This window comes from Dendrobium catenatum, unplaced genomic scaffold, assembly GCF_001605985.2.
Source record: "Dendrobium catenatum unplaced genomic scaffold, ASM160598v2 fragScaff_scaffold_12, whole genome shotgun sequence".
Taxonomy (NCBI): Eukaryota; Viridiplantae; Streptophyta; class Magnoliopsida; order Asparagales; family Orchidaceae; genus Dendrobium; species Dendrobium catenatum.
In genome coordinates, this window is record NW_021318474.1 from 1,047,109 (window position 1) to 1,119,197 (window position 72,089).

The 72,089-nt window shown below is 31.6% G+C and overlaps 2 protein-coding genes across 2 annotated transcripts; both read right to left on the minus strand.

Moving 5' to 3' along the window:
• Nucleotides 1-20,428: 20,428 nt before the first annotated feature.
• On the minus strand, nucleotides 20,429-21,279 carry LOC110102231. Its single transcript, XM_020830475.2, has 2 exons — nucleotides 21,212-21,279; nucleotides 20,429-21,050 (listed from the first exon to the last, which is right to left on the minus strand). Exons 1-2 carry the CDS (start codon nucleotides 21,277-21,279, stop codon nucleotides 20,429-20,431), a joined length of 690 nt encoding a protein of 229 aa, XP_020686134.2.
• A 19,746-nt stretch (nucleotides 21,280-41,025) lies between these two features.
• LOC114579019 lies at nucleotides 41,026-42,300 on the minus strand. The gene has a single exon (XM_028692685.1). It carries the CDS (start codon nucleotides 42,298-42,300, stop codon nucleotides 41,026-41,028), a length of 1,275 nt encoding a protein of 424 aa, XP_028548518.1.
• Between the last annotated feature and the right edge of the window lie 29,789 nt (nucleotides 42,301-72,089).

The following is a 72,089-nucleotide window of genomic DNA, read 5'->3' on the forward strand; positions in this document are numbered from 1 at the left end:
TAAACCCATATCAAATTTTAAATTCAAGTTTTTAAGACTTTAATTGATTATCTATTGAAAAAATAAATCTAATGATTATTATAATTATTTTCAAATGATTGATAATAGATGATACTCTCTTTCCTTGTGAAGATACATCGTTCTATTATCATGAGTTTTATTATGAAATTAATGATATGTTATCCAGATTTTTATAGTCGAACACTCTAATAAACATCATTTTGACTCTTTGGGGTTATATGTTGTCTTTTCATAAGTTAACTATTATAACAAAGAAAAATTCAAAGTTTTGTAATATGATCCAATTAGGGAATAATATGTTCACCTCTTGAGGTGGTATATCGTTCATAATGAGATGTTTAATTTTAAAATTAAAATTCTAAAAATTAACTTTGCCAAAAGAAAATTAAGTTTTCAAAACTCTACCAACTACTTTTTCAATCAAATAGGCTTAGGATGGTCTAATATGACCCTATAAATGTTTTTAGAAAGTTCCATGGCTTGGGGTCATATGAAAGATATATTTGGGTTGAACAATTGGGTTGCAAGTTCAGTTTCTTAGATTACTGTTATATCTGACCCTAATATTAAATGGATTGAGGTGGCAAAAAATTTGGAAGGTTCATAATCTCAATGCATGGGTTAATTTGGTTGGGCCAAGTATGAATATGAAAAAAAAACTAATAATTAAGTGTTTTAAATACTTTGAATAAAGCCAATTGGCTATCCTAGGTCATCCCATGGACTAGTTAATTAATTTAAGTGCACACCATCAAGGTCTATCTAATGCATGCACTAGCTTAAGAGATGTCTTAATGGGAACCCATTTTTTCCACCTTGGTCATGTCTAAATACCTCTCCCAAGTGGACCCAAGGGTCAAGTCACCAAGGTTTATCCTTTAGGGAAAAATGGAAGGACATATATGGTTTATTTGGCTTGGAAAAGCTTAGTGTTTATTTATGGTTTGGTCAACAAGGATGGATTAGAGGTTAGAGATGGGTAGAAATCAATCAAAATTGTATTTATAACTCATTAGAAAAGGATTAATGAATCAGTGAGATATACATGTATAAAATGCATGTTTTGAAGTTTAATGGTTCATTTGTCCAACAATGGTTAATTTGGTCAACCAAGCTTGATCGAGGCTTGGATTTGGATCCAACCAACTCCATAAGAGATTTGTAGTTTATTGAAAGTGGTTTTAAGATTTAGTTTTCTTGAGCTTTATGAAGGTATATGAAAAGTTTGATTTAATTATTTTATGGTTTATGGGTTTTCTTGATCTAATGGTTAAAGATGGTTTATAAATGGTTCAATGAAGTTATAATCAACATTGTAATGATTATAAACATATTAATTAGTTTTAAAAAATCTTCTAAGGTTACTTTCCACAAGATGCATCGTTCTTTTGCATAAGTTATAAATATTGGAAGGTTTTTGTATGCTTGGAATATGCTTTGGAGTTTTGGGTATTAAGGGTTAAAACTACCTTCAAAATGATATTGAATACTCTACATAATTGATTAATCAATTTAAAAGTGACTAAACAAGATTCTAGGGTCTTTTGATAGGGTTATGTAATAATGGGAAATTCACCTAAAATAAGGAAAAGTCAAAAGGGATTTGGGTTAGATTTTGAACTTTGAATTTTTAATTTTTTTATTATAACTTGAATTTGAATTTGGATTTGATTAAATTTTAAAGATATCAATGATTAAAGAAATTAAAAAGTAAAAATATACCTATCATTGCTAATCATTTAGGTGATTATTAGCGTTTGAACAGGTTATCAAACAACATTCAAATGGTTACTATGAAATAAATAAATTAGAGTTTAATAATTGGATTCCTAATCCATAGCATAGTGGAATAGGATTTGAAGTTTTGAAATTGAGCTTAATGGATTGAATACTAAGATTTTAGTATTGAATTAGAGTTTTGACCTCACATACGAATATGGTTAGCAAATGAACCCCCTATATATGTGATGAAATTGAAAAAGTGAATCACACATGTTTATATTGAGTATAATAATTAATCAGATTCAAGAAGATTTCAATACATATACTTTTCTTTATTTCTCCTTTTTAGATTAACAAAACATCTTTCCCTTATCCTATTGGGGAGCAATGGCTACTGTGCATGCCACATTTAAAGAATAAAAGAAGTTAATTGACAGGAAGGTTGGAAGCCTACAAGGAATGAGGCCTAGAGTTCTTTTTATTATATTAGTGATCATAATTATTTTGAAAATGAAGCATTAGATTGTTTCGTTTATAATCAATTACTTGATAGGAACCTCCTTCATAGACTATCTTAATGATGAATAGTCCCTTCCACATTAGTTCAAACTTTCCACCGATCTTATGATGGGCTAAAATAGGAATCCAAAGAATTGAGGCTATATCTCTTACTTAGAGGGTTCTAGGGTGAACTAATTTATCATGTCCTTGGACCATCTATGCTTTATATAATTCAAGATTTTATTAAACAATAAGCATTATTCTTCAAGACCTATAAGTTTCCCCAACTAAAGATAGGCACTTTATTCAATTGTGAAGCAATTTTGAATGGTAATTCTTAATGAGGGTAGTTTCACTTCTAAAGGGAGAATGACTTTAGAATTATATACTAAAACATATAAAGTGGATTGGGTTGAGGTTTTAAAAGTGGTATGATATACCCACAAGGCATCAAACAACCTCTCATGGCACTTATATTCATTATTATCTAAGTTATTTTTTATGATTTACACTATAGTCTTGTTGAATGCCTTAGCTAATAAAGTGTCCCATGTGTAATAGATGGTTGAGTTTGTCTAGTCAATACTATGGTGTTTTGAAAAATTTTGTATTTTGACTGGCTTGAATAAGAACTCATTATCAAATTTATCTTTTAAAATTGGAAAGATAGATACTTATTCATATAAATTTTTTGCCTTATTTAGTAATTTCCAAAAGGTTCTAGTGGTTAACCATTTCAAAAGAAATGTAATAAATGCATGGATGTTGTTCAACAAAATCTCCACTGTAAGCAATTCTTATAGCTATGGTTCATATTTCATGGATAGGTTTATCCATCTTAGAATGAAATCCAAGAAAGACTCACTAGGATTTTATTTATAACAACTAAATCTCTAACATTGATATGGTGTTGAGTCCAAGCAAATACTTTAGGAAGTAAAACTTTTATTTCTTATTTGGCTTTGAAAGACTCTATTGGACAGATCTACATTCCATTCAAATGCTATCCCTAAATACTGCTAATAATTGGTTAGAACAAAAGAGTAGAAAAACCTTTAGTGTTACAATAAATAACATAAAAGTGGGATAGGTGCTACCTTAGGTTCTCCTTACCACTAAGCCCCTTGAAGGAAGGTGGCATAACTTATTTTAGAAGTTACTAAATAAAATATCTTTTCTCTAAGGTCTACCCTTTGGAATAGATGAAGACCTTTGAGATTGTTCAAGTGCCTCCCTTACTTGGAATTTTAACAATTATTTAATATCCTTTTTTACATGAGAAGTCTCTATATTCTTATTATGAGCCAATTATTTTTATTTAATAAAAATAGTGTTGACTGACGATATTAATTCTAAGCTGGTTATATTTTTAATACATCACTCTACATATCAGACATGTTTATCATCATTTCTTTTAACTTTCTTTCCATCTTTTTAATGTGTTCATCATTGTTTCAATTTTTGCTAAAAACACTTCTTATTCATATTGTCTAATTGGATTATTGTCCTTTAATAAGGATGTTATGGTTTCTACCATGAAGAAATTTCTTCCAAGAGTATCTTCATTATCAAAATATATCAACATGTCATCTTATTCATGATAAAACTCTTATATCATCCTTTCCTTTTTCTTTTTCAAAATATCTTCAATATCATGAGTTGCATTATTGATGGATTTGCCCTCAACAACCTTGAGATCATTGGCGACAAATTCTCTACCCCCCTCAATCATTTCAAGTTCTTTTTCCTATAATTTTTCTCTTATTCTTTCTATCTTTAGTTTCTAAATTCTCTCATAGCACTCTTAAAATATCTCAGCCAAAGATTTATTAGCCAATGGGTTTAATTCTTTTAATACTTTACATTCAAGAATCTTAATTCTCCTTTATTTTGCATTCCATCTTCTCTTTTAAATACCATTGATATGGTAATCTTAAGAGTGTAACCCACAACATGTTATTATACTTTCTCCTTTACATATTGTGTGGAAATTAATGTAACATAATGCCATCTAATAAAATGAAAAAAATAAAACCCTGATCAGGGGGACTATGGATAATCACTGGTGATTTCTTAATACTAATTTTATTGATATTAGCTGGGACAAACTCTTTTCAAGAAAATTAAGATCTCTTTGCTATAGTGGCCAATTGTTTTAATGGCTTTCCTGGTTGAAAAGGTGTGTTACCACTTGGATGATGGCTTTGGAAAATTTTTATCAAAACTATTTCCTCATATTTAGTTGATGGCTATATGGGACCTATTTATATATGTATATTAGAATTTATCTGACTAATTATTTAGAAAATTTCATGATACTTTTAGGGGACTGTAATCTTTGAACTTTTGTTGCAACTTAGTTTTCATAACTATATTTTCTTACCATGTGTGTTTTTGATGATACCAAAATATTATTGTAATGACTACTATTTCTTCTAACTTATGTTGGATATATTGCTTTTATTATTTTTGTGTACTAACATTTTTGGGAAATCATAATCCAGCCAGTTGAAGACTTCAAGTTAGATTAGATTAGGATTTACTATTTTTGGAGTTTGTACTTTTTATACTTTTCTTAAGTCTGAGAGTGTGTGATTATAATTGGGTAACCATGCGTACACAAACTGGGAGAGTGTAAAAAAAATTGTAAATATTTAAAACTAATTATATTATATGATCTTAGATCATACGGGATGATTTAACTTTAGCATACCTCTAGAAAGTAGTTAATCGAACCATTCTAGTAAAATTTTCTAAGTCCAGTTCATATAGTACAAAGTTGGCTTCATACGTATGCCTTCTAGAGCATGAAATAGATACGTACAAGTTTGTCCCGATGAACTCCTAATTTTTTTTTTTTTGAATTGTTTATACTATATGATCTTAGGTTCGTATAGATGACATCAAGAGTATAAAATGGATGAAAATCTTTTTGTCCAGACAAATAGGTAAATTATTTAAACTGTTTGTACTGTATGATCATGGGATTGTATAAACTTCTAGATTACAAATTAGTTTAGGCCATTTTCGTACAAAAAAAAACATGGTTTCATTAAAATAAAACATACATTACAATATGGATTTCATAAAATATGTTATTTAGAGTACAAAATCATTACATAATGAATCATACCAGACAAATCTGTTCTATTTTGAACTGATCGTATTATACGATGTCCATTCATACCCAAGTGAAATTTGTTTGTACTAGATCATATGAGCAAATTTTGAACTATTTGTATGTATAATCATCAATTGTATTATACAATCATGGACGGTCAAATTAAAAAATTTTAGTTTTATGGATGGATTTTTATGTCTTTCAAGTATAAGATACTATAAACTGATTATGGAAAAAAAATCCTTTTCCATATTTTCTTAGAGAGGAAGTGTGAGAGTTATTTGGGAGAGTGTTTGAGAGAGAGTTTTTGTATGTAGAGAGTGTCAAGGATTCATAAGGCTACTCAAAGGTGAGCATTTCTTCCTAATTGTGCAAATATCATCCTTACTTTTTTGAAGATGCTCGGGAGAAGAACTTTGAAGAAGAACTGGTTCTCTTCCAACACTTGGAGAGTGTGAAAGCAGGATGGTACTCTGTCAACAATTGGATAGTATGAAAGGATGATGGTACTCTACTGACACTTGGAGGGTGTGAAAGGATGATGGTACTCTGCTGACACTTGGAGGGTGTCAAAAGATTATGGTACTTTACCACACTGGGATATGTGGTAAAGATGGAAATTGTAAAGGCTTCTCCACATTATTGTGGGAGAAAAATGAGAGTCACTTTGGAAATAGTGCATTATCTGAAGTGGGAGTCTTCAGGGAGTGGATGTAGGTCTGTTGGACCAAACCACTAAATTTCTATGTTCTTATTTTACAACATTTTTATTTTCTGCGTGTTAAAATTTTTGTGTTTGAAAATTTTTAAATTGACAAAAAATTTCTTTGTGCAAAAAATTATAAAATAGTTTTACATAAGAATTTCCAAGAGATTTTAAAATAACCAATTCACCCTCCCCACCCCCCTCCCCCCCTCTCTAGATTAGCCTTAGGATAAATACATTAGGACTAACAACCTATAGAGGCTTTTCAAGTGGTATCAGATCCTGTTTTTGAAAATTAAGGTTTAAACAACTTTTTGAAAATGATTATGACTACTTTTGGAAACCTTAACAATCTTGAAGGGTATTCAATAACTAGACCTCCATTGTTTGATAATATACCTTTTAATTTTTGGAAAACATGAATGTCTTCTTTTCTTTAATTGCTTTGCTATCGCATATAGATTTTAGCATATGAAGGATACACCAGGCCAACTAGACCTGTAAATGGCATAAGAATTAAAATACTATTTACAAACTAGACCGAGGAAGAATAAGACTTAGCTCAGTTCAAATAATCTAGATTGAACATTTTATTCATTGATTATAAACTATTTTGCATGATACCAAATAAATCAATCACTAACATGTATACACGTTTCACACAAATAGTCACCTCCTTGCATGCTTTAGGCAGGGATCTAAGAAATGTTGAGAAAATGAATAAAATACTTTGTTATTTTCCTACTACTTATGATGCAAAAATAACTACTAGTATAGAGTCTTAAGATTTAACTATTTATTCTATTGATAATATTCTTGGATCACTAATTACAAACGAAAAAGGAGTAATTCAAAGATAGATTGATAAAGGTGAGAAGAGAAAGAAGAATAATATAGTATTAAAAATAGATGACTCAGAGAGTGATTAGTCTCAATCTGAAGATGAAGATGATATTGCCTTAATGAAAGGAAATTTAGGAGTTTTCTAAAAAGGAAGCTAAGGAGACATCAATAGTGGAATAAAGGTAAGTTCCACAAAAACGTTAAGGCTTCTAACAATGTTGTTTTTTATGAATGTAGGAATCCTAGACACATCAAATATGAATGCATGAATCTTAAAGACAAACTTAGCAAGGAAAAGGTGAAGGAAAAAATAAATGTGAAGAAGGGCAAGAAGAGATTACAGAGAGCTTTTTGGGCAGACTTGACTTCAGATTCCTCAGAAATAGAATCAGAATAAGAAGTCACCAACCTATGTTTGATGGCCGACATGATTGATCAGTCAGGTTAGGAAGAGGTATGTGACTTAACTTATGAAGAGCTATTAGATATTTCTGAAAAGATTCATATTGCAAATAAAAAGCTTAAAAAGATGCATGCCATGCTGAATTTAGATTTTCTAGAGTTACAAGAAGAGCATGAAATCTATAAGAAAGGTCACACATAAATTTATAGAAACCATATCAAACTATTGGATGAGTTTGATGAATTGAATAAATAGCATGAACTAATAAAATCATCCCACACTAAACTTGAAAAAGATTTTAAAACATTTATGGATAAATCTAATAATATAGAGCACTATTTGAAATTTTATAATACTATGTTAGCGAGTGAAAACTAAGGTTTTAAAGAACAATTAAAAGAACTTGAGAAAAATAGGATTCCACCCAAACCTGAATAATTTTGTAATCTTGATAAGAAACCAAAAAAGTTAAAACCTAGAAAAAGACAGCTTTACTCATAGAAATTTAAAAAAACTTTTTTGGGAAGTTAATTATTTTTCTTATAGAATGATTGGTCATATATCTCACACTTACACTATTTATAGTAAATCATATCTATTGTGGAGACCACATATACATAAAATAAATCATATCAAATATGCATCCTGAATAATTTTGTCAAGTGGAAAACCCAAACTTGTTTGGGTTCCCAAGACTAATATTTGATTATCTTATAGAAACACTCTCAAACAAGATCTCGTGAGAGAATTTGGTACCTATACAATGGATGTTCGAAGCATATGACTGGAGACACTACACATTTTATATTGCTGGAAGTTAGGAGTAGAGGTAAGGTTATAATGGGAGACAATACCACTAGGAAAGTGGTAAACACATGTATGATTGGAAACTTGAACTATTTTTTCATTGAGAATATTTTACTTGTAGAAGACTTAAATCATAATCTAGTGAGTATTAGTCAGCTATAAGATAAGGGTTATAGTGTAAATTTTTTTTCCACTATTTATATAATAAGGTAAAATAGAATTGATGTTTTGAATGAAATTAGGGTAAATAATGTGTACATGCTTGATTTGAATTGTATTAAATATCCTAAAACTTTTTATTTAAAAATAATTTCTAATGAATCATGATTATGACATAGGAGACTTTGTCACACTAGCATGAAGAACCTTAGGAAAATTACCCAAAAAGAACTTTTTAGAGAAATACCAAAACTATACTATACTAATGATTACCTATATGATGCATGTCAACTAGGAAAATATGTAAAGTCCTCCTTTCATTAAATTAAAGAACATAAAACTAGGATACCATTGCAAATCATTCATATGGGTCTTTTTGAACCGATTAGCACTGTAAGTCTAGGAGATAAAGTATTTGGATTCGTGATTTTTAATGATTTTTTAAGATTCATTTAGATTAAATTTATATTTCATAAGTGTGAATCATTTGAGGAATTTAGAAGTTTTTCAACATAGATTTAAAGAAAACTAGGATGCAATATTTTATTAATTCAAAGTGATTATGTAGGTGAATTTGAAATTACTAAAATTTAAGATATTTGAAAAGACAAAGGAATTTATTAAACTTTTTCAGCACCAAAGACCCCTCAGCAGAATGAGATAGTCAAAAGAAAGAATAGAATATTAATTAAAGCCGCTAAGCCATATTGGCAGAATATTCTCTTCTAAAATATTTTTAGAATGAAGCGGTTAGAACAACTTGTTATGTTTTGAATATTATAAACATTAGATCTAAACTGAATAAGACACCCTATGAACATCTTAAGGAGAGAATACCAAATCTATCACATTTACATATTTTTGGATTTAAGTTGTTCATTCATAATCTTAGAAATACTCCTTTAAGAAGATTTGATCCAAAAACTCCTTTATTTATAATGAAAATAAGAGTTAACATACTCATTGTTCAAATATATGTTGATGATATCATATATGGATCTACAAATAAAAAATATGTTGATGATTTTTAAAAATAAAGAGTAGTGAATTTGAGATGAGTTAATGGAAGATATATGTTATTTTCTTAATTTTAGCATAAAGATAAATGAGGAATGAACTTTTCTTAGTCAATCAAAGTATATTAAGGACATCCTCAAAAAATATGAAATGGATAATGCTAAACCAGTGACTACACCATTGAGTTTCTCAGTTCAATTAGATAATGACCCTAAGAGAAATCTGTTGATCAAAAGAAATTTAGAGCTATAATTAGATCATTGACTTACATAACTGCTAGTAGACTAGATATAATGTTCAATGTTTTTTTGTGTGCTAGATTTCAATCAGATCCAAAAGAATCACATTTGATAGTAGTAAAAAGAATTCTGAGATATCTTTTCACAAATCAAAATTTAGGGATTTGGTATCCTAAGGAAAACTCTTCATTTAAAAATATTGGAAATTCTTATTCAAATTTTACAGGTTATAGGGTTGAACGAAAAAATACATATGGATTTTATCAATTCATAGGAAAATCTTTAGTTCTTGGTCTACTATGAAATATAATTAAGTTGCCCTATCTACTGCTGAAGTAAAATACATTGCCTTAGTTAATTGTGTGGTACAAGTTTTTTGGTTGAAATAATAGTTAAATTTTTTAGGATTTTCAATTGGCACAATTATAATTTTTTAGGATAATACTAGTGCCATATACATTTCAAAGAATCCTATTTAACATTCTTGAACCAAGCATATAAACATAAGGCATTACTTCATTATAGATCATGTAGCTAAGGGAGAGATTGAATTGAATCATGTTACTATGAAAACTCAGCTTGCAGATATTTTCACAAAACGAATGGCCTTTGACACTTTTAGCACTTGAAGAATCAGGTTAGGTGTGATTGAGCTTAAAGCTTGAATTGAAAATTTTGCAAACTTGATGTGTTGTATATATATATATATATATATATGTCTGTTTAATTTGTTATTGTTTATTTATTATGTTGGTTCTATTTGTTTTTCTGTGTTTAGTTGTGTATTTTTCATTTTTGTTCTTGTTATTATTGTGAAGCATATCAATTATTAAAGAACAATTAGTTTTGTGATTTTTTTTTGTATTATCAATCTTTGTTTTTTAAGTGTTTTGATGTATTGTACAATTTTTTTTCCTGTACGAATTCAATTCCATGTGCATGATAGGTTTTGGAGTTGAGCATGCAAAACTCAATTTTTATAAGGTTTATACTATACAATGATGTTATAATATAGTATAATTTGTATATATTCATATATATGCATGGGGATGATTTACCAGTTAGGGTCAGTCATTTATTACATACATATGAAATTGTAATTCATCTGTACAATCTAGTTGTTAGGTTCAATGGGCAATAAACCTAACCATCTATAAAATGATCTTTAGTATTCTGATATTCCCAAACAAACACCCATTCATCGGTATGATCGTATGGTGAAAACAGTTGTACTAAAGAATGTCTTGAAAATGGTGGTTTATTCATTTTTTCTTATTTCCATTCATACGTACAAAATAATTTCATCCTATATGATTTTAAAATTATATGTATGATTCTAATTTTGTACTGTATTATAGGTAATTTTCCTTTAAATAGAAGGGTCTTTAAAATCATTTTTCATTCACTTTCTTATCCATTTCAAATTCTTCTAGAGCCCTTATCTTAGGAATGCCTAGTTCTAGCAAGTGGGGATGACAGCTTCCTTTCAAAGTAAAATGAGTATGTCTATTTTATGTATTCTATTGCCAAGATCAACCCCTCTAGAGTTCTCATTCAGTGTGATCTTAATTTTTCTATTATGCCCTTATTTGTGATGAAGCAATTCTCTTTCATTCTTACCCTCTTTTATGCCTATGACAAAGAAATTTCCCAATACTTTTTGTCTAACATGAAATTTAATGAGGACTACTCCAGGATTAGTTCTTATGCTTAGAAACATCTACTAAATTAACTAAGGAGAACTTAGGCAACTTTATTTATTTGAGAAACCAAGGCATTTGAGCCCACACTTTGACTTCTAGGGCCGATTTTGATTATAATGAAATTAATAAAACTTTTAGAGGTGTATCCAAAGTGTGTCATTTGTCCAGGGTTTACACTTTACATCAAATTGCTTGGGACATCAAGCATTTTTTGAGAACTTCTATTATCCCTAAAGTTGGTGATCGGATAAATATGGCTCCACTCTTATCCATAATCACCTACATTTACAATCTTTTTAAAATTGGGCATCCACATCATAAGAGGAAGAAAATGTGACTTTAGGAAATTTAGTTTCCTATATATTATTGAAGAAGTACAACCTTATCCATCCTATTCCTCCCACAAAATCTTCTATCTACATCACTTATGCCTCATTTATGGCACTTTTTGGATGATATCAGAGTTTAGAGAGTGATGATTTTGACGATGAAGGGAGAGCTGCTGCCCTAGAACCTACACCTAGACCTGACAAAAACTACTACTAGGAAATAGTCATGCAATTTGATCAATTAGAGACTCATTTTTGTCAAAATATTTCAAAAGATGTACAATGTCGCCAATTGAAAAGCTATGCAATGTTTTCAATTGATGTGTAATGTCGCCAGTTGAAAATTTGTTATTATGTTCTTTCCAATATCATTTAATCTCTAATCCAAATCTATCTACATAACATTTATATACATTAATGATTCAAATTTAACTAATTTCATTTCATCATTTTTGCAGTAATTATTTTTTATTTAAATGTTTCTGGAATGAACAATGAATGTGGTTGACTTTTCTTATCTTAGTCGTTCTTTAATTCAAACTTTTGAAATTTTTCTTTTTAGTATTATGAAATTAATATTATATTTGCAATTGGTTTAAAATCCTTTTCTCCTTCAACTCTTTTAGTTTTTTTCTAAAAAAAACTTTCATTTCAAGTTTTACTTCCCTTTTATTGTTGTCAAAATGGGGAGTCAGAATATTATTTGATGTTTGAAATTTGGTATTTTGAATATGTGTGAATGTGTGTGTATGTATGTATCTGTTTTGCATGTATGTATGTTTTTTTATTGTTTGAATATTGATTTGTGAATTTTTTTTTTGTTTTAGTGTTTTTTATTTGTTCAAGTTGTTATTCCAGTTATTTTTAATTTGGTGTCCATTTATTTTTGGTTTGTTGTTTTTGATCTTCATGGGAATCCTTTGTTATTTAGTTGGTCATTCATTTAGGGGGAGCTATGGAGAAAAATTGATTTTGAATATTAAATCAAATAATAATTATTTTTCCATCATAAAAAAGCAGGAGATTATTGCAACTTAATTTTCATATCAATGTTTTCTTATCTTGTGTGTTTTAGATGATTCCAAATATTATTGTATTGACTACTACTTCTCCTAACATATATTAGATATATTACTTTTATTATTTGTGTGTACTAACATTTCAGGGAAATCATACTCCAACCGGTTAAAAACATCATGTCAGAATAGATTACGGTTTACTATTTTTGGAGTATATACTTTTTTTACTTTTCTTAAGTCTTAGAGAGTCTTATTGTAATTGGGTAACCGTGTACACACAAATTGTTGGAGTGTAAAAAATTTGTAACTTTTTAAAACTAATCGTACTAAATAATCTTAGATCATACGAGATTATTTTGCTTTAGCAAGCCTCCAGAAAGTAGTTAATTAAACCATTCCAAAAAAATTTTCAAAGTCTTGTTTATATTATACGAAGTTAGTTTCGTATGTATATATTCTAGATTATGAAATAGATATGTACAAGTTCATGCTCATGAACTCCTGATTTTTTTCTGAATTGTTTGTAATGTACGATCTTAGATTAATACAAATGACGTCTAGAGTACGAAATGGTTGTGTATCTTTCCGTTCAAAGGAACATGTAATTTTTTTTTACTATTCATATTTTACAATCATTGGATTGTTTAGATGAATTATAGAGTATGAAATGGTTTTTTTTAAGGAAGCAAAAATTGCATTAAAAAAAGGAAATCCAACTACAAAGGTCCTCCTGTAGATTCCTCCTTCAAAATCTTAAACAAGGTTGAGTACGAAATGGTTGAGGAAATTTTTATACCAAATTAAACATGGTTTGATTAAAATAGATCATATTACATGATATGGATTTCTTACAGTACATTTCAGAGTATAAAATCATTTCTTACTGAATCATACCGGATGATTTTGTTCTATTTTAAACTTTTTATACTATATGATGTCTGTTCGTATCTAGGCCAATCAGAGTATGGAATCAATTCTTACTGGATTATATGAGTAGAATTTAAACAATTCATACATATGATCAGCGATCATACTATATGATTGTTGATGGTTAAATTGAAAATTTTAAATTTTCAAGATGGTTTTTTATGTCTTTCATGTATAAGGTCTTATAAACTAACTGTGGAAAAAATCCTTCTTTATAATTTCTTAGAGAGCATATGTGAGAGAGATTTGGGAGAGTGTTTGAGAGAAAGTTCTTGTTGGTTGAGAGTGTGAAGGGTTCACAAGGTTACTCAAAGGTGAGATCTCTTTGTAATTATGGCAAATCTCTTCCTTAGTTCTTTCAAGATGCTTAAGAGAAGATCTGATTCCCTGATAACTCTTGGAAAGTCTGAAAGGATGATGGTACTCTTCTACACTTGGAGAGTGTCAAAGAATTATGGTACTCTGTCGACACTTGGAAGGTGTGAAAGGATGATGGCACTCTACCGCATCGGGGATTGGTGGAAGAGAGTGTAATTGTAAAGGCTTCTCCGCCTTGCTATAGAAACAAAAAGAGAGTTACTTTGCTAATAGTGCAATACCTAACGAGGGAGTCTTTAGGGACTGGATGTAGGTCCAGTTAGACTGAATCACTATAATTTTTGTGTTCTTATTTTATTTAATTTTTACTTTTCTGTGTGTTTAAATTTTTGCGTTTGAAAATTTTTAAATTGATAAAAAATTTCTTTGCGCTAAAAATTAGAAAGTGGTATTATATAATAATTTTAAAAGCTTTTTAAAATAACCAATTCAACCCCCCCCCCCGCCCTCTTTGTTAGCCTTGGGATAACTGCATTAGGTCTAACAACCTACACAAACTTTTCAATATTTAACTGAGAGTTAACTTGTTTATGATTTACTTAATTAAATGATGAGATATCATCACCTTCTTATGGAAAAGATATTCTTTCTTAGTTTCACCCTTCTAAGCAGTGTAGGTAAGAATTATATTTATCAATATATATTTTTTTATTTTATTATTTTCTCATTATCTTTCTATTTTGTACAGTAGTTAGAAGGATGTGGTGGAAATTGTGTTATCCTATGAACATCCACTTTCACTCGAGAAATAAAAAAAGTAATGAAGTGACTTCCACCAAAGAGAGGGTATGTGGGAGTAATCGTGAACTCTCCACTTGTCTTAGATTTGACTTGAACTATTGTTTCCAATTCAACAAATTATTTTCCTTAAAATTTTCTTTCTAATCCTATTATAATTTCATCTTTTATATGTTTTGCTTATGAAAAGGATTATAGAAGTTGACCAAATTTTTAACACCAATAGAATTTTTGTTTCACCATAGACTATAATCTTGAATTTCTTATTTTCTATAGTAAGAGGTGCTGAGGGTAGAAGGTTAACAAAAATTCTCTTTTTGAGAATAAGGAAGTCAGGCCATGACTGAAAGGTAATCTCTACTAAATGATTATTTCTTTTCGTTCAGAGCTGTCAGATCATTTATCATATTAGCATTTACTCTTAGTACTTTATACTGAAAACCCATTCAAAACTTTATTGTATTTCAAGAATCAAATTCTTTGAGAGCGAGATTCTTGATAAACAAAAAGATAAATTTTTCTATTATTTTCTATGATTTAGAAGATAACCTTCAATCAGTCTTTTTGAAATAATATATTCAGGCAAATTTTTGAAAATAAAATATTTCTTTTAATGTAATTTTGAAATTCTCATTATACTCATCAAGTTATGTGAATGTAACTACAATATATGTCAATGAGATTGGAAAGAAATTTTCTTTTTTTTTATATATTTTGACCCTTGATTTAATTTTAATTTATTTTTATGAAGATCTAAATTTTTTAACCTAGCTTATATTGTTTTCAGCAATATAAGAATCCTGAAATCCATGAGGCTTATTTAAGATTTGAAAGAATTAGCATTGGTCACTCATAATTTTTTACCATTAACATGGAAAGACTCATTCTTATTCAAAAAAATCTCTTATCTCTCTTACTTTTTAGATGTTTATCAAACTTACTCAAGGTAAAAATGAGTAAGCTACCTAGCTCGAGATAGGTAGTCTCAAGTTATGAGGAGTGCATGAAATCTATTAATATGTAATATAAGTCAGAAATAAAATATTTCCATGCAGATTTTGGGTGCTTCTATTTTTACGATTGAATACGACAATGATAACATCAAACTATAATGGATTAAAAATAGGTGCTTTGAAATATTTCATTTTCATAGACTTTATTTTTTTATAAATGCATAAAGTAATTTATTAAACCAAATAAATAAAACTCAATTCCTCCTTCAACAAAGCTAAAAAAAGAGGAATGTTATTACAAATAACATCTTGCCAAAAAAAAATAGAAAGAACAGATAAGTTAGCGCATAAATAAGCTAACTTATTATATTCCCATTTAGAAAAAAGAAAAATAACTTGCTTAAAATCTATCAGAAGGCCTAAATCGTTTTTTTTTTTTTTGAAACGTGCAAAATCATTGCATTAAAAGGAAAACAAGTCTAATTACAAAAGATAAAAAGGTAACCTTTCATCCTTGACTAAATAAATCAAGGAAGTCGGAATGCTACCAAATGAAAAACTATCGAATGTGAAACTACCATCTAATGCCAAAGTAGCACAAAAATTGGCTACTTTATTACATTCCCTATTAACATGATGAAAAATGACATTATTGTAATCATCAAGGAAGTAAAGCTCCTTGACCGGCCATTTCTCAAAGAGCCAATAACCTTTCTTCAAAGAATCTTGAATGAATGTAATCACATTGATATTATCACTTTCAATGATAATACCTTTACTTTCAAGCATCCAACTTTGGAAGAAATCCCTTATAACTATAATCACCTCCATCTCAAGTTGGAAAACATCCCAAAGTATCCTATTCTTACCAAAAGCAAGAAGAAGTCTACCTTTGCAGTCTCTGAAAATCCCACCAATACCAGCCTGATTTGAGCTCAACAATGAGGCATCAACATTAATCTTGATCCATTCTAGCGATGGAGGGAACCAAGTACTGCAAAACTCTCTTGGGAGATTAGCACCCTAGCTATCTAGATATGGAGAAGATTTCAACATAGCTAAAGAAAGCAAATTAGCAGCCACCAAAGAACTATGCGTAGCATTATTTCCATGTTTTACCAAATTTCGGTTTTTCCAGGACAAAAATACTGCAACTCAGTAAATTCTAGCCAAACCAGCCATTCAGCCATAGCTTCTTCTTAGCTCCTTTAAGCAGCAATCCAATGATTGAAATACAGGGATATAAAATCCCCATTCTTTAATTTTAGAAATAACATTCTGAAGATATTTGCAATGAACCATAATGTGTTCATAATTCTCCACCTCCTGACATCCTCTAGCACAAAGATCGTCAACCGCAAACCTTCAAAATTTGAGAAAATGATTAGTAGGAATAGTGAACTTACTAAGTCGCCACCGAAAAATTTCCACCTTAGAGTTGAGCTTTAGATACTTAAGCCATTTATAAAAACCACCGTCATCTTCTCTACCTCTCCCTTCCATCACATGATCATAAGCCACCGCAGAGATTGATTTGCCCGAGAATTTGTACACGGTTTCCACCTGATCCTCCCGCTGGATGTCAATATGCACTTGCCTGATTAACTTGACAAGTTCTTCATGAAAAAAATTTAGCAACTTCATTTCAACCCATTCAACTTTAGTAGAAATAAATTGCTGAACCTTTATATCATCCAAAGCTCCACAATCAACATAAGTTTCCCAAGCATTAAAACACTTGTCCAACATCCAAACATCACTCTAAACATGAATTTTATTCCCTCTACCCACCTTCCATTTAACAATGGGTTTAAGATATTTACCTCCATCCTTCATAATTTACCAAGCATTAGAAGAGCTCTTCATACAAGTTCATTCAAAATATTATCACCATACTTAGCAATGAGCGTTCGGTGAAGTAAAGAATCAGGATTTTATATTCAATTCCAAGCCAGCCTTGCCCGTAAAGTACCACCTTTCATTACAGCAAACTGCACTCCCAATCCACCTGCACCTTTTGGTTTACAAATCTCATCCCAAGCTACATAGTGCAATCCATTCCTCCCATCTTGTTTGTGCCAAATGAATCTCCTGCACAATTTCTCCAATTCATGAACCACTTTCTTAGGAACCAAAGACTGTGTAAGAACAAAATTTGACATAGATAATAAGTAAGTTTTGATGAGAGTAATTCTTCATCCCAAGGATAGAGATTTCTTACCCCAAACATTCAATATATCCGTCACATGGCTTAAAAGGTCTTGAAAATCTGCCAGACCCATTCTCCTTAAAGAGATCTTGATTCCCAGATAGTGCAATTCCTTCACAGTTTTGAAACCAAGAATTCTAGCCACTTTCTTCTTATAAGATCTCCTAATAGCCTTTCCAAAATTGATTTGGGACTTGTTGACATTTACTCTTTTATCCATCCACTTACAAAATTCCTCCACAATACTCTTTAACAAACGTGCCAGAGAATTAGTTGCACAAGAAAAAACTATCACATCATCTGCATTGAGAAGATGTGTAATCTTTGATCCTCTAAGAGAAACCTGAATACAAAATTCATGGCCCCATTTCCTCAATTGCATTAGAAAATAGTTGGGAACACATAATGAATAAGTAAGGTGATAGAGGGCATCCCTACAAAAATCCACTATAAGAATTAATCCATCTCGAATTCCTCCCATTCAGGATAATTGAGAACCTTGCATTCACCACATATTCCATAAGCAAGTTAGAATAAAATAACGGGGAAACCATACCATTGAAGGATTTGATTCAAAGTTGGCCATCCCATACTATCGTACACCTGCTCCATATCAAGCTAAAAACCATCATTCCTTATTTATTCTTAGAAATTTTAAATTTAGTAAAAATCACTTTTGCCAAAATGCAGTGTTCAGACAAAGAACTACCTGGAATGAACGCCAGCTGCTCTTCTAAAATCATCTTGGGCATGCAGGTTTTCAGCCTATTAACCAGCATGGTGGCCACAATCTTATAAGTACTTTGACAACGGATTATGGCCCTGTAATTGGCGGGTACAACCGGGTTCTTAACTTTAAGAATTAATACAATTTGCGTATCATTCCATTCCTTGTGCATAACTCAAGACTTTAAGAACTTTTTTATAGCATTCCAAGTAGTCTCACAAACTAGGTTCCAATAAAAATTGAAGAAAGAGGATATCACCCCATCTAAACTAGGTGACTTGTTATTGCCTTGCTGGAAAACGGAAACCTTGCATTCTTCCATAGAAAATTGTGCATCCAAAGCTGCCACACCGAGGCATCCAGCTTCTATTTTTCTGAAATACCAGGCCACTCAGTCAATTTACATGCTATGTACTTCCATTTCTCTTCAAAAAATTGTAAAAACACTTGCTTAATTTGATCATCCTCCTCCACCAAATGGTTATTAACATCTTTGATTTGCCTCACCCACTTTGCATTTCTCCTAGTTGATGTAAAGTTATGCAAAAACTTGGAATTAGTATCCCTTTCCTCTTTCCATCTTGCCATAGCCCTTTGATTCCACATAATAGAAAGCCTTCTAAGAGTGACATTTAGTTCATGTACCTTGCTTCTAAGAAGGAGCAAGTCATCCAGAGAAAAATTCTCAGCCGTAGCTTCCTCGATATGCATTTCCATGATCTCCCTCTTTAAGTCTTCCTTTAGCTTACATAAATCATTGCATTCATTTTTACTCCAGAAAAATAATGCTCTCAATGTCCTTCTAAGTTTTCTATGATGTACCACCACCTCCTCACCAAAATCAGCCTTTTTCCACGAATTATAAACAATATTCCATGCAGCCGGGAAAGACCTCCAAGTGTCTTCAAATCTAATGACCTTGGTCTTGTTAATCTTCTTTGCATCCAAATTTAAACCAATTGGGCTATGGTCTTATGCCACTCTTGCAAGATGCCTCACCTTCCCAAATGGGACCAAGTGTAAAGATGAAGAGTTAAGCAAACATCTATCAAGTCTTTTCCAAATCCTTGAAGAACCTTCCTTATTGTTACCCCCCCACACCCCAACAATGGCCGGACACGACTCCATCATACTTTTCTCTAGCAAATTCCAAAGATTTTTCCTCTCAATACAACATCTACTACCATACACAGTAGCCACCTTCCAATCTCCGTAGAAGGTGTAGAAAGAATGCCAACTACCACTTGAGATGAACTCTCCTTCACCACAAAAGAAACAACCTTACTGTTCCACATAACCAGAATACCTCCAATGGTACCCACAGTTGGATGGTGGAAAAAATCCCAATCTTTCCCAATAAGGATATCAACTTCACTTCTCTCAACATTTGTTAGCTTGGTTTCCATCAGCGCAACAAAAAAAACATCATGATCCCTCACTTTCTCCCTAAGATACAAGGAAGCCTCCTTTTTCCTGGCCCTCCTATAATTCTAGAAAACATATGAAGTCAATTATTAACCATAGGGGATTCGTCCCCGCCTGGCACGCTTCCATTACCAAATTTTCTTTTTTTCCAATGCTTAGGTTCTAAAGGTCCCAACGATTTCAATTCCTTATCCAATTTCATTTTGACCAAAGTGCTATTCAGAGAAGCAGCAAATTCCATTTTCTCAGGAATATTGTCAACAACAGTAGTACTCTTTTGCTGAACCACCATAGAATGATCGATCACTTCCCCTTCTTCAAAATCCTCATTCAGAGCCTCAAATTTATTGGTTACAGCTAATGTCGATTCAAACTCCTTATCAGCTTCACCTTTACTAGCACTTTTGTCAGTATCTAGAGCCTGCTCATCAAACTTCTTTAACTCTATATCCACATCAGCCACCATATATTGAGCCAAATTCTACACAGCAACATCCTTGACATCATGAACCTGAACATTCACTTCCGCTGCTTTTCTACCAGATCTCCCACCTCTTGCAAACTTTCCTTTTCTAAACATTCTATTTTTAAATTGAACATGAATCCATGGACTATATTCGCTCCCATAAGTTTTATTATCAACCAGTCCTCCCACATCATTCCTAGCGGCTAGATTTTTCACTGGCTGATCAATATAAGCATTCATCACACCGTCAGGGCAACCCTTTCTATCATGTCCCGCCTTACCATAATGATAGCAAATCAAGTCAATCTTCTCATACTCTATTTTTTGGAAGAATCTCCCTGCTATTCCATCAACCCATACACCATTTGGAAGCCTATTTGCTAGCTTTAATCTCACACAAACCCGAGCAAAATCATGTTTCCCCCACTTAAAACAATTCCCATCCACAAACATAGGTACTCCTACACTCGAAGAATTCCTAGGAGTATTCTCCTCATCCCAATAGTATAACGGCAAACAGGGGAGGTGAATCCAAACAGATGCAGTAATACCCTTAAAGGAATTGGGGTTGAAAAGAGGGGACCATTTGTCCATCCCAACAATGTGTCCTCCCACATTCCAAGGACCACCATTCAAACTTCATCCATGGCTTCCGCAGATTAAAACAAACATAAAATCCATTTCATACCGATGGAAGTGATATGAAAACTACCGAATTTATTCCATCGCTTCCTTAACTCCAGACTACACATCGAAAAGGTTATTTTATCTCCCAACACCTTGATAACCAATGAGTGCCTCAAAACTTGCATATTAAAAACTTCCTTCTCAACATTCAGCTTGACTGCAATCCCATCATCAGACATCTCTGTTAAATCCATGTTGAAAGAAATCTTGATATGCTGAGGTTTCTTCTAAGCTTCAGTAAAATTTTCCTTTGTATCATTTCTAACAGGATCCCCATCAGCATTGTTGTCCCGCTTTTCCATCATCACAGAGTTCTTCAGGAGATTAAAATCTTCAACTTCATTTTGCCTTCCCAAAGCATCTATCTCAGATACTAAAACACGGCCACCAATTTCCTTAGAATTTCTCACAAACTTATTAACCTTCGATCATTCCAACATATGAAGATGCCATAGGAATAAGAATACCTGAGATATCATTTTCAATTGTAATATCTTTAGCACCTCCAACATCATGATCGATCAAAGCCTTCTTGCTTTTTCCTTCCTCTACTTCTTGACGAACAAGAGGTTTTGCACCCTCTATGATTACAATATTATTAGTAATCTTGCCAAGGATATGATTGGGACCTGAAGGTTGAACAGTTTCCATGATCTTTGTGAAGAAAACCGCTAATCCTCCGTCCGGCGATCAGTCGTCCTCAAAATCACCATCCACGTAAAGCCCGCAAACGAGATAATTTGAAAATCAATATTTTCTCTCTCTAGAAAATATGGGAGCTTCTCTCTTTAGGACCTAATCAAAAAAGAGCTTCTCTCTCTAGGTCTAAATCCCTAGGATTTAAAAATTCTTTTGAAATCATAGACTTATGTAAAAAAATCTAAAAAAGCTTGATAACATTATGATTATCTCCTTCTATCACAATACCCTTGGCATTAAACATCCAATCTTGAACATTATTCCTCAAAGCAAGAATTGATATCAACTCAACTTGCGAAATATCCTAATGAAGACAGCTGAAACCAAATGCACCTAAGAACCGACCTTTGCGATCTATGAAAACTCCACCTATGCTAGCATTATTGTTGGTAATTAAAGAAGCATCCACATTAATCTAAATCCAACTTCGAGGTGGAGGAAACCAAGAGGAATGACACAAGATATTATATTGATAAACTTCCCAGTACTTCCAAAATCGGATTTGCATGAAAAGAACCAACTACATGTTTGATTGAGTTTGGTGGAATGTAAGAGCAGCTATCTTCGTGATCTCCATGAAAAATTTTATTCCTCCTTTTCCAACAAAAAAAATACCATATAGCAATATAGATTACCAATGAAAAGATTCAAAACTGCAAGATGACTCAATAACTTCTTGCATTCATCCAGATAGTGACTAGATGGAACCAGGAAATTCCAAGCACTCATTCGCTCAAATAGCTTTTTAATCATACCATAATGCACATCAACATGTTCAGCATCTTCAACATATTCACAACCTCTCAGGTATCCAATATAGTCAATTAATTTTATAAAGTCAAGGAAACAATTAGAAGGAATAACATTCTTATATAAATGCCACCAAAACAATTCAACTTGTGGCCTATGCTTTAATTTTTTTATCCAACTCCAATAATCATCTTCCATATCATCTTCAAACATTTTTTTTTAAAGCTAATGCTGCTACTAGTTTCCCTGAACTCTTGAAAATCATTTCCAATTAGTCTTTAACAGCACTTGTATAACATTTTCATAGTCAAATACAATAAAAAGAAGACATATTGTCTCCAAAGGTAGACATAATATTTTATAATAATATTTAAATTCAAATTTTGATTTTAAAAAAATTAACATTTTTGTAATCAAACATACTATAGAAAATACTATATCAACCTAAAAGGAGATTATAATATTGTATAAAGGAATTTGAATGAAAAATAGGTTTTAAAAATTGAATTTTCTATAATCCGATACAAAATATAATATAATATCACTTCAAAAGATGAACCTAATATTTTTCAAATGAATTGGAATGCAAAAATTTGTTTTGAAAAATTTTATATGGTCATAGAGATTTGTTCCTACTTTTTAGTCAAAAGATAAGGTTTATTTTAATTTGGAGTTACAGATTCTTGAAAAAGGCAATACTTTGTGGTTAATTAGCTTCAAGGAGATGTGTCTCCAGAGAACAGTCTTGATTAATGTAGTTGCAAATATTTTCCTTGATTTTAGAGCTTAAGTCAAGGATAAGTGGTTTTTGAGTTTTTAAAGGAGATTGGTTCAATGTTGAACAATTCTTTCTTAAGGCCAAAAGTTTAATGATAGGGAGCACAAAGATTATGGGACAACCTAGAAAAGCCACATTTTATACTATGATGGGATTTAATATATTAGAAACATGGATATGTTTATATTTCCATTATATTTGAAAATCAATATTATATTTTTATAGGATGAGGACTTATAATTTAAGGTCTATTTCAAAACCTACATCAAAGATGAGTAACTTAAGGGTGGTGTCCTTAATCCTAGTCTAATGGAGTGCAAACTCAAAGAGGTGGGGCTTTTATCTTTGACTCTAGAAAAGTATTTTAGAAACACGAGAGTTATTGATTTATAGTCCCACACGCAGTGTCAATACTAGCTAAAACTCTACATATTCTATTTAATACAATAATTCTAGTCTTACGCAAATGTAAGTTGAATAATTTGTTATTATTCAAGTTTTTGGAATATAGGGCTGACATGTAGAGAAATTCCAAACTGGCCTTTAAGTTATGAAAGGCTTTTATAAATCTAAAGATAAATACAATTAAATTTTAATTATTAATTTTTTTTTCTAATGCAATGCATTCTAGTTGTCTCTTATGCAATAATTAGCATGTGAAGGTTTAAGAAAAAAATTCTTAAAAAATATTTTTTAATCTTAAAACAATAAAATTCCCATGAGATATAACTACAACTCATTGCTTGGTTAGTATACATCTACTTTCCAGTAGGGAGGTTCTTAAGAAGGAAGGAAAGAAAAAAATTTGATTTATATGACCCAAGCTAAGCTCTAGCTTAATTTATAAACCAATGATCTTTTAAAATTACCCTATATATTTTTTTAAAATGAGAATAAAATTTTTTATTTCTTAAGAGCCTTACAAAATATCTAGGTAAAAGAACATTTAAGAAACTAACCTAGAAAAAGTAGGAGTTTGTAGTGTGCAATTAATATAAATAAGCATTCAACTAACCATGCTAAAGCAAAGTAGAGAACTTTCGAAGTCTACGTGGTAAGTGCTACTTAATATAAACTAGGTGATGGGGGAACTATGGAGTGCAATTTTTGAATTATATAAATAATGTTGTTGTTGTTGTTGTTGTTGTATCTCCGCTAAATAATGCATAGGTTTTCTTTGATATATAAAATTAATAAACCTCACTTAATATACATTAGTATACGTGTTGAATCAAGTACTAAAGTGAAAGAGTAGACTATCAAACCCATGAAGAAGTATGCTTCTCAACAATCAACCATTACTAGGTACTCTAATTAAAAATATTTCATACTAAATTAAATTTATTTTTTATAATAATTCAATCAGTGAATAAAAATACTAAAATAATTCATACAATATTTAAATAAAATGTTTTGAATTGATAAATGTAAATTGAATATATTTCATAATAAAATTCTTATTTTTTAGTTGATTCTAAGAATATGCATCCTTAGATTTCTACCAAGCTTATAGTGGTGAAAAGGATATCTACTGACCTCTTACAGTTATATGATCTCCTTAAGAACCTAGCATATTTTCCATCCTATGTCTAGGTATGTAAATATACTATTTCAATATTCCTGGTTGTTTTAGTATTCCTCCATCAATAATAGATATCACACTAGGTTTTAAATATACATATGACTACAATGTGCATTAAAGAAAGAACAAGATAATATTCAAAACATCATTTCACTTTTAAAGATCAAGAATCTTCATTAGTACATAATATATTTTCAACTTCATCAATTCAAAACTAGAGAATTAGTAGACATGGAAGATATGATAAGCAAACTCATTTTCAATGAAACTATAAAAAATAAAAATACTTCAGAATAATATCACCAGGAAGAATCAATATGTCTCTCTACACTTCTTATTCCTTAATGTGCAAAGTTCCTCAAACACTTACTAACTAAATACTCTAATTATTTTATAGAGTACTTCCTTGTCTCTCTTAAATTAGACTTTAAGAGAGATCTGAAGAAGTACTCTAGAAATTACTAAAATTATACAAGTTACTAAACTCTCTTATAAACATAACACCATAGCTATTTATAGTAAAAAAACAAATTAGGAAACTAGCACTATAGTGCTTTAAAGATTAGAGCCACATCACCCATAAAATGAGCGAACATTGTTGTCCTAATATTTTTGCTCAATTGTGATGCCTGTTTAAATGGATCAATTACTTAGTGAAGAGTCTTGTCACTTCACTTACAGATCATTTTCTTTTGAATCTATAACTACTACACCACGGCGCTGCTTACTTTTAATGTTGTAGTGCTGGAATGGAAATTTTGGTGCCTAGGCGTAATGGGATGTGGCATTGTAGTGCTTGAAGTCAGTGAACATGGTTCTACAATGCTAACTATTTTGACATCTCAGCTCTTTCCAATAAAGAAGTCAGGATGACCATACCAATGTTGAAGGGCTCTAAAATTGGCTTTGATGGTATTGCGATATTGATTTGTCCAATGCCGCAGCCCAGGATGAAGCTTAGAATGTTTTTCCTTTTTTCTATTTTTCCTACACAATAGAACTAAACCAATACAATTTTACTTAAAATATAACATATAAAATTATACATTATTTAAACTTATCAACAAGGTTTCTAGAAAGTAAAGGTGGCTAGGTTGTACAGATAATAACCTAAATTCTACTACTACAAAACGGCACAAGTATATTCGTTCCTTAAGTACAATTTCCAAATGAAAAAAACTTTTTCATGTTGGAAATTCTTTTCTCTTTGGTTCCATGATCTTTTTTTATTGGTAAAATAACTTGTTTTTTATTTTTTCACAACTCATATTTTAAATTACATTTTAAAAATGAAAGATTTTATAATCCCTTTTGGTTAGTAAAGCATATTTTGTACAATCTCATAAAATATGTTAGATAGCATAATCTTATTTTTTTACCTTAGAGAGAACTATATTCAAAAAAATGAGAACAAGCAGTAAGAGAACATACAGAAAATTTTGATTAGTTTAAATTTAAATAATTTGGTTCACTTTTTAATAATAGCCCAACATAATTATAGTCTGAAATTGAAAATTTTATTAGCAATAAACACACAAATCGCTCCTGACCTAGAGATGTCTAAACTCCTAAACACAATGGGATAAAGGCTTGAGAAATTAACATTTATTTATTGAATTTAAATAAGAATTTAACATTTACTAAGAAATGATGGAGAAATAAAGATTCATGTAGCCGAACCTACAAAGTGGAATAAGGGCTTGATGATAGTTTTGTTTTAATTTTTGGTGCATGTGTGGTTGAGTAAAAATAGAAAGGACCCTTAGAACAATAAAAAAAAAACCAATAAAATATTATCATTAGGAATGGATGAACTAAATAATTATAAGGACAATCCTTGACCTCTTAGGGAGTAGGCCACAAAACTGTAGTAGATAGAATTTATCAAAGTATTAAATGGTCTATTCTCTAATAAAATAACATTGAGTTGTAACCTTCCATAATTCAAATGTTTTAAAATTATCAATATGAGGGAAGTCATGTTGAGGTTACAAAATTACACTTAGCTGTCTTCCTAGAAATCTTTGCAATATACTTATACAATGGAGTTAGTTATAATTTTATTAGATTTCATTTGTTTTCATTTTCTTTAATGGACGAAGCTAAGATGTTGTGGAATTCCTTGTTCAGAGAGACCATACCACTTGGAATGAGTTGGCACATAAGTTCCTAGAAAACTTTTTCCCCAAACAAAAATAAATAAGCTTAGGAAAAAAATTACTTCTTTTTCCCATAATAAGGGAGGCTCGGTGCTTAGAAGTTGACCTCATTATTCTTACCTTGATTTGTTGGTTATTTATACTTTTCATAATGTACTAGTAGGTTACCCTAGGTCAATAATTTATACAACAACTGCATGTTCTTTAATGTAACACTTTATTAAAAAGGCTTATTTCTTAATATACGATATGGTTATAAATAATTTCCAATAGTGTTCTTAGTGGGAATTACTAAGAGAGTAGTAAGTTTTTATGAGTCTGATGCTTTGTAAATTTTGATAGCTTAAGCAGTACCATATTTATGAAGTTAAACAATTTGGGAGTTAGTTTAGGTTGAAGATGACATATGCATTTGGAGGAGCATGATTTAAATTATGCTAGTGAGTCTAGTGCTCAAGGGAATAAAAGTGTGAACTTTCATGGAAGAAAAATAATCCCTAATCAAATACATATAATCCAAGTTGGAGGAATCAATAAAATTTTAGTTGGAATAATAATAATGGTAAAAATTAAAGGAATATAAACTAATCAAAGCTGATTGAAAATTAAAATAATCCTCAACCACCTTTATAGTGAATCCTAAATCATATTTTCCACTGGGATTTGATTATAATAATTAATTATAAGATGGTATGATTGCTTGCCTAGTTTTGGAGAGGTCAAATTCTTCACAAAATATTCATCCTTCACACGACAATCATTGAATAAACTTCAAATCAAAAATCAAATTCATCATTGTGTTTTCATATGGTAACCTCATTAATGACCCAAGAATTCATCACTTAATAGATACCTTTAATTATCCTTTGATTATCTAATCAATCACTTGATAATTACCAAATGATTGACAATAAGTTTATCATTTCAATGAGAAAACTCTTGCAATCATCAACAGTCTTTGGCTAATTCAAAACTTATGTGAAAATCAAACATCAAATTCATCTATTAACAGTCACCATGAATCATCATTTGATAACTTATTTAATTACTAATAGTAGTTAATGATTATAAATGATCTGAGCATTTAAAAAGTTAGAATTCCTTCACATCATCAACCAAACCAAATACATTGGAAAAAAACCTATATAAATCTAAAACTCCATAGTCTAATGTTGAAATAAACCCAGAAGCCCTAGGTCCTTAACCAATTTATCAAGAAATTGTGATCACCTTAAAACCCATCTAAATGTTCTAGGATTCTTATTTTATAACATTAGTATTGACAAATCTAATCGCTAGAGTCAACCAACTCAATTTGAAGGCATTCCAAAAATTTTAACCCTAGAACCTCAAAGGATATTCATTGTCTACAAGACCTTCAAATATTAATAGCATATGCCGCAAGGAATGGCATGTTATGTTTTTTAACCTTGGAAGCCTCTTTAACTTATTAATCATCATCATCAGCACTAGGATGGCGTATTAAACCAATACCTTTGGTAGATGTTAGCTAATGTTGTATCCCCAAAACCCTAAAAAGCCAAGATTAACTAAATCTAAATTTTTCTTAAGCCTTAACAACATCAATAAAAACCAATCCATGTAGCATCCTCTAACATATTTCAAATATGTATTATAATACATTAAACCAAACTCCAAACCTTGGTATGAAAGTTTGTTAGGGATGTTGAACCCTTATGAATTAGTCTTGTGGCTAACCAAGAGGGGGTTAATTGGATATTTAAAACCTCATTAACTAAAAAAAAAATCTTTTTATATCTTGCAGAAAAAACAAATTAAATCAATAACAAATAAGATTAATCAAAGATTTCACCGAAACAGTTAATCACAATAAAAATAAATGTATAAATAATGTGTGGAAATAATAAAGGAAAGATCACACCAGATTTCTAGTGGTTCGGTCACACTTGTCCGACATCCACTCCTCGTAGGAACCCTCTAAGTATTGTACTAAATAATAATGACTCTCCTTTAGCCCCAACAACTAGGTGGAGAAGCACTTACAAAATCACTTCCACCTTCCCTGATGCGGCGGAGTAGCAGGGTCCTTTGACACCAAAGAGATATTTTTCTTTGCAAAACTTCCCTCAAGATTAAACTTCAATACAAAGGTACTAAGGTGCAAGCTTTCCAGAGCTACCATGGGAAAACCCCCTACACACTCCCTTAAAACCCCCTCCAAGGAACTCCCCCCTCTCTCAAACTTCACCCATTCCTCTCTCCCTTTCAAGATCTCTCTTCAAGATTTTCTCAAAAAAATGAAGACACAATGGTTTCTAAAGATACTTAACAAGTGACTTGAAAAAGCTTAAATAGAGGGCTTTAAAAAACCTTAAAAATTAATATTGGTAAAAAATATCATCCGGGACAATTGCAGAATCATCTTGTACGATAAACTTAAAAAGAGGGATTTAGAAAACCCTTAAAAGTCAATTTTAGTAGCAAATATCATTTTAGATGATCGCAGGATCATCTACTATGATGTACAGAATTTGACCTGATAGTTACACATGATATCAGTATAGTCCTAGATGATTAGTTCAAATTTGTACAAATTGTCCAGGACCATATTGTCGATCTTCCTGGACAATTAGAAGAAAATTTATGGTATTTCATCTTGGATGATTTAGGAAAATCAAGTATGCCAAAAAACATCGTTTGTTATGATATATAGATCATCCAGGACAATCTGATTGAATAAATTAACCATAATTAGTCCCCTAATCACATGATAAATTTAGGCATGATTTTCACTAATCGTCAGAGATGATTATAAAACAATTTTAATCTTAAAACCTTGCTTAAATTATTATTGGTGGCTGTTTTCTAAGATTATAATGAATTATCCTGAATGATCAAAATGGTCTTGTATGATTAGTTCAATGAGCTGATCATCTTGGATGATATAAATTATCCAGTATGATTAGTTTAAAACATGAACATCTTATTTTGACTCATTCTCCCTGCCCCCGAGTGTGTGTGTGGAAGATCAACAAGAAAGCATACACCCTTATAGGACTTGACTTAAGAAATCAAAAATACATCAATGAATATTACAAAAATTATTATAACATAACCTATTCTACCCAATCTTTAGCCTTGAATCTTTATTGGATGGTGCATGGTATTCTTGAAAAGTTAGTACACATACAAATAAAAATTTATTAAAAATATAATTAGACAACAGGATGTGAGCCATAATATTTGTTATCATTAAAATCATAAACTCAAATACTCGAGTTGCAACATGGTAAATTCTGGTTAATCTTATAAACCTAGGTTGACCAAAACTACCTATTACCCTTTTGAACCACATTACATGCATCGAGACACCACCATACCTTAGGATCACCTCCAATAAACAAAAAATCTTATTTATAAAGCATTTAACCAAGTTTCAAGCCATGGTCAACCCTGGCTAAGCAAATGAACTTAGGTTACCTAAATGGTCGTTAAATATGCATATGGAGTTTGATGGACCCTATGTTCGAAGAGGGTCTAGTTGATGTTTGGATAGATGGTTTAGTAGTTGCTTTTATTTTTCTTGTAACTAGTTATCCTTTGATTGTTTTGCTTTTAAGCTTCTTATACCTTTTTAAACCCATTATGATGAAATATGGGATTTTTACTAGGTTTCATTTTCCATCCCTTGGGAAAGCCGTGATACTTACCAACCTTTTGGGTTGTTTTAATATTTGGTATCCCCATCACCCCAATGGATCCAAAATGGATTCTAATGGATCGCATATCCATTATGGTAGTTTTAAAAGGGATGCTTTTGCTTTTTGGTTTTATTAGGTTTTTCTTCTTTTAATGCAATTTGCATTTCTTAAAAAAAAAAAATGAATATGGAGCTAAATGGCCTCCACATAGCCTTGGACCACTTCCAATAAGTGCAAAGCACCATTTGGAATTGGTAGGACCTATTATTAATGCCTGGTTAAACTTTGTTGACCATGTTAACCATACTTGAACAAAACATACCCTATAAACTTCAAAAATGTATAACTCTTTGTTTTGACCAAACCATTGAACAAAACTTTTGGGGACTATCCATAAGGTCCACATGAGTCACCCAAAAGATATTTGAACCCTTGGCCCTTCTAGTTTTTTCCATTTTCGTTAAACTAATTGCATAAAAAGTGTTTTTTGAGCCAAATCCTAGCTCTTGTCAAATCAAATTCCCTAAATTGATATATCTGGTGTATATTGATGCTAAACACATGACCTTGTTATTCTAAATGAGTTAAGCCAAATTCTCTAAAACCAATTATCTTGGGCCCTAAATTGCCCCAATAAAATTTGAACCCAACAATGGATTAAATTCAGTTTAGAACCTTCTCCTTATAGGCCATATCAAGCTCAAGCCTCATTGGTTACTAATGGGGCAGGATTCCTTGAAACTATCTCTCTCCAATCATTAGTTCACAAATTACTTTACCAAAACTAAACAATTGTCTTGAAGCTTTCTAGAACCTTCCCTTGGCTCCTATTGGTCATTCGCTAAAAGAAAATGGTAGTTCCCATTGGTTAGGTGGTGCAATCCTAGCCATCCATTACGTTTCTCTCCAACAAATACCATGCTTTCTCTGAAGAATGGGTTGATCAAACTAATTCTCTCGGCTCATAGCAAGCCCTCCATCTCCTCCATAATTTCCTCCTTCTTTCCACACTTAAAGAAAACCCCAAACCATCAAGAGAGATATAGAAGGAAGGAAGCAAGATAATTCAAATTTATCTCATTATCTAGTACAAACTAAATCTTTGATTCTTCTATGAAATTTTAGAGGGTCACTCAAATAATCCATATAGTACAAGTTAAAACAAATCCATCCACTGGTTATTTAGATATTAACATTGGATGTTTCCATTTAAAATTATATTTTCCTAATAAATTAAATGAATAGAACCTTCAAACTATTGTCATTGAGAGATTCGGGTACCTAGAGCTTATGTTTAAAATGTAGTCAAAATTAAAAAGCTAGATTGAAATTTACAAGCATTAAAACTTTTGATCATTTTGTAGTAAATAAATTTATATAATCAAAGTTGTATGATCGGACGATCAGATGGCCCAGATCTACAAATGATGCATGACAACCAAGAGAATTTAATATACGTCAATCTATCAAATGATGCTAGCAACCTAAAAAATTCTTAAACATCAATTCTTTAGTAATTAGATCCCATGTGGTTTTGTGAACATACTGTGTGTCGATGCCTATTCCTTGGCTACAACAACGTGCCTGCACGACTCCAATCATTACAAATGGTTGATAAGGAAAGTGATGAAGTGAATGGAATATTCATTTATATTACCTGTAAACTTCCAAAAAATATGGAAAATATAAATCTCCTCAAAATTGAGTTTTCTTAGGCTTACTATAAAGTTATTGACCTTTAATATTTTCTAAAAATAATTTGAATAAATTTTGACCAACAGGTTTTGGGGAAAAATAGATTTTGTTTAAATCCTATTTTCCTAAATTTAACCAGATCCGATGGCCAAATTGAGCTCAATTTTGGGTGGTAGATTCTTGATTACATTTTTAAAAAACATTATTTTTCTCGAGTGACGATTTTAGTTAGATTTTGTGATTCGAGTTTTCAAAGTGATGAGTCAATTTTTGACCCATAGCTTTGAAAATTAATAATTCTATAAACACAATTTTTTTTTTCCATTTTTCCATTTAAACATTTGCATGGGTTAGTTTTCCAAAAATTTCACCAAATTCCAAAGAGCACTAATTTCCCAAAATTCCAAAGAGCACTTTTAAAAAAAAAAAAAAAAAAACTTATCAAAGGTATAGATGTACTTACCTTTGATGATTGATTAAGAAACCTTGGTGGACTTTGCTGAACCAAGATTTAGTTGGTTTGAATCACATGTACACATGTATCAATGTTTCAATTTTTATTGAATTTGGAGGTCATTTGGTATGTCATTTAGTAAACCCAAGATTGATTTACATAATTTGCCCAATAATTTACAAATTTGTATTATATTGAAATTAAATAGAAACATACATTTTAACTAGAAAATTGTTCATAATTGGAGGCTTAACTTAGGAAAAATAAAACCCTTATAAAATCTTTCAAAATTATATTTAATTTAAAAATCCAAAGAAATTAGCATTTAAAAAAAAGTTTAAAATATAAAAAAATATCAAATAAATTTTGAACACTTGAAATCATTCTTTGAAGTCATTTCTAACATTTGGTGAAGATATTAGGATGTTTAAAGTTGATTTGGTACATAAAAAAGAAAATAACCATAACTAAGTAAGTGCATTAAAATATCAAAATCCAAAAATTTATAAGTAATTGTACAAAAATCTAAATCATGCATTCTTAAAGGCATTAGATTCACAATCAAATCCAGTACTTAAGGAAAATTTTAAAACGCAAGAATTCATTATAAATAAAAAAGTGAAGCATTTGGTTAAACATAATACATAAAAATGCATTAAACATGTAAATTCCAAAACAACTTCTAAAAAATTTTAATTGAACAAACTCATAGGCAATAAACTCATATATAGTTCTAGTATTTATAAAAAATATGAAATCTACAAAGTAATTTTAATTTAAAAAGTTAACTATTTATTCAAATTTAAGTCTTATAAATAACCTAAACTTGCAAACATCATTACTAATTCAAAAAAAAAAAAATCTAAATTGAATAAACTTAAAGGCACTAATTTAATAATCAAATATAGTTTTTAGAAAAAAAATATAAGAACTCAAAAAATCAGTGTAAATCCAAAAGTGAGCCATTTGATAAAACATAATACAAAAAATACATTAAACATGTAAAATCTATAACTAACTAAAAAAAATGCCATATTGAACAAACTAAAAGGGAATGACTTCCTAATGAAATCTAGTGTTTATTAAAAGTATTAAGATTTGCAAAAATCACTAAAACATTAATAAGTCAACAAATTAATTAAACACTAAATACATTAAAATATGCAATAAAATATGAAAATTCAATAAATAATCAAAATTAATTAAATCATAAATGTGATGAATTAAGTTTGAAAATAATAATAAATTAAATATTTAACACTTTCTTAATGAAGTTTTTAGGTTGGACTTCCTTTGGCCCAAGGGATGCATGTGTTGCAAATCTGGATTCAAAGTATTATGATTTTGATGATAAAAAACATTTTATTTCCTTACTGCTATCTCCTTTTAAGTGTTAGTATTGCATATCTACTTTGTTTCTTGTGCATTAACTTTTTTTGGTACACCTTACACTATGTAACTATTCATCTAAAGACTGGGTAAAATAGGGTTGAAAACTATGTAAATCTTATTTTTCCTTATTCTTACCTATCCAGAGTCAAGTCATGTATTAGGTGGATACCAGGCTTAGTAACCATTCAAAAGCACACTCAAGGAAGTGAGTTAGTTAAAATAGTAAAAGTAAAATTATGTGAACTAATCATATTGTACGGTTCATATCAAATTATATGATCAAGTAAAAAAAAATTATTTGAAAAAGGTTTATTGTGATAATTAATTAAAGATGAAGTAATCATAATGTACGATGGACATCATATATGAGGATTAGTTGAATTCAAAATTTTAGCCGCCAATCAAAATTTTGGAAATTTTTTAAATTTGATCATTTATGCTAATCATACTATACAAGAAGAGTCTTATGGATGATATAGTTATTATTTTTTGGTTTTGGAAACCCACAGAGGGGCCTACGTGTTAATGTAGAAAAAAATTTACAAAGTCCTTAAAGGGACCTTAATCTCACTAATGCTCAGAAAAGCTACAAAAAGAAAGGAAAAAAATCCTAAGAGCCAAGTACCCTACTAGGGAAAAATACAATAATACTTAGGTACATTCTACGGTGTACAAGTAAAAGCACCCAAAAATAAGGAAGATAACAAAAATAGCAATGAGCTCCAGCTTCCCATCCAAAATGGCACCACAACAAACACCTGCACTAAGAAAATCCTGCAAAAAAAGGTGAAGGCCATGAAAGAAACAACACAAATAAAAGCAATTGCTAGCAGGTTGATATTTCCAACAACTATTCATAAGATAGATAAAAAGGAGGCAACAGGAAGCAATAATAAGAGTCAAAACATGATCAGTAGAGAAACCAGGGAAACCAACATCAACCCCATGATCTATTATAGCACAGACTTTAAAAAAGCTAGAAGGGTCACCACACTTGTTCACCTCAAAAATAGTAAGAATAGCCATACCATCAAGTAATAAAAAAAATTAGGCACCATTAAACCCAAAATAATAGCTAGGATTCAAATATATCCAAGAACTGGAAGCAATAGTAAACAAGCCAAACTAGCTAAACTAAATAGTGAGACAAAAGGAAGAAAGAAGGAAAAATACCTGGCAGCCCATGTTATAGGCCACCCAACCAAAACATAAGGGAGACATGAACGAAATCCATCCCAACATAAGTAGATTACCCAACCAGTCATCCATATTTAACCTCCATGCAATAATCAGAGCCCTAAAAAAATTAAGAAAAAGGATACCGATAGGAGAGCCATAATACCCAGCGTCAGCAAAGACCTAGAGGCACCAGTAATCCGCTAGACTGGGCCCTAGAATCATGCAATAAATGCACAAACCAATAGAGAAAAATGGCCATAAAATAATAGCACATATAATTAATTCTAGCACCCAAACAGAAAAAAAAAGCAAAAGGAACCAAGGTCACAGTTATAATATCCAAGAGTCCAACCAAGAGGCAACCAAACCAGGCGAAATGCTCTAGAAAACACAAAAAATACCAAGAAAACACCTAATACTGGACACCAAGAAGAAACATAGATCCCACACCAAACAACCATAATAGGCCTCAAACTGAGCAAGGCAACTAAGAGGAGGACTAACCATTTATAAAATAGAGTAGTAGAAAAAGGCCACTGCTACAAAGACCAAGAATTCTAGAAGACACAAAATAATACCAAGTAACAAAGATGTAACCCACATAAAAATAGAATAATATGAAGAGAAAGAAGCACATGAACAAGACATAGGAGAAAACATGATAGCGAGCCCCAGAACCAAGTAAAATAAGATACGATATACCTACTAATAGCAAGAATTAAGTTCTAACATAAGGCATACCAATTTTGTCTAATCTTAAAAGACCTCCTAGTAGAGAAGGGAGGTTAGTAATAGTAAAGTCAGACAGACACTCCAAACCACTCCCCCTATTAGTAAGCCAATTAGCAGACACATTACCTTCCTTATGAACAAGAGAGAAAGAGTAGTTCATAAAGATCAAAAAATTCTTAATATCCCTAACCAGTAAAAAAGAAAAGAATTACACACCGACTCCTTAATAGAATTAAAAAATTGAAAGCAATACTTATAATCAACTTCAATACAGATATTAGCTAAATCAAGAGAAATAGAATGCCTTAAACCATATAGCATAGACAAAATGACAACCTTGTTAACATCACAGTTTAGTAAAGGACCATCAAAGGCCATAATTATACTACCATGACAATACCAGATAACCCCACCATAATAGATTGGTCTCCCAACCAACGATCTTGTCAAAAGAAAATGTCACTACCACAAAGCCCCTAATAGATAAAGGGCTTTTTAATTTTGTAAAGTCTTTGCCAAAATTTAGAATCAACTTGGTTAAAACAACGAGTAGTCAAATGTTTACCCACACAATACTTAGCAACAATAAAATTAGTCCAAAAGCTCACTTTAGGACAAAAAATTACCATAACTTAAAAGAAAAAGCATAAGCCAAATCATTCATAGTCTTACACCCCAAGGCTCTTTCTTCCAAGACACCACAAAACTTTTCCCAAGAGGACCAAATAATTTTAAAATTGCTACTGGCCCCTTTATAGAAAAATTTATTAAAAAGCATATCAATCCTTTTACAAACTGCTTGAGTCCGATGGAGAGATTGAAAAATATAAATAAGAAATAGCAAAAAACACTACAGATGATAATTAATTTACCCCTAAAACTCAAAACATTAGAAACCCATGATAGAAGTTTGTTTTGCACAGTAGTAATTAAATCATCAAAAAGAAAAATCTTATTTTCACAATTAAAAAGAGGCACCCCAAGGTATTGAAAATGGTGATGCACAAAACTAGTTAAATATTTAATACTCAAAAAATAATTAAATATTTTGTAAATTAATCTTATGATTAGGGAACTAATTTTGATTAAATGATCAAGTTAGATAGTACATAATAATTTGACCAAACTTACTATACTACCAGATTCTTTTATGGCAAAATAATTTATGATCTCCTAACATACTTGAAGATTATCTATGTTACTTGCACTAATCATATTAGATGATGTTCTAATTCATCCTAGATAATCAGCTAATTTCTTTGAACTGATCGTACAACATCTAGCTCTTCATACAATTCTAATAAAAGTACTTTGAGCTAATTATACTCCAAGATCTTGGATTGTACTGGATAATTAGAGTTTCTTGAATTAAATTAAGGCTTCTTGATAGGCTTTCTATTTAAAATCTCACATTATCTTATTTCATAAACTTTTTTACTTCTAAGTATTCTTTAAAGGGAGTTTGTTGAAGAAGTTTTAGGAGAACTTTGGGAGGAAGTGGGAGAACTTTAGTGTGAGGTAGAAATAGTATAAGGGGTTCAAATGATTTCTCCATGCAAGTGTCTCAACTTATTCTTTCAAGTCTCTATCTAAGGTTGTTGGCTTTCTCCATGAAAATCTCATTAGCTGTAAGTCAAGGTTCCCTACCTTCTCCAAGAGGGACAAAAGGGAGTTTATAGTTCACTACCATCACTAGGAGGATGAGAATGGAGTATAGGTTCTCTGCCTTCTCTAAGTTGGAGAAAAAGAATTCTAACATTCTCTGCCTTCTCTAGGAGAGAGAAAAATAATTGAATGTTCGTTATCATCAACGAGAGGGTGACAAAGCTTTCGACTCACCACCACACAAGGTTTGGTGGAAGTAATTTTTAAAAGGGATTCTCCACCTTATTATTGGGGAAAAAGGAGAGAAACTATAGTAATAATGAAATACACAGAGAGGACTTCTAGGAGTGAACTTAGGTCATATTTTGATTGAACCATTATAGAAGTTATAGTGTGTTTTTTATATTTCATAATTTATTTTTTTTCTTCTGCATTTAATTTTTGTTGTAACTACTTAAGAACTTGGTATTGCAATTTTTGAAGTAAGCAAATTTTTAAATAACCAATTTGAAAAGAAAGAAGAAACAATAGCATAGTTAGCACAAAGATCCGCTAACTTATTACATTTTCTATCTATACAATTGAAAAGAATGTTTTTAAAGATCTTGAATGTACCTTTCCAATCATCTATCTTGTGAACCAATTTTTTTTGCAAATCTTTGATAACATTTGCATTATCTCCCTCAATAATGATACCTTCATATATCATAAAATCTTCTTTAAAAAAATTAAGGATGGAAGTAGCAGCAAGCATTTCATGTTTAGAAATATCCCAATGAGTAATTGGATAACCAAATGCTAATAAAAATCTCCCTTTGGAATCTCTACAAATTCCTCCAACGCCTCCTTTGTAAGATTGAAGAAGTGATGCATCAAAATTAAATTTGATCCAACCGGGTGGAGGGGGATGCCAATGATAATTTGACAGCTTATTAAGCTGGTTGACATCCCATTTACCCGAGATATAGGCTGCATTATTGAAGCAAATTGATGCCAATTCAATAGCTTCCATGGCTGCAAACATACCACTTGATTCCTTTCCATTGTGGACTAAATTATTCCTGGCCTTCCAATTATAGTAAACAACATTGCAATACAAATTGATTAACCAAGTATTATGCATAGATAGCCAAGAAATACAATCAGAGAAAGAGCTATGCTTAGAAATATCGAAACCCCATCTGTTTAAAAGATTAAAGACCTCTTCCAGTTTTTTGCATTTTACAGAGATGTGTTCAACATCTTCTATTCTTTGGCATCCTCTAGGAAAAATAGCAGATGTTTGTAATTTTCTATACTGTAAAAACTAGAATGTTGGAATGGCTTTATTAAAAATTCTCCACCAGAAATTTTTGATTCTAGAAGATAGTTTTGCTGCTTTAATCTAATTCCAATAAACCTCATGCTGAGAAGTTTGAATTGATTTTTCAAAAGCCAAAGATGAAATAGATTTTCCAGATCTACTGTAAATTAGCTCCAGTTCATCATAAGGTTTATTGACACTGATTTTAATATGTTGAATAAGAATAACAAGTTCAGGACCAAAGGATTCATTCAGCAAATCAATATTTCATGAACTGTTGATGATGAATTTATCAAGATAACCATCTTCAAGGACTTGAGGATTAATAAAGGTTGGCCAATTATTTAGATTTTTATCCAAAATCCAAATATCATTAAGAGTGTTAATTGAAATCCCATTGCCCACATTCCATCTAATAATCGGTTTCAAGAATTCACTACTGTTCATGATAATGGTCCAGGCTGCAGATCCTTTTTTTAAAGAATCCTGATTTTCAAAGAAAGAGCCATATTTAGGAAATAAAACTTTATGAAGCAGAGAGTTTTATTCTTGATTGTATCTCCATGCAATTTTAGCTCTTAAAGGCCCGATTTTCTCAAGGCATGAATGAAGACCTCTTCCTCCCCATCTAGTTGGACAACATAGAGTCTTCCAATTGAGATAATGCATACCATGCTTATTCAATGATTTGCTCCAAATAAAGTTTATGCATAACTTTTCCAACTCCTCAAGAGTGCTTTTAGGAATCAATGTATGAGTGCTATGAAAAATGGAGTAAGATAACAAAACAGTTTTGACAAGATTTATTTTTCCAGCTAAGGAAATATTTTTACTCCCCCAAACATTTATCATTTTCACTGCTTTCTCAAAGATACAATGAAAGTCTTGAGCAATTAATCTCCTCAAACAAATTTTTGTTCCAAGATAATGGAATTCATTAACACTACGAATTCCTGAAATCTTCATGATTTTCTTCTTTAAGCTTCTATTGACAGCTTTCCCAAAGATAATGCAAGATTTGTTTGTGTTTACTTTTTGGCCAGTCCATTCACATAAATCATTAATAATGTATTTAACTTCCTTGACCTCCTTCACATTTTCTTTAGAAAATAAGAGGATGTCATCCGCATATAGCAAGTGTGATATCCTAGGTCCATTATGAGAAATACTAATTCCAAGTTTATCACCTCTTTGATTAAGAGCATTGGAGAGTAATTGAGTACATATAATAAACATATAAGGTTATAATGGGCATCCTTGCCGAAATCCATAATTAGCCTCAATCCAATTTGAATAATTCCCATTAGTGATAATAGCAAATTTGGCATTAGAGATACATTCCATAATTAAGGAAGATAGCATAGATGGAAAACCAAAGTACCTTAATGCTTTTTCCAATGTTGGCCATCCCATAGAATCATAAGCTTGTTCCAAATCCAATTTGAAGGAAACCAATCCTTTAGTGTTTTTAGAGAATCTGAACTTGTGAAATATCTCATGTGCAATCATGATATGGTCATTCATAGTTCTCCCTTTAATAAATGCTGCTTGTTCGGGAGAGATTATCTTGTGAATAACTGAAAGCACTCTATTTAAAATAATTTTGGCCGCCACTTTGTAAACAACATTGCATAAACTGATTAGTCTATAATTGGAGGGGTAAATAGGATTGGAGATCTTTGGAATTAATACAATAAGAGTTTCTTTCCAAGTTGTATTCATTTTCCCAGTAGTAAAAAACTGATTCAAAGCATTCCAAACAACTTCTTTGATAATTTCCCAATACTTCCTCAAAAAGGAATAAGTAACACAATCAAAACCAGGAGCAGTAAAATTCCCTGATTTCTTAATAATGACTTCAACTTCTTCAAGATTGAATTCTTTGTTTAAATGGCTGAGGTCTTCTTCATGCATTTAAAAGTAATTATTAGGCCAACCTTCAAGTTTGCAAGCTCTGAATTTCCATTTATTTTTGAAAAATTTGAACATAACATCTTCAATTAAAAGCTGATCTTCCGTCTCCTCTCCATTATCATCTTTGATTTTGTTTATAAAATTAGCATTCTTCCTTGCACTAGCAAAAGTATGAAAAAATTTAGAGTTGATATCCCCTTCCAAAGCCCATTTCACCTTAGCACGTTGCCTCCACCAAGTATCAAGACGAGCCAAAATGGAATTAAGCTCTTCAACTTTAGATTTAAGTATCCAGTATTCCTCCTCTGATAGCCCAAAATTGCAATCTTTCTCCTGCAATTCTAAAATTTCTTTGTTGAGAGATTCTTTCCCTTCCATTAAGGATTTATGCTTGTCTTTACTCCAAAAGAACAAATTCTTCAAGGTTATTTTCAGTTTCTTATTTAAAATCTGGCCGAAATCTCCTTCAGTTTTTTTGCTCCAGATTTTTTTAACAATTGTTTTAGTAGCCGGGTTATTAACCCAAACATCTTCACATTTAATCACTTTGGAAGTGTAAGATTTGAAATTCTGAAATTTCAAGATGATTGGACAGTGGTCCGAGGCTATTCTTGCAAGGTGTTTGACAACCATATGTTGATGAGAGCTTAACGCCACTGAGTTCAGATAACACCTATCCAGACTTTCAAGAATTTTGTTATTCCCAGAATTATTATTACTCCAAGTAATTTTTTGTCCAATGCTCCTTATTTCATGAAAATCTTTTGAGGAGATAAAAGTTTCCATCTCTTTGGCACTCATTGAATAAACAAATTTCCTGCCTCCTTTTTTGTCATTTTTGTTGAGAATACAATTGAAGTCTCCTCCAATGACCATGGCAATGTTATTGGAGTTATAAAGCTGTAATTTTTCCCATAAATTCATCCTTTTGTAAGCATCCAAGCTACCATAGATAGTAGCAATCCTCCATCTCCCTTTGTTTTTGATATCTATGTCCCCAATTATAAATTGGTTTGAAGATTCAAAAACTGAGAATGAAGCCATAGCAGTATTCCAAGTTATTAATAATCCACTTGATTTCCCTATAGAGGGAACTTGAAAGAAATCCCATCCAGGTCCAGTTAATTTATCAATATCACTTCTATAAAAGGAAGTGACTTTAGTTTCTAGCAACCCCATAAATAAAATTCCATTTCCTTTGACAATCTCCTTCAAATACAAGGAAGCTCTCCTCTTTCTAGCTCCCCTGCAGTTCCAGAATCCAAATGAAGACATTATTTAAAAAGCGGGGAAGAGTTCCCCACTTTTTTAATTTGAGGATCTCCCATTCTCCTGTTTCTTAAGTTCAAATTGATAGGGCCTAAACTTTTGAGTTGTTTGACTCCTTTCTTCTTAAAACTAGAATCTTTGATTGATTCAGAATTGTTATTACAATTCCCTTCCACCGTGCTCAGGGAATTTACAAAATCACAGCCAATAGAAGTATTAGCATTATTATCATCTAGTTCCACAATCTCGCCATCTTCAATAACATTGTTTAAAACAGAAAATTTATTAAGATCTTCGGGAATAGGTGGAGAAGAAATTGACATACCCATCCGAAAGTTTGCTTCCTCCAGAACAGAGATAGATATAACTTCTTTTTCAGAATGTTCCTTCTCTTTTTCAGCCAAAGAGTAATCCTGAATGTTGATTTGTTTGCCATTGTCTCCATCAGATTTTTTCTCCACAACTTTCTAAATCAGTTTGGAATTTGCTCTTCTGTCAACAACTCCTGTTTGAATATTACCATTATTCTGGGAATTATTTTTATGAATTGGACCTTGCTTTTTGAATTTATTCTTCTTGAAATTGACATGGATCCATGGACCGTATTCTTCCTTATTAATCTCCTGACATCTGTCTGCTTTTTGAGGATAATCCGAGTTGTATTTCACATTAACATCTTGAACTGAGGACTGTATTTCAACATTTTTTTCAAGACATTGATCTAGTAAATGTCCTATTCTTCCACAGGAAAAGCAAAAATTGGGACTTTTTCGTATTCAATTCTTTGATAGAATTTACCTGAAGATCCTTCAGCCCAAATTCCAAGAGGAAGCTTTGTATCCTGGTTTATCCGAACACAAATCCTGGCGAATTCCCTTCTATTCCATTGGAATGAGTTGCCATCAATCATACACAGTTTCCCCACTATAGATGCAATTCTGCACATGTTGATTTCATCCCAACAATGTAGGGGGAGGTTTGGTAATCTGATCCATACTGGAGATGTAAGTCCTTTCAAAGAAGAAGGAGAGAATGTGGGGGACCATTTATCCATTCCAATGATATTATTTTTAACAGACCATGGTCCACTTGTTAAAACAGATTCTAATGCATTTTTTTCATCAAAAACACATAGAACCCATCCCAATCCAAGAATGGTTAAATTGAACTTTCCAAATTGAGATCATTGTCTTCTCAATTATGAGAAGATTATATGAAAAGGAGTATTGGTACCGAACACCTTAATCACAAGAGAATTTTGCAGATACACTGCATTTTCCTGTTCCTTGGGGATATGAATTTTAACAACATTGTCCTCATCAGTGAAGTCTTTCCAGAAATCTAGTTCTGAAACATTGATGTTGTTCTTCTTTGTCCAAATATTAGGATTCCAATTCAGAGAGTTTTTTGAAAATACCTCCTTTTGAATAGTATTTCCCAGATTTTTGTTTACTTCTGCATTTTCACTAGTTCTGATATTTCCCAGATCCAAATTATCACTAGATTTTAGGATTGGATTTGTGTTTGAAATTTCTTTTTCAAGATGACAAACATTTTGAAATGTGAGTTTAGCTTCTAACTCATCCCTGGAATGATTGAGGCAATTCATCAAGTTGGGAGAGGACGTCTCACCAGACAATCTTTTAGCATTCATCATTGCCTAGATAGGAGATTTAAATTTTTTGGAAATCTCATGATCTTCAGTAGCTACAGCTTTTCCTTTTCCTGTCACCTCCACTGGTTTCTTCAGATTTAAGAGACCACCTTCCTTGATAACCAAAGCTTTTCCATATCGGGCTTTATCATCCACCTTGTTAGAACATTTATCGCCGTAAGCAGGCGGAGAAGAAGAATTCATGATCGGTCTCAGATTGATTGAAGGAGTCAGAATCACACGTCGACTCGTCGTTTGTTTACCAGCCGATGTCGCCGGCCGGCGAACGTCAGCAGCCATAAAAAATGCGGAGCCAAAATTCAAAATTCTGAATAGATTTTCTCTTACTAAATTCCGAATAGGTTATTCATTACTTATGAGTCAACTAGTGAAGTTAAATTGTCCAGGCTAAACTTTCTACTGCACAACTCTGAATTTTTTCTAATGAAACCTAATGAGATTGTATATAAAATGTAAACTAGGTTCACCATGTTACTAACATCCTTGCATGCACTAGGAAGAGAACTATCAAATTCTAAAAAAGTTAGTAAGATTTTATGATGACTACCTAGTTCTTATGATGCTAAAATAATTATAATTATTGAATCAAAATTTTTGAACCTTTACTTTATTGACTACTTATTTTGATCACTCATTGCCTACAAGCAAGGAGTGAGTCAAAGGTAAATCTATGTAGGTTAAAAGAAAAAGGATAAGGTAATAGGTTTGAAAAAAATTAATCTAGAAAGTGATAGTTCAACAAATCAAAAAGAATATAACATTGCAAAGATGACATGACAATTTAAAAGCTTCCTAAAGAATAAACAAAGGCATTATCAGTAGTATAATAAAGGTAAAATAAATAAATTTTTAGAGTGTCATCTAATGTTCTATGTTTTGAATGATGGGAGCAAGGGTGCTTGAAGACAGATTTCCCCAATCTAAAGACTCACCCGATTAATGAAAATGGTTAAGAGAAACAGAAGTTCTAAAAGGGATAGGAATGAACTCAAAAGTTTTTTTGGGTAGATTCTTTTTTAGACTATTCTTAAACAAAAGTAGAAGAGGAGGTAACAAATTTATTCCTTATAGCTTGATGTTATATTGTTCAGTCTGAGCAAGAGGAGGTATGTGAGCTTTTCATGATGAATTATTTGAAGTTTAGGAAAAAATTCTTAATACATGTAAGAATCTTAAGAAAATGTACGCTAGTCATAAATCTGATTTTTCAAATTTACAAGAATAGCATGATTGTCTTATAATATATCATTCCATAATGGATAATAATCATTTGGCTATATTTGATGAATATGGTGCATTAAATAAAAAGCATAATGATCAATTTACTGCACATGAATTCTTAGAGAAAAAGCATATTGAATTAGAATAATCATTCAAAGAATTAGAAGTATGTGCAACTGTAATAGATGAAAGTGAGCCTGCATTAAAAATAAAAGTATTTGTTCTTGAAAGTGGTAATAAATTTCCACAAAAAAATTAATAGAACTTAAAAATAATAAGTCACCTACTACCTTAGCACTTCTTCATAGCCTTTCATCACAGCATGCATCACATAGCCCTAGGAAGAGGCATCATTATCCAAAAAAGATTAGTTAACAATTTTCTTGGTGTTAAGTGTTACTCTTTTGTCTTGCTATATCACATTGCCTACACTTGCACTATCCACTTAGAACGCATCTAGTGTGGAGGATAAAATTTCATTCATCATAATATGGTATTCATTTGTCTCATTCTTGCAAGGATAAGGTGGAACCAAAATTCACTTGGGTTCCTAAATCTAATTTTTAATGACCTTCGTAGGGGTGTTCTCACAAAAGACCTTGTGAAAGCATATGATACTTGGACAATGGATACTCAAGACATACCACTGGTGATCTGAAGAATTTCATCACACTAGAGGCCAGGTCTGGATGCAAAGGTAACATTAGCAAACAACACCACTTGGAAAGTGGTTGAATAAATAAGATTTAAAAATTTTAAAATGTTAATGATTTCTTTTGGTTTTACATACTACACTTAGTACTTTTATTTTGCATTCATGTTTATGATTTTTTATTTTTCATGTTATTTATCTCTTTGTGAATGCTCTCTAATCAACACACATAAAAGAATCAAATCACTACTCACAACACTAACTAATTTTTTTTATTAAATGAAAAGCATACCTCTATTTTACTTAAAATATTAAGTTGTGGTTGACTCCTATGATCAATCCTCTCATTCCTACAGAACAAAAACTTTCTTAAAATCAAAATCTATATCTAATTAAAATTGAACTTAGAAATTAAAATCTTCTTCATCTTCCTATTTTGTTCGATCTCATGGGCATCTTTTACAAATTGATGAATCCAATTCTTAATTTTCTTAATCAGGTAGTTCATTCTTATCATAGGATGGGATTTTCTTTGTAGTTTATTGATCATTATATAAGAGCGTGAGTTTTCTTCTCTTATATATGAAAGTTGATCTTACAATTGAGTCTTTAAAGATTTAGAATGGAAAAAAATACAAAAATAAAAAAAGAGGCACAAAATGAGACCAAAAAGAAAAGATGTGCAATGTACACCAAAATTAAATATTTATATAATTTATCAAAAATCAAAAGATGTGCAAAGTGCCCGAAAATTAATAAAAGGCCCTAAAATAAATTTGCTTACCATCCTTGTAAATCTTTAAATCTTAGGAAACCCATATGTCAATTAATAGTTTTCAATGCTTGACTTTAAAATCATGATTCATGTTTCATCTTTATGTACTTATATTCTATTATACATATTTCATGCAAGAAAATAGAAATGGATTGAATTTCTTTCTACAATTTTTCCTTGAATTAGAATTTTGTGAAAGTCACTTTTTACCTAAGCGTAAGTTGGGTTAGGTGAAATCAATTCATTTCTTACTAAAGTTTTTTTTAAAAAAAAAGTAATTTCATTCCAAGAAAATTTGTTGAAATTAATTGATTCTTCTTGTGTGTGATCTTTTCACAAGATTTTTGTGTGTTCTTATTTTGCAATTATTTTATGAATGCTTACATTGTTGATTTTATTTATATCTAAAAAAATTTGTGATGTTTTTTTTTTCTTTTAACTTTGATTTATGTGTTTTTCTCTTAATTTTTGTGTGATTTATTCTACTTTATTTATTTGAGCTTTTCTGATCATCACACACCACTATATGATTTTTTTTTTCTTCATATTGTTTTATATGATTTGATATCATTCTGTATGATCTTCACAAAACACCAAATCACAAATTACAATACATCCAATGACTTATATTGATCAATCATTATGATCATATAATTTAAACACCTATTTCATAATATTCAAGCTGCATGGATGTAGATGTCAGACGAATTGAATTTGCTTGTATGATACTAAATATCATATCATAATGTATGAACACTTATTTATATTGTATAATAAGACTAGTAAAAGATCATACATATTGACTCCTAGGGATTAATGTTTTCTATCTAATCATTTCATATGATTTTGATCATATGGTATGATAATACCAACTTTTTGGACTTATTAGACTAAAGCATTTAATTACACTATATCATACTATATGATCCACTATCATATTATACGATCTTATTGATCTATATTTAAAGAGAGGGAATTAAGGGTTTTTCTTCACTAAACCTATTTTTAACCTCTTCACATATCTCTTAAGCTCTCAATCTTTGAAATGGTCGGAGGAAACCTTTAACGAGCCTTAGTAGGAAGCTCTTCTCAACGCCCCATAGATCCCCATTTTACTAAAGCCGTTGATGAAGAGGCTAACAAATGGAACAAAACTATTATGATCACTCCTTCCAAGATCATAAACTAGGGAATTTAATACTTTTAAGCACTCTCCCTTTTAGCTCGAACCACCCTCCAATTTATTATGACTCTTGCTTACTCATTCAAGTCAAAAATTCTTTTTAAATTTATTGCCAGTCTCCGCATTCATAGTGAGGGTACTGCCCTCGAATCCCACTTTAAAAAGAGGCATGTAAAAATAACCTAACAAGATTTTCATGAATTCCTCCAGCTATTTATAACTGGAGAAAAAAAATCATCTTATAAATTCAAATTTTCACTATGATTGGACCCATACAAATACTATCCTTAGGGAATCCAACATTAGATACCACATTCACATGTCGATATCCTAGTACAAGATGCTCGAATCATTCAACATATCCTTTGCAGCTCCATAATTCCAAAAGTATGAGATCGCATTGGCATTTCACCACTCCTATATAAGACTACCTACTTTATAATTGTTGAATTAGATTTCAAAGCAGTTAATTTAATTATTTGATATTTTGAAAATCTAACATATGTTTGAGATCCTAGCAATAAAAGAAAGCCAAATCTTGCCTTAGGTCACATAATAATATTTGTCCTTGAATCTAAATACAAATTCTAATACCTTGCACCACCAGATCACCGTACCATTTTTTTTTCTCCAATATCTCTTTGCATGTCCATCATAGTATTCACCATCACAATATTCAATATATGGATGAACAACTAGGGGAAGATGATGGAGGTCCTACTCTAGAACTCGTCCACTAATAATCATTGTAGAATTATTGTTTAAAAGATTTGACAAATAAGAAACTCATTACGAATCATATGTAGTAGAGCAATAACAACAAAATGAAAATGATACGGCTTCTTCTATTTATGCTTTATCATGTGTTTTTATTTCATTATTTTGTTTAACATTTTTTTTCATGTTTGGATTTCTAAAGCGAGAGTAGTAGTTTGTTGTTAAATATTTGCTCATTTAGTTTAATGTAGCAAATTTACTATTTTTATTTCTTCCTTGCTAAATGTCTCTAATTTTTGTTTAAAAAAAATCTACTTATTTTCAAATATACATCTTTTAAGAAGGAGTTTAAGGAATATCAAAGTCATTTGAATATTTTTAACAACATTTTTTTTCATCAAAAAAAGTGGGAGATTGTATCAAGTCTGCATTCAAAATATTGTGATTTTGATGATAACAAATATTATTATTTCATTATTGCTCTCCTTTTTAGTGTTATTATTTTATATATTTATTTTTTTCTTACGCACTAATATTACAGGTCCACCTTACACTATGCAACTGTTCTGATTAAGACATGGTAGAATAAGGCTAAAAACTTTGTAAATCATATTTTTCCTTATTTTTACCATTCTAGAGTAAATTCACATATTTGGTGGATACTAGTCTTGGTAACCATGCATACAAACATTCAAGGAAGTGAGTTAATGACAATAGTAGAAGTAAGATTTTCAAAACTAATCATACTATAAAATTTATAACATATTGTATAATGAGATAATCATAAAATAATAAAAAAAGCTAATTATGATAATTAATATAAGATGAACTATTCATATTGTATGATGCACATCATACATGACGATGAGTTTGATTCAAGATTCCATTCCACAATCCCAATTTAAGTAATATTTAAAATTTCAAAATTTATTTTAATCATACTGTATGATATGAATCATACTATGTAATATAATTAAATCATTCCTAAATAAATTATATGATTAGGGAACTAATTTGAATTAATTAATCCATTTAGATTGTATAAGATGATTTGGCTGATCGAATGTATGACATGATTCTTAAATGGAATGATAATTTATCATCACCTATCATACTGGATGATTATCCAAGTTACTTGAACTAATCGTACTCGATGATGTTCTAAATCATCTAAGATGATTAGCTCATTTCTTTGAATAGTTGTTCAACATCTAGCTCTTCATACTATAGTAATAGGAGTACTTTGAACTAATTGTATTGTACGATCTTTGATCATACTAGATGATTTTTTTTAGTTAAAACCTAAAGAGGGGCCTACGTGTTAATATAAAAAATGATTACAAGGTCCTTAAGGGGGACCCCTAGCTCGCTAATGCTCAAAAGATCTACGAAACAAAGCAAAAGAAAACATTTGATCTAATACAAAATAAAAGATAACTTAGGTACATACTAATGATGCTAAAGACAAGCATCCAAAAAAGAAAGAGTTAAATAAACCCATAAAGCATGATCTTTCTGCAAAAAAACTTTTTAACAACCATATGCATTTCCACCTGTAAATCACATAAGGTACAAAACAAAAACCTAAAGCATATAATAATATAGAAATAAGGATGAGAATTGACTAAATTAAAATCAGAATATAAGGAAATAATATCACCCTTAAGCATCTTTCATGCAAGAAACCTCCCATAGAAGATTAGGGACTACTCCCAGCAAGAAGAAGGAATAATGTTATCAAACAAAAAATAAGGGTCCAAAATATACTTACAACAATTCCTAAAATACCAAATAAGGAAAACATAGAAAAAGAAGAAAACATGGCAGCTATTAAAGAAATACAACCCAAAACACCACAAATAATTTGAGCAAGTGTACGGGCATATAGAGCTCTCACATTGATGAAACCAGCAACCATCATTTGGGAAAAGCCATTGCCACTCCATCCTACCACCAAGCCCAAACCTCCATAACCTAGAAAATAGAGGCCAAAAGCACTAAGACAATTTACTAGAAGACTAGGATAGAGAGATAAAACAACACCTAAGATATGGCAAGGTGCAAAACAACCACCAGCAAAAACTGCAAAGAACTTCTGGGTTAAGACCAACAATCCAACTAGCAACTCCTTAAAGACAATAGCAGCCCACCATAATATAAAATAATACCTGGGAGAGTCTTAGGCTTTCCACCAACCTACCACAAGCCAACTAGCAATCACATAATAAAGAGAACCCAAAATCATCAAATAAAGCCAAAAATAGCTCCAAAAAAATCCACAAGGTAGGAGAGCAACAACTACGAAACCCATCAAAAATGGAACCACTACAATCATCCCTCAAGCCCATATACTCAAACACCTCCATTAAAATAGACAAGAGCTTAGAAAAGTTCCAACAATAATTTATAAAAATTGGACCATTATAAAAAAATAAAAATAAAAGAGCTATTAAATAGGTAAGGGATATTTTCAAAAACCACAGGATGCTCCATTATTAAGTGAGCCCCCATACTACAAAGAGATAGGCCAACACAAGCTAAATCAGCACTAACTTCTAGCAACCACTAGTGTAATAGCCCTAGAAATATGCCCCAACCCATATAACCCAGCCAACAAGAAAGACAAAGAGAAGGATCAACCAACTCCAGGAATAAACATCCAACACAAGCCCAAATAAGCTCCAAGTTTGCAAGACCAAATACCAGATAACGCTCCAGATGAACCAACCTGAACAACCCCAAACATCATAAGACATAATTATTACAACAATGAGGAATAAAATAGAAAAATAAACACTGCCCAAGGAGGAAAAATACACCACCCAAATCAAAATCGACAAAATCCTTAAGACCATATCCCCAATCAATAAGCCAAAAAGTGTAACCATTACCCTCATTATAAATATGATAGAATGAATAATTCAAAAAAAAATTAAAATATTCTAAGTCTCCCTAGTGATATATAAGAGGTCATTACTACAACCAATATCATCACCAAAGTTTAAGAATTGGAAATTATAATTAGAATTAACTTCAATAAGAATATGAGTTAATTTAAGAGTAATACATAACCATAAGCCATAGAGGATAGCCAAAGTAATAGCATCGAAAACATTCCCCTTCTAATTTGACAAGAAAATGCCATAATAAGATTACCATCACTTCCCTGAGGAATCCACCACTGCCCAAAGTGGAGTCACTACTAACACCACCCATGTTTAGCTTAAAGAAATGTATTGGAGGCATAATCCAATAAATAATTCTAGGGTCTTTGGAAATATGACCATCCTCATAATTAATGCCTAAAGCAGAACCCACAAATGTATAATTCTTGAAATTCTTGACTGAAATTAGATTAACAAAAAAATAAAGCTAATATCTTATCTTTAATATTTTGGATAACCTTAAGATGTTTCATATGAATACCATTTAAAAGAGAATTATTTGTTTCTAACCATAAATATCATATAATGGGAGAAGGATTGACATTTTTTATGTGCCCTTTTGTCTTAATGAACCAAGCATTAAGCATAGATTTCAGGGATAAATGGGCATTAAAGTAATTTAATTAGAACATGTCATAAAAAAAAACCCATGTTTTAGCAGCAATAAGGACAAAAATAAAAACATGATGCATATTCTCCACATGCAAACAACATTTGCATTGGAAGGCAAAATAAAACCTCTATTAATAAGATTATCATCAATGGGAATAAATTTATGCAAGGTTCTCCAAACAAAGACAACCACAACAGAGGGAATAATCTTATGTCATATCATAGAGAAAATATTATCACAATGTTTTCTATTTCGAAAAGCATGCCAAGCATTTTTCAAATGAAAGAAACCATCTTTAGATATATCACATAAGATAATATCATTAGAATTAAAATTGATAGGGAGATTTAAATTTTGATGAATAATGTAATCCGGGATGACATTAGAGAGCTTTTCATAATCCTAACAATTATCAGAAATAAAAGAATTAACCTTAACAGCTGCAATAGAAAAAGTATTCATAATATAGTCAAAAGACTATTTATCCAACCAGTGATCCTGCCAAAAGAAAATATTACCCTCACCCATCCCCCAAGAAATGAAAGGCTCAACAGGCCATTTAACCTTACAAAGTCTCTTACACACTAAAGAATCACCATGATTAAAAACACAGGTTGAAGGATGCTTACCAACATAGTGTTTAGCAGACATAAAGTTAGCCCAAAGGATAACTTTAGCATGCAAATTATACAAAAGCTTAAAAGAAAATGCATAAAATATGTCATTCTCACTTTTAGAAGCTAGACCCACTTCATCCAAAACACCACAACATCTATCCCAAGAAACCCAAGATATTTTGGAATTGTTGGGTACCTTTCCAAAAAAATTTATTAATAAGCCTATGCACTCTATTGCAAACCTCTTTAGTCGGCAATATAGTTTGAAAGGTATATTAAAATAAAGAGCGTATAACACTTTTATCATGAGTTAATCTACCAACAAAGCTCATAAAGTTGGAATCCCAATATAAAAATTTATTTTGAGTAGAGATAATAAGATCATAAAAAAAAAAGTTTTTCTACAACCTTTAAAGTGGAGAACCCAAAGATATTTCATTGAAATTGGCCATGCAGAAAACCAATGACATCTTTAATGGTCAAAATGAGGTCATTAATGACTCCCTTGGAGGTAACAAAACAACATTTGTTTTTCTTAAGAGATAAACCACTAACCATCTCAAATTGATAAAAAAAATCCACAAGTTTATGAATCTTGTTGATAAAAGCATTCATAAAAAAAATAAAATCATCAGTAAAATAAAGATAAGAAATAGGAAAACTGTCCAACATTCTGAAATAAAGATTGGGAGTATTCTCAAAGAGATTTGTAAGACCTCTAAATAAAAAAGCAGCAACAATAATGAACAGAGCACGGGAGATAGGGTCACCCTATCATAAACCATGTCAATACTTGAAAAACCCTTTAGTAGACCCATTAACAACAATGGAGAAATAAACATTCTCAATACAATTCCTATTAAACTTAATAAAATTGAATTGAAACCAAAGTGATGCAAAATACTATAAATAAAGTTAGAATAAATATTTTCATAAGCCCTGGCAATATCCAACTTCAAAATCAAGTTACCCACTCTCACCCTAACATCTAGATCTTGGCAAAATTCTTGAGACAACAAAATATTATCAGTGATAGCCTTCCCTTTCACAAAACCCATCTGAAAGGGAGAAATAATTCTAGGTAAAATAGGAGCTAAATGATTCATGATAATTTTAGAAATTAACTTGTTAACAAAATTACATAGGATAATAGGACTAAAATCATTCCAAGAGCTAACAAAACTTTTTTTAGGAATAAGCACAATAGAAGTAGAAGAAAAAAACTTAGGGGTATATTTTCCCACAAAGAAATCCAAAACCGTAGAAAAAGGCCATTGTTAATAATGTGACATGATTTTTGAAAAAAGTGAGTTCATCAGGCCCAGCCACTGAATCACTATTCATACTAAAAATAGCCTCCTTAACATCCTCCAGGGAAGGAGTTTTAAAAAAAATTTCATTCTTCTCTTGATGAATATTATTAGGTATAAAAGTTGAGTTATTAACATGTACGGAAGTAAAATTTTTATTAAGATGATTTAGGTCATGTTTTAAGTTAAATACTATAAAAATTATGATGTGATTTTTATATTTTGAGCTTTTTATTTTATTTTTTTGGAACTTTATTTATATGATAATTGCTTGGAAACTTAATATTGAATTTTTTTAAGTAAGCAATTTTTCAAATTTCCAATTCACCCCCCCCCTCCCTTGGTGCACCTCGGGAAATTTCATTGAGGACTCACAACTTTCTTGAACTTTTCATAGGTCCTAACGAGGCGTTGGTCCTCATGCTCATTGTGATAATGTCATTAATAAAGTTGACAAAAAATAAATATTAATTTGCGAACTTATAAAATCTATAATCACTAAACATAATTAATTAAATAATTATTAGTAATATACTTAGATGGTTAATCAAAGGTGATCTAGTGTTTTTCTCATGGAGACTCAAAGGTGATCTAAGGTTTTTCTCTTCTTTTCGCTTTTGGCTTAAGTTTTTCAAGGTTTTCTTCCATTTTGTTACTGCTTTTGTTTGTTGGTTGTGTTCTTCGCATTATTCTAAAGTTATGTTTGGTTCTTTTGGTTTTGGGAGATGACGTCTCCTGCATCATCCAATCACCTCCATCTTCTTTTCCTAATGGGAAATCTATATCTTTTAAGGAGGTTTTGTCTTGTGCTTCATCTGGTTCTTCTAAAGTTTCCTTTGTGCATTCGTACTTTAAAGGATGCCCTACATTATTGTTCAATGACTCTTTATTATGAATCTTGCTACACCGTTTTCTCATACTTTGGTCAGTATGTTTGTTTTGAGGAGGCTTAACCTGGATGTTATCCGCAAGTTTTTGTGAATCTCAAGTTGTCCCGAATCTTTAACATCATTTTGTTGGATCCTCAGCATCTCATACTTTGGTCAGTATGTTTGTTTTGAGGAGGCTTAACCTGGATGTTATCCGCAAGTTTTTGTGAATCTCAAGTTGTCCCGAATCTTTAACATCATTTTGTTGGATCCTCAGCATATCGTGATTCAACTAAATAATGATCTTGATTATAGTCAAATTTTCTCGAGAAGATCCTATTATATCCAGGTGTGTCAAATGAGATTATTTAAATGGACTCTAGATTTTGATATGTGGGCGGAATCTCCGATCGCTCATATTTTGCTTTCTTTCCCTAACTTGCATCTCTATTTTTTTTAACTCTCAGATACTTTTGGTTTAGTTTTGATATTTGGTAGACCCTTACAGACTAATCAAGCTACGACTAATCTTACTAGGCGATCTGTAGATCATGTTCTTATCAAATTGGATATCTCTAAAAAATATCCTAAGGAAATTTGGATTGTTTTGAAATTGAATTGGTACTTTAAAAAAGTGGAATTTTAAAACTTGCCTATTTTTTGTTCCCATTATAAGATGCATGGCCATGGCTTGAACGACTGCTTTCGGTTTAACCCTAATCTCTGTAAAGAGAAAGTTTAATCTAAACAGACTATTTCTCCTTCAGTTGAATTTGATATTGTGAAAACTAATATTGTTGTGAATGAGGGGAATGTTCCTCTTGAGCAGGTTATTATTTCTCCTTTACTGGTTCATAGGGAGGAATCCATTCTTATCCTGTTAGAGGGTAATGTTGTAGGTGTAGATGGTGATATTGTGGTGGATCAATGTAACTTAAAGCAAAATGAAACTTGCTATCTTCAGAATCATGAACAGATTGAGGATCAGGTTGTGATTCCTCCCATTATTCATATTTCTAATAGTGATTGTCAAATTGTGAAGACCATCTGTTACTTATTATGTCCAATCTTAAAATTGGCTCTTCTTTGTCTATATTTGATTGTGTTACTAATAATAATATGCATGAGAATGTACTTTCTCTGGAGGAAGGCCATGAATGCACGGTGGTTAGTATTATTGGTAAGGGTGTCAGTAACCAATCTAATGTGGAGGATGGAGGAATCTTTGAGGAGGACGAGATACAATAGGATATGATATAGGAAAGTTTGAATGAGGATAGTAAGATCCCATTAAACACTCAATATTGTAGAGATGCTTTTTTTGATATTGAAGATATGCATTTAAAGGCTAAATGTTTTCATGATGATGATATTTAAACTAGTTTTATCAAGTTTAACAATAATAGAGGTAGGAGAAAAAAAACTATTATTTTACAAACTCCGAGATCCACCTATTGACATACTTCTCATTAAGTTTTTTTTTAAGTTTAATTACATTATTTGGAATTTTAGGGGCATTGGGTGTCCCTCCTCTAGGGTGAGAGTGAAGAATTTATGTCATATAAATAATGCGTCTCTTCTTATTTTGCTTGAACCATTAATTTCTTCTGCTAAATTGGCTAATACTTATCGATTTTTGGATTTTAAGTATGCTATTCCGAATTTGTTTAATAAGATTTGGGTTTTTATGGAAGGATCCTATTAAGATTAATGTTATTGGTGATTTCAAACAATTTATTCAATATATTGTGGAAGTTTTTAATTTGTAATGTGATGTTTCTTTTGTTTATGCGACATCTTCTCATTATAATAGGAAAATTTAAGGGATCAACTTTGTAACTTTAATAGAATCTATAATTTACCATGGCTTAGCGCTAGTGATTTCAATACCATTTCTAAACCATTTGAGCATTTAGGGGGGTCTCCCCTTCTTTCGTTATATGGAGGATTTTTGTAACAAGAAAATCGATTATAACTTTATTGATAATGGTTTTTTGGGTAATAAATTTACTTAGAATCGGGTCATTTATGGCAACGGTTCGATAGAGTTCTTTATAATGTTTTTTGGATTAATACTTTTTATGTTATTAATGTTGAGCATCTTAGTAGGACTTTGTCTGACCATTCACCTTTGCTCATCAATCTTAAGACTAGGAAATTTAATTTTGGGTCTTAGTTTAGATTCCAAAATATGAGGTTACTTCATGATTCTTTTTTGGGTTTAGTTTTGGATAATTAGAAAGCTCCAATTCATTCAGATAATTCCATCTTTTGTATGACGAGGCTTTGGCTTAAATAAAAAAGACTTAAGCAAGTTTTGAATTAGTAGAATCATAATACTTTTAAAAATATTTTTATGAATATTTTAGAAGTTGAGTAGAAAGTGAACCATTTTGAGAATATTTGTCTACTTAATCCTTCTGATGCTTCTTTTAGTCTCTTTATCAAATGGGTTTTGTAAAAGGTCATACTGTTACTGATAATATTTTGTTTGCCCAGGAGTTTTGTCAAGATCCTGACATAAGGGTTAGAGGTGGTAATTTAATTTTGAATTTTGATATTTCTAAGGCTTATGATAACCTTTATTGGAGTTTTCTTTATAATATTTTGAAGCTTTATGGTTTTAACTCAGTTTTCATTAAGCTCATTAAAAATTGCATTGAAGGGTCTGATTTCTCCATTATTCTTAAAGGAAATAGCAATGATTTTTTTAAATCTTCTCATGGGTTGAGACAAGGGGATTCTCTCTCTCCTACCCTTTTTATTATGATGGATGATTATTTTTCTAGAGGTCTTTCCAACCTCTTTGAGAATAATACATGTCTTTATTTTAGAACTGTTGGTGGTTTTCCTATTTCTCACATATGTTTTGCTGGTGACTTTATCATTTTCACCAATGCTTCTATTAAAATGATTATCAAAGTTTTGGACTTTTTAACCATTTTGAGATGGTTAGTGGCCTTTCTCTTAATAACAAAAGTGTTGTTTCATTACTTATAAGAATATGTCTCAAGTTCATATTGTGGCTATCAAAGAGTTAACTGGTTTTGTACATGTTCACTTACTTATTAAATATCTGGGGGTTCCACTTTTCAAATGTAGAAAGCAACTTTCCTTTTTGATGATTTAATTACCTCTGTGCAAAATAAGCTATTGTTCTGGGATTCCAATTTTTTTAGTTTTGGTGGTAGATTGATTCTTAATTAAAGTATTTTGTTCTCTTTTCTTGTTTAAATTTTTCAAACCATGTTCCCTACGCAAGATGTGTGCAATAAAATTCATAAACTTTTAAATAAATATTTCTAGAAAGGAGCTAGTAGCAATTCTAAAATCCTCTAGTCCTCTTGGGTTAACTGTTGTGGTGTGGTGTAGGAAGGGGCCCTTGGTTGTAAGAGTTTTAATATCCTTACCAAGGTTTTTTATTCAAGCTGTGGTTCGATTTACATGATAGATACATCCTTAAGGCTAAATTCATGTTTTCTAAGTATTGTGCGGGTAAACATCTTACTACATGTGCTTATAACCAAGGGAATTCTAAGGTGTGGCAGAGGTTATGCAAAGTTAAAAGGGTTGTTGAATCCTTCATCTCTTGGGTTCTTGGTAATGATAATATTTATTTTGTCAAGACCGTTGGTTGGGCAGTAAGTCTATTGATTCTATTCTTAACTCTTCCACTCATGCGGCTATTAAGGTGAATCACTTTATTAATGATAATTGTTGGGACTAACAAATGCTTTCTAATGTTATTCTAGATTTTATTATTAACCAAATTTTGAAACTTCCTCTTAAAACTTCTTTTGGTGATATAATGTTATGTGATATGTCTAAAGATGGTAAATTTAGACATATGGACGCCTGGCATACTTTTAGATTTAAGAAGGATGATGACATTATCTTCTCTATAATATGGCACAAAAGTATTCCTTTTACTGTTGTGGTTTTTGTTTGGAGGCTTTTGCATAAGTTTACACCTACTGATGACAAACTTATTAAAAGAGGTTCTATTTTGCCTTCAAAGTGTCAATGTTTATGTGGAGAACATGCATCGTGTGTTCATTTCCAGTCCTTTAGCCACCAAAAATTGGATCTATTTTGATGAATTATTTCATTAAAATGCTTTTAATGCTAAACTACCGCTTTTCAACTTAATTAGCTTATGGTTTATTAAAAGTAAAGGTCATATTAGAAATGTTATTCCATCGCTTATATTATGGTTTTTATGGTTGGATATAAATTATTCTATGTATAATGGTGTTCCCATGAACCATAACAGGATTATTCAAAATGTTAGACCTTTATTATATCAATCTCCTGTCCTCTAAAAGTTTTAAAAACTATTTTTATGCGGCTTCTACTTTTTTCATTATTTGGGCTATTAATACTATCCCCAACCTAATTTATTGGATTAAGCTAGCAAATAACTTCTATATGTTAAATGTGGATGGTTCCTTTAATGAATATTATTTTGGAAGAGGTGGGATGATCAGAGATAGCAATGGTAGGTTAGTGGTGGGCTTTGCAGGTCCTGTGTAGAAGGTTGATGTGAATTTTGTCATGATTTCTACCATTCTTTATGGCCATAGGTTTTATATTTCTCTTGGGTTTTTGAACGTTCAAATTGAGATAAATGCCAATTATAACTTTCAATTCTTAAATTCTATCAAGGGTATTAGTTGCTCTCCTGAACTATTTTATCATGTGATGGATACTAAGAACCTTCTTATTTTTTTGAATCATTCTTTTCATCATGTTTCTATGAAAGGGAATGCTTGTGCTAATTGGCTTGCTAATTGGGGTTGTAGTTTAGACTATTTTTATGATTACTCTAGGGTTAATCTTCATGTTTGCTTTAAAGGTCTTTTAAGTTTAGATGACATTAATTTTCCTTATATTTCCTTTTAAGTTACTTGGGCTCATGGCGACTCATTTCATGGGCTTGTTAATGGTGTTGTTTTGTCCTGGCTAGTGGTGGCTTAGGGGAGCTGGTGTGTTCTGGCTTTTCGACTCGGTTGTTGTCCGTCTTATGTTGTTTGGCTATCTGGTCTTTTTTGGTGTCTATGAATTTTTATCTTCTATGGTTATAGATTTTCTTTAGTTATTATTTCTTGGTTATTCCTTGTTGCTTGCAATTTTTCTTTCTGTGATTGGTTTTTTTGGCATTAGTTTTTATCGCCTTTGTTCTTGGTGAAGCTAGTGCTAGAGCTGCAATCTTGGAGCTGCTTTAAACATTATGTCTTGGAGAATGAGGGGATTTGGTAATGGAAGCCTTTGAATCCTTACCTTTGTATTTATTTAGTGCCTTTGATATTTCTCGGGATTAAGCTATTGGTGGCCTTGTATTTTTCTGTAGGTGTGGTTGTTGTTTTAAGGTTCCATTGTTATTTTTCCTTGTGTGTGGAGGACCCTGTGATTATTTAGTTTTCCTGAAGTTCCTGTATCTGTCTAGGTTTCATGCTTCTCTTAATGTTGCCCCTGTGTTGAGCTGTAATGCTTTGAACTTATATCATTGGGGAGTTTTAATTTGGAATTTATGTTGCTGGTTGTTTCTCTATCTAGATTGGTAAGAGCTAGTAGTATAATCCTATTTATTTTGATTTCGGCTGTATCCTTTTGTTGTATTATTTTATTCTACAGGTATCCTTTTTTGTAGGTGAGCATAATGATCAAATCGTCGAAGGGAAACAGATTTTGGTTGCTATTTTTTGACAATCTATTATCTTTTGGGTGCTTATTCTTGAGCACTAATGCATGATCCTAGAGTATTTTGTAATTATTATTAGTAGTGACCTCGAGCTAGTAGGTTCTTATGGCTTTTATTTTATACGTCTTTTGAGCAGTAAGGAGCTTGAGGGCCCTTTAAGGACCTTGTAATCAATTTTCTAATCAACACGGAGGCTCTCCATGGGTTTCCCCTCAATAACAAAAGCACTTAGATAATATAGCTTTCATACCCTTGTACTTAATTCATTTTAAGAAGGAAAATGTATATTTTATAATTATAATAATTAAATAAAATAATTAATTATAAAATCCAAAATTAATAATTATAATAATTAAAATTCTCTTTAAAATAAATTTAATATATCTAAATCATTAAATACTAAAATTTGAATCACCTCATGTTGGCTTTAAATAAACTAAATCAATTTACGATAATTTTGAACTAGTAAAACCTAGGATCTATCCAAGCCATACAAGACTATCTAAACAAACATAGATGTTTTGCTAGGATAAACAACTCTTGCATTGGCTAGGCCACTAATTTGATTTGGTTTTCTTGGAGTTCCTTGCTTAAAGGGCACTCATGTTTATGTGTTTAATTTTTGTACTCTAGATATCATATTTATTTTTTATTGGTGGACAATAGATCATATTAAAATTTAGAGCAGCATTATATTTCTTTAAATTATATATATATATATATATATATATGCTCACCCTTCATCATTTCAAAAGTGCATTTTTATAATTGCACTTTTATATTCCTAAAAAAGTAGAATGTGCCTAGGAAATATGTAATGGATAATTTAAAGGAAAAAATTAAAATGTTTTAGATTTTTTTATAACTAGATTTAGCTGTACAGTGTCAAGAGATATAAAAAATTAAAAGTTAATGTTGATTTATGTATATAGGTTCCAAAAAGGAAATGATTATTCTTCCTTTGTAGATCATTGTCTTAGGGAATATTACACAAGATTTAGAGTTCTAATGATTGAGGACAATATTAAACAATCACATTCAAATCTATACTTTTAAAGTAGTATAAATCTAAGCTTGATGTTAGTGGAGCTTGGCCACCATTTATTTAGAGCAAACTTTGGTTTATTACTCTAAATTATAAATGAATAAAAGTTATTTTTCTATATTATTATTCATGCTTCATTTTATTATGTGGTCACATCTATACTAAGCTAGCAAGGGGTTTTTGACCATTCATATTCTTGCATTTGCATGCACATTTAAATGTTTATTTAAATTTTATCAGATGTTGACAATCTTTAACAAGTATGCTTGTCCCATGGTAATTTGATTTCATCCAAAAAATGTGGTGGTGTAGGCCAACCAGAATATTAAATTTGTCTTAGGTTAGGTAGGGGTTCAACTAATTGCCTTTGCATGTTTATTTGCATGTTTATTTAAATTTTAGCATTTAATTCAATGCTCATGCAAGTAAGCGTATCACATGGATACTTTATTTTTTCCTAACCTATGTCTTGCATTTTGCATATGTATAGTCGTACATGGGTACATCAATATCAGGGTTTAGATGTTAAGTTCCAAAGTTATTCCATCTCTTGTATAAGGTCATTTCATTAAATCCATTATCAAAATCAAAATCTAATTATTGTCGCATTTCAATATCACATTGTAAAGTTTATATACAAGGGTCCTTATCGCCATGATAGTCTAATAATCTAAATTCAAGTCAAACTTTAACCATCTCCTATCTAACACAAAGTCATTCAGATTGGATTCATCTTAATTCAACTTGATAAAATTTAAATTCCATTATCAAATATCTCTCAATTCTATGTTTACATACTCTGGATCCATATCTAATGTATGTGAACAATAAAAAAATTTAAAATAATGTTTGGAAATAATGTTTGGAAAATTGAAGATTGATATATCATGGAATTTTGAAGATTGATATACAATTTTGGCCAATTATAGAAATAATGTTTGGAAAATTAGTCTTCTTCTTCGCCAATAATGTGAATATGGATGTTGATCAAGGTCATCTACTGAGGTGACCATTATTCAATTTGGGTCAGTGGATAATGTGCAATTTAACTTCAATGGACCATAATCTGACATGGTTAACACTAAATCATCTTCTATCTTATATTTTAGATCTATGCTTTCTCTATATACACTTAAGGGTAGGTATATAATTAGTGTTGTAGCTTATAAACCATGAATGTTCTCCCGCCTAACTTTTCCCATACTATCTATTTGTTAAAAGGAAAAATCTATTGCTACATATTCTTAACTTCCCTACATGGGAACGTTTGAGAGAGGGTCCTCTTCCAACCATTATAGAGATGACCAAATCTCAAATGAGAATTGAAATCATTGTCTTAGGTGAAAGGCTAAGAAAGTTCCAATATTAAAAGAAGATAACCTTTTAAACAATACAGTTGAGGAAGCTAAGTTGAAGCCTACTAAATTAACATTTGAAAATCTAAAATTTTATAGCTCACATGTATCAGATTTAAATTGATTGCACCTATTGTCCCATACTTTTGGAGAAGAGAACATTCTTTGAATAGCAATATCTTCCCATCCTGCTTCATCATTTAAGGTACCTATTACATCTCTCTATCTGAGAGAAATAGAAAATATAAAAGCCTTTTGGACAGATTGGTTCATAACTGTGCAAACAATTTTTTGCAATCTAAGTCAGAATTATTGAATTCTATGGAGGTATCTCTAGACAAATTGAGTCAGAACTAGGTAAAGAGATAATTACATATCAACCTAAAGAAATAAGAACCCAACTAAAAGATTTAAAATATATGAGGTCACCAAAACTAGTAGATCATCCAAGAAAGTCAAGGGCATTCTCTAAATTTAATAATAAATATATTCTTGCCAATGATTAGAAACACAAAATTTTGAATCATCATAAGTATTATCCAATTATACATATGATGTTCTTATACATGAAAAGTTAAATGACTAAGGTCTCCCATCAATCATTGTCGCATTAACCACCCAGAATATGTTAAGAGAGTTACTATTTGCATGTTTTACATTCTTGCAACTTGTATAGTTTTGATGATTCCAAATATTATTATTTTATGTATTGATATCTCCTAACACTTTTTAGAAGATTTGTTTTTTCTCTTGTGTGTACTAAGAACCTCTTTATCCCAGGATGAAATGTTCTCTGGAAAATTTTTTTTCAGACAAAATTCATATTCGTGCTAGGATGAAATGCTCTCTGGAAAATTTTCATCCAGATGAATGCAAATTTGTCCTAGGATGAAATGATATATGTAAAAATTTCATCCAGACAAACTAATATTCATCTCAGGACGAAGTGAACCGACTCTTCAAATTTGACGACGTCCTACAGTTTTTGGGAACCGACCTATGGTATAACTGTTCATACCAGATGAACCTAGTTCGTTCGGGACGATGGTTGGGTATGAATTCAGTTTGTAAAGTTATACATTTGGTTCGTTTCCAACACATTTAAGTAAAATCATCCACGACGATCCATGATCGAACGGGATGATCAACTGCGTGTTGAGTTGAAAATTTGCAGTTTTTGGATGATTTTTATTGTCTTCATATAAATAGTCCAATTTAGATTGCCACTTAATCTTTTTGCCAACTGATCTTCATTCCTATTGAAAGAAGAGTCAAGGAGAGAGTGTGAGAGAGTGTTCGATGGAAGATTCTTACTACTGGAGCGTGAAGGCTTCACTTGGTGTTTAAAGGTAAGAGTCTTTACTTTTGATTTGTGATAACTTCACTCTTTTCTTTCTTCCTTCTAGATTTCTTGTGAGAAGATCTGTTAAGGAGATCCGATTCTCTACCGACACTTGGAGAGTGTGAACAGCCGAAGGGTTCTCTGCCCACACTTTGAGAGTGTAAACAACCGAGGTGTTCTCTGCCCACACTAGGAGAGTGTGAAAGGACGAAGGGTTCTCTACCCACACTTACAGAGTGTGAACAACCGAAGGATTCTCTTCCCACACTAGGAGAGTGTGAAAGGATAAAGGGTTCTCTACCTACATCGAGAGAGTGTTAAAGGACAGACAGTTCTCTGCCAATACTGGGAAGTGTATAAAAGGATGATGGTTCTCTACCGCACCTGGTAGTGGTGGAAGAGAGTTTTTGTAAAGGCTTCTCCGCCTTGCTATGGGTACAAAAGGAGAGTCACTAGTGGTATTAGTGCAATACCCAGAGGATGCCTCCGGGGAGTGGATGCAAGTCGTGTTTGACCAAACCACTATAAATCTCATGTCTTTTTTTTCCGCTACTTTTATTTTTTGCTTTACTGTTTTTAACTTGTGATTGAAAAACATTTTCTATAAAATTCACTAAAGTTAATTTTCTCAGTTTTAAATTTTAAAAAGAGGGGTAAAATTTTTAATTACCAATTCACCCCCTCTCTTGGTTAGCCTCTGGGACTTAAGCTTAGGTTTAACAACCTAATTCATAGTGAACAAGTTTCAACAGTGGTATCAAAGCATTGTTTCAAAATCATAAGTTTAGACAACTTTTTGATTAATGTAGATGGCTACATTTGGAAACTAAAATACACCTGAGGGTTACTCTATAACTAAACCTCCACTGTTCGACAATAAACTTTTTGATTTTTGGAAAACAAGCATATCTATATTTTTACAGTCACTTGATTATCGTATGTGGATCTTAGTTCAGGAAGGATATACAAAACCAACTAGACTAGTTGACGGAGTTAGAGTTGAAACACCTTTTACAGACTGGACAGTAGAAGAACTTGACTTAGCACAACTAAATGCCAAATGTTTGAATAGTTTCTTTTGTGCTCTTAAATCAGAAGTATACATGCGGGTTTCTACTTGTAAAAGTGGAAAGGATATATGGGATAGACTTTGTATAACTTATGAGGGGACTAATGAGGTTAAGCCATCTAGACTTAATATCTTGTTGCATGATTTTGAACATTTTCGCATAAAATCAAATGAATCCATTTCTGATACGTACACAAGATTCACATAAATTGTCACCTCTTTACATGCATTGGGTAGGGAACTAACGAATGCTGAAATGATTTATAAAATTCTCATTGTTTTCCTACTGCTTATGATGATAAAATTACTATAATTACATAGTCTAAAGATCTAAACATTTACTCTATTGATAATCTTCTTGGTTTGCTAATTGCTTAGGAGCAAGGAGTTAGCCAAAGAAAGATTGATGCAGGTGAACCACGGAGGGAGAAGAACATAGCACTGAAAGTAGAGGAATCTGAAAGTGAACACTCACAAAATAAGGATGAAGATGACATCGCTCTAATGACTAGACAATTCAAAATCTTTCTGAAGAGGAAGCAGAAGAGATGCCAGTAATGGAATAGAGGTAAATTTAATAGAAATGCCAAGGTTTGAAATGATGTAATTTGCTATGAGTGCAGGAAACCTGAACATATCAAGACTGAATGGCCAAAACTCAAAGCCACTCCTAACAAGGAAAAGGTAGAGGAGAAACCAACAGTACAGAAGGGCAAGAAGAAGTTTCAGATATTAAGAAAGTTGCTACTTGCTTATGTTACATTCTTGCAACTTGTATAGTTTTGATGATTTCAAATATTATTATTTTATGTGCAATTATTTCCTAACACTTTTTGGAAGAATTGTTTTTTGCTCTTGTGTGTACTAACATTTCAGGGAAAATTGAACTCCAAACTATGAAGACTTCGAATCAAATTCAGCAAACAATACTTTGCAAATTGGAGCTCTAAATTGTTCTTTGAATTAAGAGGGAGTGATTGTAATTGAGTGAATAAAAACACACACACTTAAAGAGATCTTACAAAATTTGTACTGATCGTACGGGATGAATCTAGTTCGTACAGGACGATCAGGTCAGTTATTTCCTCGTAAGAGCAATGGAACGATCAGGAATTGAGAAAATTTTTCTAAGTCATGGTCGTCCAGACGAAATCCAAATCTTCCCAGGACAAATTCTTCTCTGTAAAAATTTTGTCCTGACGAAATCCAAATCGTCCCAGGATGAATTATTCTCTATAAAAATTTTATCCAGACAAAATCCAAATCATCCCAGGATGAATTCTTCTATGTAAAAATTTCATCCAGACAAAGTCTTGATTATTTCAGGACGAAGTGAATCAACACTTCACATTCTTGCAACGTTCTGCACTTTTTTGGAACCGACCTATGGAATAACTGATCGTCCAGATGAACCTAGTTCTTACGGGACGATAATCGTGTACGAACACAATTTGTACCAATATTCATTAGGATCGTTTCTGACACTTTAAGTAAAATTGTCCGGGACGATCCACAATCATACGAGACGATCCATTTCGTGTTAACTTGAAAATTTTGCAGTTTTGGACCGTTTTTCTTGTGTGTCCTATATAAGGTCAATTTTTTACTACCACCCAATCTTTGTGGTCATTGATATTTGTGCCTATTGAAAGAACACTCAAGGAGAGAGTGAGAGAGAGAATTCGAAGGAGGATTCCTACCACTGGAGCGTGAAGGCTTCGCTTGGTGTTCAAAGGTAAGAATCTCTATATGTTTTTTTGGATTACTTCACTCTTTTCTTTCTTACTTCTAGATTTCTTGTGAGGAGATCTGTCAAGGAGATCCGGTTCACTGCTGACACTTGAAGAGTGTAAACAGACGGAGGGTTCTCTGCCCACACTAGGAGTGTGTGAAAGGATGAAGGGTTCTCTGCCCACACTAGTAGAGTGTAAAAGGATGAAGGGTTCTCTGCCCACACTAGGAGAGTGTGAAAGGATGAAGGGTTCTCTGCCAATATTGGGGATTGTGTAAAAGGATGACGGTTCTTTGCCACACCAGGTAGTGGTGGAATTTGTGTTTGTAAAGGCTTCTCCGCCTTGCTGTTGGTGCAAAAGGAGAGACACTATTGGTATTAGTGAAATACTCGGAGGGTGCCTCTGGGGAGGGGATGTAAGTCTGGTTTAGACCAAACCACTATAAATTTTATGTCTTTTATTTTACTGCTTTTTATTTTCCACATTTTGTTTTGTTATAAAAATTGTGGTTTTAAAACTTTTTCTAAAAATTCATTAAAGTTAAATTTCGATTCAACATACTCAAGAGGGATAATTTTTTTTTTTAATAACTATTCACCCCACCCCCTGTCTTGTATAGCCTTGGGACATAAGTTTAGGTTTAACAAGCTAATTCATAGTGAACAAATCTTAACAGATAGATTATAACTAACTGCCACATGTAGAGAGGGGATCTCGACCTTAAGTGGGAGGATTGCTTCAACCCCAAAAACTAAAGCATATGGGGTAGACTGAGTAGGAGTATGGTAGGTAGTCCTATAGGCCCATAATGCTTAAGGTAACCTATCATGCCATTCTCTTTTATTTACAACAAGGATTTTCCTTATTAGTTACAGAAGAGTTTTATTAAATACCTCTGTCAAACCATTGGCTTTGGGATAGTAAATTGAAGAATATCGCCAATTAATGTTTTGGCGGCGAGCAAATCTGGCAATTTGTGCTCTTAAAGGATGGGCCATTATCAAAAATTATACGTCATGAAACACCAAAGCGATAAACAATGTTATTGTGAAAGAAGCGCATGACATCTTCTGATTTAACTTCTCTTAGTGGGACAGCGTCTACCCACTTAGAGAAGTAATCAGTGGAGGCTAAAAAATCCTATGACCCTTAGAAGAAGGAGGGTCTATAGGACCCACTACATCCATGCCCCAGCCCTCAAATGGATAAGATGAAATAGTAGGGTACAACGGATTAGGGGGTTGGTGAATCACCGTGCTATAAATCTGGCACTGGTGGCACCTCTTAGCGCGTTTCATATAATTACGGATCATAGTCGACCAGTAGTATCCAAGGCGTTTGATTCTTCCTTTCATTTTAGGTCCAGACTGATGGGCACCACAAAACCCTTCATATATCTCGCTCATGACCCTACTAGCCTCTTCTTTATTAAGGCATCGCAACCACATTTTATCAAAAAAGCATCGATACAAGGTTTCATTTATATAGGCTAATAATAGAACTCTCTTTCTAATTTGAGCGGCGAGAGATCTATCTTATGGAAGCCTATAATGCTTTAAATATTTTATGAAGAAATCTCTTTAATCTGAGTCCTCATCAACAGTAAACACTGTGAGGGTATGATCGGGAGAAGACAAGTTTGCAAGGCACATGGCTTGATGATACTGGATAGAAATAGACATGGGATTTCCAGTAGGTTCAGCAATTCTTTTGCTAACTTGGCCAAGGCATCTGCTTTTCCATTTTCTGATCTAGGGATCTTGGCCAAAGTTACTTCTGGTATAAAGAATAAGAGCTCCATGACTTTGTTATAATATGGCAAGAGCTCAGGCTTAAGCACTTGGTAGACTCCAGCTACTTGATTTATTATTAGTTGGGAGTCTCCAAAGATTTTTTCCGCATAAAATTCATCAAAATGGCCAACTCTAACCCCAAAATTAGAGCTTCGTACTCAGCTTCATTGTTAGTATGAGATTCTGATAAACTATAGGATTACCGTAGAGTATGACCTTTGAAAGTTCGTTAGAGATATTAAGCCCTATAGAACTGGCTCGAGGCTAAATAAAGAAAGTGGTGAATTGGTAAAGAAGAACCTTTAAACAAAGTACAAACCAAAACCAATATCACCACAATAAAAAAAAATACGGAAATTAAAAGTGTGGGAGTAATAAAGAAAGAACAAATTGGATTTATAGTGGTTCAGTTAAACCTTGACCTACGTCCACTCCTTGGAGGCACCCTCCAAGTATTGCACTAAAACAAGTGTCTCTTCTTTAGCCCCAAAAGCTAGGCGGAGAAGCCTTTACAAAATCACTTCCAACTTCCCTGGTGGGTTGGATCAGGTATGATTGGAAATCTTAAAATTTTTTTTATAGATAATGTGTTATTAGTTGAAGGCTTAAAGCATAATTTGTTAAGTATAAGTCAGCTATGTGATAAGGGTTATTGTATAAATTTTTTTTCTACTAGTTGCATATTAAGCCTAAATGGTAAATATGTTTTGAATGGAAAAAGGGTAAACAATGTTTATATGCTAGATTTAATTTACATTCAGTCTCCTACTACTTTTTTTTTGAAAATTATTTCTGATGAGTCATGGCTTTGGCATAGGAGTCTTTGTCATTCTAGTATGAAAAACCTTAGGAGGATTACCCAAAAGAATTTAGTGAGAGGTGTTCCAAAGATAGACTTTACTAAGGATCACCTTTGTGATGCATGTCAATTAGGAAAATAGGTGCAGTCATCTTTTCAGTCCAATAAGGATCTTAGAACTAGTAAACCATTGGAAATTTTACACATGGATCTTTTTGGACCAGTTGGAACTGTAAGTCTAGGAGGGAAGGTATACAGATTTGTTATTGTGGATGATTACTCAAGATTCACTTGGGTTAGATTTTTATTTCAAAAGAGTGAATCATTTGAGAAATTTAGAAATTTTTCGACTTGGATTCAAAAGAAAATTAGGGTGTAAAATTATTTCTATACAAAATGATCATGGAAGAGAATTTGAGAATGAAAAATTTGAAGATTTTTATAAGGAAAAATGAATTGATCACAACTTTTTTGCACCTAGAACCCCTTAGCAGAATGGGGTTGTCGAAAGGAAAAACAAAACATTAATAAAAGCCGCCCGAGCAATGTTGGTAGAATATTCACTTCCTATATTTTTGGGCTAAGGCGGTTAGCACAGCTTATTATGTTCTGAATAGGGTGAATGTGAGATCTTGTTTAAATAAAATATCTTATGAGTTGCTAAAAGGAAGAACACCTAATTTGTCTCATTTGAATGTTTTTGGTTGCAAGTTGTTTCTTCATAACAATTGAAAATCGGCCTTAGGAAAATTTGATCCAAAATTAGATGAGGGAATTTTTGTTGGGTACTCAAGTGTTGGAAAATCTTTTAGAGTATTCAATAAAAGAACTTTAAGAATAGAGGAGACCACACATGTTGTATTTGATGACTCAGGAAATTTGGAAGAGCCAAATATTGTGGATGATGAAATTGAGGATAACTTCCAAAAGATTGAAAGAATAAATTTGAAAGAAAATTTGGAAGAAAATGTGGAAGAAAATTTGGAGATAGAAAACCCTTTGCCTAGTGATTTGAGATTTTTTAAAAACCACCCAAGAGAATTTATCATAGGTGAACCAAGTGAAGGTGTAAGGACTAGGCGTGAATTAAATAAGGAAGTCAATCATTTAGCCTTCATTTCAACTATAGAATCCACTAATATTGATCAAGCACTTTCTGATGAATTTTTGATATTAGCCATGCAAGAAGAGTTGAATCAATTTGTAAGAAAATAAAGTTTGGGAATTAACTTCAAGGCCAAAAGATCAAAGTGTTGTTGGAACTAAGTGGGCATTCAAAAATAAAATGAATGACTTAGCAGTAGTCATTAGAAATAAGGAAAGATTAGTTGCTAAGGGATATAATCAAATTGAAGTAATTGATTTTGAGGATACTTTTACCCCTGTAGCTAGACTTGAAGCAATTAGGGTTTTGCTAGCCTTTGTCTGTTATAGAGAATTTAAATTATATCAAATGGATGTCAAAAGTGCCTTTTTAAATGGGATAATTCAAGAGGATGTGTTTGTAGAACAACCTCCAAGCTTTGAAAATTCTAAATACCCAAATCATGTTTTCAAGTTGAAAAAGGAATTATATGGATTAAAACAGGCACCTAGGGCTTCGTATGATAGATTAAGCATCTTTCTACTTGAAAGATCTTTTAAAAAGGAAGTGTGGATACAACTCTCTTTTTGAAGAAATTTGGAAAGGAATTTCTCATTATTCAAATTTATGTGGATGATATCATTTTTTTATCTTCAAATAAAAATCTTTGTGATGATTTTACTAAAACAATGAGTAGTGAATTTGAGATGAGTCTAATGGGAGACTTAAGTTACTTTCTAGGCTTTAGTATTAAGCAACTTGAGGGAGGTACATTTCTTAGCCAATTTAAATATGTTAAGGACATCATCAAAAAATATGAAATGAAAATTGCTAAACTTGTTAGTACTCTAATGAGTTCCTCAGTTCAGTTGGATAAGGATCCTAAGGGAAAATCTGTTGATCAAAAGAAATTTAAAGGCATAATTGGATCTTTACTATATTTAGCTGCTAGCCGGCCCGATATCATGTTTAGTGTTTACTTCTGTGCTAGATTTTAATCAGATCCAAAAGAATCACATTTGACAGCAGTGAAATAGAATTTGAGATATCTGTCAGGAACTCAGAACTTAGGAATTTGGTATCCTAAGTTTAGCTCTTCATTTAAAATAATTGGATATTTAGATTCTGACTTTGCAGGTTGTAGAGTTGATAGAAAGAGTACTTCTGGAACATGTCAATTTATTAGAAATTCTTTAGTCTCTTGGTCCAGTAGAAAATAAAATTCAGTAGCTGTATCTACTATAGAAGCTGAATACATTGCATTAGGAAGTTGTGTGGCTTAACAACTTTGGTTGAA

What these genes read in the sequence shown, in the direction of transcription:
- LOC110102231 (XM_020830475.2), bottom strand. Translation starts at nt 21,279, where the DNA reads ATGTCTGATGATGGGATTGCAGTCAAGCTGAATGTTGAGAAGGAAGTT. An exon ending in TTTAATATGCAAGTTTTGAG is followed by an intron (nt 21,051 to 21,211) that starts GCACTCATTGGT and finishes CCATGGATGAAG; the next exon opens with TTTGAATGGTGGTCCTTGGA.
- LOC114579019 (XM_028692685.1), bottom strand. Translation starts at nt 42,300, where the DNA reads ATGTCTTCATTTGGATTCTGGAACTGCAGGGGAGCTAGAAAGAGGAGA.